We start from the raw sequence: 72,089 nt of genomic DNA on the forward strand, positions 1-72,089 counted from the left end.
TGTATCACCAAAGTATTGCACTGGGTCACTTCCCATAGCCACCAAACCCAACACCTGTCCACACCCTTTGCGATTCGTAAGTGATTTCCACTTACTGGTTCCTCTCTGCTCGTCTCCTCAAGCAGTACCAGGGGGTCCCTCTGCAGTCATTCTGCTATCATCAGGGTGTCAGGGTCCCACATAATTTTGCCACTTAGCAGTGTGTCACCACTGCTCCTTTGTGCCAAGTTGACTGGGCCAGAAGTAACATACATGTTTTCCCACTGGTGTTGCACTTCCTGACAATGCTGCTGTTCTTAGATGGAACCCTATCTATGCAGTTAATTGATAGAGGACCTGCGTGTACCCATTAACACACTCCAGCAAGTTAGACATAGGCTGCTAGTATTACTAAGCAAATGGCTTTGAATCTCCTTGTATGAAAGGTCATTTTAAACCTATTTTCCTTGCTCATCACCTACTCCTCCTCCAGCCGTCCACTGCCATCAGCACACCGTTCCTGTGGGGCTCTCTTGTTGCTAATGCAGCTTCCGATTGCCTGGATTTATCCCCAGCTTCCCTCCGACAATGATCAAGAAATAGCTAACAGTTCCTGAAGACGTTTCCTCGCTCTACTCTCCCGCGGGGACGCAACATGAATAAATTATTCCAAGCCGAAGGGTAGAGGCTCCGATTCATTGGTTTCGAAAGGCCAATCATGTATGCAGCCCCATCTTCGCACTCCAGTGTCCAAAGGAGCGCAAAGGATCCAGATCTCCATGCCAGACTCTCAGGGGTGGCGCATGCCTCTGCACCCTCTCGCCTGTACTCTGCTGCACAGCTCCGCATCGAAGGGGCACATCTGCCCTGCCGCCCAGATCAAGAAAAGTGAGGCCTCGGCAACAGCGCCTCGCCTGATCGCTCAAGGCCTGATACATGTGCAGTATGCCATTGTCTTGCGGCATCACGGACATCCCGACCCTTGGACTCAGTTGCGTCATCTATGAGGATGTCACACAATCATCCGCTGTACCAGGTTTGAGCAGTGCAGGATAATTAAAGTGAATTAAGGGGAGGGGTTTCTAAAATGAATCCACCAAGCCGTCCCTGCTGGCCACGCCCTTGGTTCTTTCTGCACTTATCTTGCCTCTTTCTGCGCCCCTTTGCCTCTTTCTCTATCTACGTTGCCTCTTTCTGCACCTCTCTTGTTTCTTTCAATACCCCTCTTGAATCTTTCTGCACCTCTCTTGCCTACTTCTGTGCCACTTTTGCTTCTTTCTGTACTTCGTTTGCCTCTTTCTGCACTCCTCTTGCTTCTTTCTGCAACTCTGTTAGTTATTTCTGCTTTCCTCTTGCTTCCTTTGGCATCTCTCTTGCAGATTTATGCACCCCATGTCCGCAAATATCTTGCCTCTGCACCCCAGTTCTATCTTTCGGCACCATGTTTGCCTGTTTGTGCAACTTTCTTGCCTCTTTCTGCAGTTCTCTTTTCTCTTTCTGCACATCTATTGCTTCTTTCTTTACTTCTCTTGCTTCTCTCAGCACCCCTCTTTCCTCTTTCTGCACTAATGCCAGCATTTGTAAAGCCAGCATTTGTAAAGCGCACAGCTACCTCCAACGTTGTGGAGATTAAGCAAGCTATTGCCCAGAGTTGCAGAGTGGGACCCATGATTAGAATAGGCATTGAGGTGAGAATTATCAGGTCCGAGGAAATTGAGCCCAAGACTCGGCGAGGAGGGTATTGAACCCTGGTCCCGGACCAGACCTCTGCATCAGGGTCTGCCGCTCTAACCATTAGAGCCACACTTCTCCACACTTCTAATGTTGGTTCCATCTACAGTTCGCTTGCCTCTTTCTGTACCTCGATTGGTTTTTGCTGAGCATCTCTTGCCTCTTGCCTCTTGCCTCTTTCTGTATCTCCCTGTCTTCTTTCTTCAATTCTCTTGCTTCTTTCTGTGCCTCTCTTGCTTCTTTCTACAGTTCTCCTGCCTCTTTATGCACTTCTATTGCCTCTCTATGCACCTCTGTTTGTTCTTGCTGCACTTTTCCTGCCTTTCTCTACACCCTTCCTGCCTCTTTTGCACTGATGTTGCTTCTTTCTGTACTTCTCTTGCTTCTCTTGCTTCTTTCTGCACCTCTCATTCTTCTTTCTGTACCCCTCTTGCATCTTTCTGCACCTCTATTCCCTCTTTCTGTGCCTATGTTGCCTGTTTCTGTACCTCTTTTGCCTCTTTCTGCATTTCGCTTGCCTCTTTCTGCAACTCTGTTGCTTCTTTCTGCACTTCTCTTTCAGCACCCCTCTTGCACCTCTGTTGGTTCTTTCTGCAGATCTCTTGCCTATTGTTGCACCTCTCTTGACTTTTTAAGCACTTCTCTTGCTTCTTTCAGCACCTCACTGCACCTTTCTTCTTCTTTCTGCACCTCTCTTCCCTCTTTCTGCAGTTCTCTTTCTTCTTTCTGCGCCTTTCTTCCTCTTTCTGTACATGTTCTACCTATGTAGGCATAGTTATAAATGAGCATTTAAAAACCTTAGAAATTCGCTAAAAAACAAAGATTTCAGATACATTATAGTTAGGGATTAGCATTGAAAAATACTTTGAAATTCACTGAAAAAAACAAATGTTTCAAGGATGCTATAGTTAGGGTCTAATGGTTTGAATGACTAGATCTACTCCCACTCAAAAGCTATCAGCAGTATGCAAAGTACTGTTATTTGAATGAGTCAGATGTACGTTCCCTCTACTTCACAAGTGTTGGACATGGGAGGGGTCTGGTTTATTATTCACACTTAATAGAAATCAAAAGTAGGGAAAGTTTGGACTTTGGAAAGTCAGATTTATTGGTCCTACTTAAATGTATGCAACTGTAGGGAAATTACAACTACCTCCTTGACTATAAATTATTCCACCTGGGGCCCTACAATTTTGTCTAAAGATTCCTCTCAGTCATATTTGAGATGATAGTCTGTACCCACCGCCTCATGATTTCAAAGAACGGTCACTCACCTGGGACTGCATTTATTTTGACCGATGAGACCATAACATATTCTATACTGCTTCCCTAAAATCAATTTTCTTGTGAACAGCCCACTGAATGCACTCCATCAATGTGTGTTTAATTTTTTTCACAAGGCCATTGGCCTGGGGGTAGAACAATCTTACATATTTGTGTTTAATAATTTTTTGTTGTTGCAAAAACCTCATTTCTTTCACTACAATTTGCGTCCCATTATCAGTTGTGCAACCTTTCCTCAAAAACAGTTTCTTTAAAGGTTTTACAACTGCAACAGTGTTGGGCTCTTCCATGAACTCTACCACCCACCACTTACAATAGTAGTCTACTATTACTATTGCAAACCCAATTTTCTGTTAAAAAAGTGCTGAGTGAGCCTATGACGTCTATCACAAGTTTGACCCATGGCCCTTCAAGTAATGCATACGACTGAAGAGGCATTACCTTTGTTTTCATTCCTTTATCACTGTTGTTCCAAATAACCCACACCTCAACCTTGGTGCATACCTGGGCAACAATAACTTTCCCTGAGATTCTTTTTGATGATTGCTTTCCTAGGTGTCCTTTATGCTCAGTTACACTTATCTTTTCCCATTCCTTTCAACTGACAACACCTGTGCCACCTTGACATAAGCCTGCATCCTTATAAACAATACTCTCCTTCTCGGCCCTTCCTCTATCACATCTTTCTTCAAGCTCACCATAAATCTTCATCTCCCAACATGTTACCATTCCACTTGTCCTACAAGACTGGATTGCCGTGGCAAACATCATCTACTGAGCTTACCTCTTGTTACTGTATAAAATGTGTAATTTCCTGTGCCACTTTTTGTTTTGCATATAGCTCCTTCATTACCTATTTATCATTGCAACCTGTATTATTCAATGTGTACTCTTTAATTTACCCTGTGTGAATGTTGCATTTGGACCAATTGTTTTTATTCTTGTATTATTTTCTTACTTCTGTAAAGCGCTCTGATGCCCCTAGATGAAGCCAGCGCTATATACAACATTTTAAATAAATACATTAATTAATTAAATAAACATTCCTCATCACCCTCCTCACAAAACATTGTACTTTCTTCCAATCTGACCGGGGAGCATGAATAGGTAATCTGCTCAATTATTTTTAGCCAGCAGGATCTATTCTATTTCAAAATCATATTGCAAAAGTATCGATCTCAATCTAGCCAATATATGAGTGTCGTCCCTAATGAGACTGAATCCTAGAGTATTTACCAAAGGCTTGTGATCTGTTTTAAGAGAAAACCTTCTTCCCCAGGTGAAACATTTCAAATGATCCCCAGCCCAACAAAAGGCTGGCAATCCTTTCTCTAATACTGAGAATACCTTCCTATTTTCTTTCAATGACCTGGAAGCAATCCCACAGCATTGCACTTTTGTGTCAGTGTAGCACCCAGTCCATCATTATCTACATCTACTATTATGACACATTCCCTTGTGAGATTGAAATGTGTCAACACTCCTGCAGATACAACTCACTTCCTGTTAGCATCACATTCATCTTGACAGGCATCACTTCCATCAACATTCTTTCTTTGTGTAGGTAGTTCTCTCAGATTTACAGTTTCTACAGAGAATTGCCTTATAAACTTAGCATAGAACTTGCAAACTCTGAGAAATGATGCTACGTGTTCTTTGCTTTTGGGATTGCTTCCACCAACCCAGGCATGGGTTCTACCCAATCAGAAATGACACGGCCTTAATACTCTATGCTACTTGTGGCAAACTCAAATGTTTTCTCATTGGTTACTATTCCAAATATCTGCAATCTTTTTAACACTTCCTGCATGAGCCTATAATAACTGACCATATCTCCACCTGTAATCATAATGTCATCCTGGAATGCACCAGTCAGTGTGAATGCTATCCCCCATGCGGCTCCACCAGTATGTGCTGCCCTCTGAGCTCCTGAGTTGTCCTTCTTGTTGAGTCTTCAAGGCCCTCCTTCACCCAAAGGATCCTTCCTGCGCCTAATGGGAGTACTCTGCTGTTCTGCTGTTCCAAAGAGAACAAGAGAAAAGAGGGCATAGAAAAATACAAGAGAGGTGCCATTGGTCAGAGATTGGTTGGCAATATCGGTGTGAGATGTGAATTCAGAGTTAATGTTATTTACTTTTCCATAGAAAGAGTCTGCTAGAGAGTTACACAGTGACTGTGAATGAGTTGTGACTGCAGCGGGGTTATGACCTGATAATGTAGTGAGTACTTGATAGAGCCGTTTGTTGGAGTTTTGTGCCGATTCAATCTGAGCTACATAATATTGGCGCAATCATACGTTTGGATTTGGCATGTTCGTCTTTGTAAAGGAGTTTCTCTTCACTGGTATAGGATTTACGCCATTGTCTTTCCCGGTTTCTACAGACTTTCTTTTGCTCCCTGAGTGATTCAGTGAACCACGGAGCTGACGTAGAGCTCTGATTCTTAGAGAGTGTTTTGTGAGGTACCAACAGGTTGAATGCATTATGTAACAAAATTGTGTAGCTAGCTGAGGCAATATTTGGATCTGAAGAGAAATTAGGATGGGTGGAGGATAGATGTGTCTTGAGAAGATGATTATCTATGTTTTTCCAAGCTTTAATTACAACTGGACTATTTAAGGTGGTACTGAGAGGAGACTTATTGTCAGTAAGAATATTGAAATTGATTGCATGATGGTCGGTCCAGCCTAAAGGGAGGATTTCTTTTAAAGAGATATTTTGAGAATTAGAGAAGAGGCCATCCTAGGTGTGACCTGCTGGGTGTGCCGCCTTAAGTACTCACTGTGATAGACCCACCGCTTCTAAGTCAGCATGTAGTGTGTTGGTGTTCTTGTCTTGATGGTTTTCTAGGTAAAAATTAAAATCACCTAGAATGGAGAAGATGTCTTTGGCTGCTATAGATTCCACCAGGTTACTTAAAGAGGAGAGAAAGTCTGTCCTAGATCCTGGAGGGCAATATTGTAAGATTCCTTTAAAGGTTTGAGAGGTAGTGATCAGAATAAAGAAGTACATTGCTTCACAGGTTGGAGATGGGATAAGGTCTATTTTGGTTGTTAAGGTACAGGGGAAGATTATCGCCAGCCCACCCCCTTTTTCATTTGGTCTATCTTGTCTTAAGGCCGTGTAGCCCTCGGGCGTAGCCGCTGCGAGATCAGGTCCAGATGCAGGGTCTGTCCATGCCTCCGTTATATAAAGGATATCAAGATTATGGTCAGATGACAAAACCGTACTTAGCATGTATGCCTATCGCCCCATATTTCAAGATATATTGTAGTGCAAAGTTGCAAATACACGCATATTACTGGCTGAAAAGCTTTCATGTGATCTCACACTTGTACATAGAGACAGACAAAGTGAGCCCTTTCCTTCTACTGCAATACCTGCTGGGCAAGCCACAATGACCATAGCACGTCATAGACTCTGTAGAGAATACAAGCTACCCATTACAAAAAGCGACAGACATGCAAAAGATCACACTTCTTTACTCCCCAAAACTACCCGTCGAGTGGTGCAGCTGGTTCCCACTGCAAAAGGAGAATGCATCCACTAAATACAAGGAATATGGGAGACTATTTCATAGAATATGGAGTAGTCAAAACCTGGGACCAGTTGTAAACACAAATACCAGAGTCATCATTTTTCATCACTGTGAAAGACAAGCACTGTGTGTGCTGCTGAGGGATGAAATTATAGGACCGGAAACATTCACCTCACTCACATATTTATTGCAGGCCCACAACCCGCAGCACGTGATCTCAATAGTATACACACTCACAAGTACAGGAAACAACTCTACATTGATGAAGTCATATCAGGAGTGATGTGATGAATTACATATAGACATAACCGATCGTCAATGGACATATTGCTGCTTGGGTATGACATCTATCTCACAGAATGGAAAGGATCAGCTAACACACTTCATATACCTACACAGAGTGTATTATACTCTGGCCAGACTAAATAATTACACCCTGCGTGAAGATGACAAATGCACAAGATGCGGGGCTGTAGGGTTGTCCTGGGCTCCACAGGTAATGGGCTGCGGTGTTCACTACAGTACAGGACATGGCTGAGACACCTGTGCCCAAAACACCATTAGTAGCCCGACTGGGATACATTAAAGATTTACCCAAAGAAACCCATAAATTGATTGTGCTTGGAATATTATTGGAAAAAAGGAGAATTGCCATGTGCTGGTTGAAAGGCCCTTTACCCACTTTGTCAGAATGGTGCGCTGACTTGTCCAAGTGCAATAAACAATCGGATAATTACCATCAAATTATGTCGACACGCTGCAAACCTAGGAATATTTGTGGACCATTACAGGCATATCTTACCCATAAAGCTGCGGAGAAAGAAAGAACGGAAAAGCACAATGAAATGGGGGCCAGGACGGAACACATAGACTCTACATGTTAAATGACAGCGCAAGCGGAATAGGAGCACCCCAAAGAACAGAGCCTAATGGTGCCACATTGTTGATATTAACTCATTGGCCATCAAATTGCCTTACCCTGCATAGCACATTGTAAGATTGAATGTACATTACCGTGCCTTACCAATCTGTTTAATAGAATATGTCTCTTTACAACGTGTGGTGTTACCACGCGGTAGGTAACAACGCGGTTGTTACAATGACCGCGTTGTCACCAAGCATTGGCTTTACATCGCAAGTCGTTTCTACAACTTGCAATAGATGGCGTGCCAGATTTAGGAATAGTATAAGTTACTATTCCTACTCGAGTTAGCGCAACAGCAGGGAATGTGTTGGATTTAAAATCCAACACATTCCCTGGTGTTGCACGCCACCTAGGGCATGTCGTAGAAATGACTTGCGATGTAAAGCCACGCGTGGTAACAACGTGGTCATTGCTATGATCGTGTTGTTACCTACCTGCGTGGTAACATCCGCGTTGAAACCACTGTTTCTCGTTCAATGTATTTGGAAATGCATTTTTTCATTCTACGATGCTCACTCCTTCTAAAGAATGTCATACTCTTGTAAAAATGGCTATTGTAATGTTTATATGCATATTAAAGGAATAATAAAGTTTAATCCTGTTACAAATGAAGTTTGTCATTTTGACTTCTACCGAAAAAACTTCAAACATGTTGAGGAGCACAAGTAAGGTTTTACTCCCCACAAGAGAGGCCAAGAATAGATTCCATATACCTAGAGGTTGGCAGTGTTGCTTTCCTATGCTTCCCATTACTAGCTTGTGCACAGGAGCTAGTAAGTCTCTATAGCATGCACTTGTCCTGCAATTTCTCCCGGATTTGCCCCCTAAGCTCACTATGGCCTCAATATTAGTTCATGCTTTACATGGTACAATCTCAGATTTTTGGATTTGTTTTAGAATATGTAAGGATTATTAGCCAAAGAGTCAACACACTGAAAGAACATCACATAAAATCCAGCACAGAGACAGAACAGCACCCAGAGATCTGACTCAACAAATAGATTTATTTTATTTTTATTTTTATTATACATGTAGATATTTTTCTTTGTAGGCAAGATGAAGGGAGATATGTGTACACCCAGGGTAGCGTGAGAGCTTGCAATTCTATTGAAGGGCTGAATTTCAATGATGCCTTGTAGGCAGATTCTGCTAAACAAAATCAACATTGTGTGTTCCATATTTTTATTATTGCAGTACACACATATGCCTCAGGTTGTGCGCAGAAGTGCCTTTTTTCTTCATCCAGTCCTCAAACAATGGTAGACAATGCTTTCAAAGTTTTACATGAAAATAGGTCAGAAATGGGCAGTTGTTCTTCTGGCCTGAAGTCTTATAGCCCAAGGAAAGCACAGCAAAGTCTCCATTGAACATAGGGATACAAATATAGCGTACACAGTGATAGGATTGAGGCTTGCAGGCAAACTATACAGCTAGCTTCCAAGATTGTCTGGATTTCTGCTCAAAACATAAAGTTACAAGTAACCCACTGCATCATCAGTAAGAAGGACATCAGGAAGCACGGAGACAAAAGCAACACACATATAATACTGGCAAATCACAGAAACAGTGAGGAGTACGGGCTTGAGAGCCCAAGCAGAGGAACAGATTTGTATGATTCCTTGAAGTGGTGGCCCTTAACATGAGTTTCTGTATGTTTCATTGGCCTGCTCGGCATCTTTAACAAGTGTGCAGTCTTCATTCTCTTTTATGGTGGCCTGAGAGTACCGCCCACAAATGGCCACTCTCCCTCTTTGGTTTGGGCTGGGAGGGATGCTTTGTATGGAAAGCAGGAACCAACTGAGTAGCAAGAACAAATGACTGTTTCCTATGAGTCATCTGTCTTGCTATAACACTGTCCATGCAATCAAACATTACAACTGGTTCTTTCTTCACCAGGGGTCTGGGGAAGCCACTGTTTCATATTCCAATGTTTATTATTCTAATGTAGTTGTGGATGCATTGGCTTCTTAGGACTGGAAATGTGGAATACACATTTTATTTTGAAATGGTCATGGTGAGGTACTGACCTCACCAGCTTTGCTATTGGAAAGCGACCCACATATTTAAAGGTGAACTTTGGATGTATTTCAGGATTTGTGAGGTAGTCAGAGGAAATTAAGGTATTTTCTCCTATATTGTCAAGTGGGCTAAGAGATATGTCTGTCTGGAAATGTTTAGTATCTGGCATTGGCAAGTCTTAAGATAAATGTAGATTCCTCAATGGCTGTCATCCCGTGAAGGACACTGTGGACAGAAGGAATGGTAGAAAGTGAAGGTGCTGGTTAATGTCATTCTGCAACCCTGAGGTATAATGTAAAGGTGAATGTCCCAAAGAAGAGTGTGAGATGTAATTGTAGGAGAACTCTGTTAGGGTGATCTCCTGTGCCCTATTTTTAAAATGATTCATGGGAAACTACCAAAAATATTGTTCAAGGTTCTGCTGTGTCTCACAGTTTATCCTTTTATCAGTGTGTGACAGAAGGCAGTGCTTGTCTCCTAGCTATTGCAACACAGCCCTCCTAATGTTTGCAAAAAAACAATAACATCTGTACATTATAATTATGTATGGTAGCCCCTGGCAACGAACTACTGTATTCAATTTTTCAAGAGGAAAGTGGTGTGTACTTTTTGTCCTGATTTACAAAGGGCGTGTGCCAGGGCAAAGTCCTACAAAGTCATGCAAAGTGACACCACTCTTAGGCAAAAGGTATTTCACACTGGAATGCTGGCCTTTTCTCAGAGCCAAACACTGGTGGCTCAGCAAAAGCCCCCATACTTTGTGATGCAACACCTGATATATAAACTGAACCACCAGACAGATCATGACATAAAATACAATGCTTCATAAGGTGGGAGCTAATCCGGAAACATGCTTTCATCTCTCCAAACATTCTGCATACTTCATGTGTGCTGCACAGAACAACACATTTACAATGTATAGTGGAAAAGAAATTATTTGCATTTGCTTGCAGTCTGTATTATCCACCCCAGCATACCTTCATGTACCAATCCATTCTATTTATAACATCAAAGTAAAAACATCTTTGATTTGAATATAATATGAAAATTAAATACTAAGAAAACACCAACTCATAATACGCCTCACGTAAACGTCTATCAAGTAATGACAGCATTGCCAATGTCTCCCACCCAGCATAATACATCACTTCACTTTTCTGCTAATGATAGTGAATACAAGGAATTTCAACTTGGATTGGAAATGAAAAGGCACTCTTTTGTGTTGGAAATTATGTGTTCACTTTCTGTCCCTTGTGGGTTTTCACTGAGCAACATGATGTTCTTTTTCATACATTACATATAGTTAGGCGTTTGTGACAAGAAGCTTTTGCACTTTACCTCTTGAATTACATATATTAGTGTAATGTATCATGCTGGGAGTGAGACATGGATCAGGCAGGCTTTAATAAATAGATGTTCAGATGAGGTGCATTATGAAAAGTACAGATGTAGGTGCAAAGGACAAGCACAGAAATTCAAAGGAAAAAGAAGCACATTGCTGCAGGTGTCTGTTTACACAGGAGAAGACATCTATTGCAACCAGCCTACATTATGTATGTTCTCTTTCTCTCAGGTGTTGGTGTCAGTCACTCTCTGTCCACTCCTGCAATCATCCTAACAGAACCATGACCTTATCTAATCACTGCGCTGAAACACAAGCAGTTATAAACTCGCCCTGCAATGAACTACCAGCACTATAACTATCCAGTCAACAATGAACAAGCAATTCAAAACTCATCTTTAATATACAATCAGGAATCTCATCTGAGCCCCAAGACAGATTCAGCTTCAAAAAAATAGAAACTTTATTTTGTGAGGTACAGAGTAAAATGGTCTGAGATGTTGTTCCTAATACAGGTACTTTTTTCATGCTCACTTTTGCACGTTGCGCTGAATGCAGTTTTTCTGTCCGTCTTTACAATAGTTTTTTTTGTATCACAGGTGACATGTGGTAAATGGACAAAAAAAGTTTTTTTTTTCCTTCCTTCTTTTTTTTATTGATTTCAGAATAATTGAATACAGATAGAGAGTAGGTAGTATTCATTGAGCGCTAACAGTGGTTACTGAACTAAATGTATCAATATGAGTAGTCTTAAAATGAATACATTGTTTGGTGTACTAGAGAGAAAGAATTAAAGAAATTCTATGGGACCAAAAAATGTGTCTATGCAGATCCCCAGGGCCATATTTATCAAAGGATTGATCCACAAGGTGCACAAGTGACGCAGCCCTGAAGATGCAAATGTATCAAGCTCCAAGACAACAGACATACTTTCAGCTCTTGTGCCCCGGACATCACACCATACTGGCTGCCTTTAAAGATATCCCATAAGGCTTAAGTATGTTGTTCTTTTGCACCCCCTCCATAAAATATATACATAATGTTTGCTTATTAGTTCTGCTATTTAAGGGTCCTTTGATACAGAAATTTAGCATGACTAACTTTTTTATCCAGAAGTTGGATTGATAACCAGGAAATGTATATATTTACAATTGACCGCAGGGGGCATATTTGTCATTATATCACTCAGTGCAACGAGGGATGGGAACTTCTGTGGTGAGGAAGACTACAATCGGAGTAATGCTTGACTTCCACCCAAGTGACTAAAGTAGTGGGCATATACCAAAGGCAACATGGCTTCATGATCACCAAACAACTACGGAAACCAACAGAGATGTGGTGGTAATGTCACTGATAATGTCATCAGTGACGTAATATGTGAGGTCAAGAGCAGTGCATTGCGGGAGCTCAGCTACTAATCTCTCTGGTTTTGTTTGAGTGAAATATCACCCAAAACTATAACATCCCTGAAACCCTTGTATTTTTCAGTAAATTTCGAAGTGTTTTTTAAAATGCTAATTCTTAATTATAACGGTCCTGTAAGCTTTTGTTGTGTTTAGTTTCTAATGTTTTTCTAAATTCTATTTCTTAATTTTAACGGCCTTTTATTTCTAAGTGGATATCTAAGGTTTTAGTACTTTCTTTCTATAATTGGATGTTGTGTATTATATTATACAGCTCACAACTTTAGATTTCATATGTGTTTATCAGAAAATACATTAATAATTGGTTTAATTTGTAACAATTTTGTAAGTAGGCACAACATTGCTGAACTTACTGTGGAGAATCTGTCATCATTAAATACATTTCAAATACTGAAAAAGACACCAAAAGAAATTTTTTAAATAAATGATGTCTATATATTTAGTAAAATATTGTTTTAACTTTTCTATTTGTGATAAGTTTGAAAGAAAGCAATCTTTACAAAACAAAATTATATTTTCAACTACCATCATCATCATGGTACCCCTTAAGATGCAAATTTATCAAGCCTCTAGACTACAGACATACCTTCAGCTCTTGTGCCCAGGCCATCACGGTGTACAGTCATAATATCGAGTCAATTATTTCGACTGGACAGAATATCGAGTAAAAAATATAGAATGGACATAATATCGACTAGACATAATATAGACAACAAAAATATCGACTAGAGAAAATTAATATCGAATAGAATGGACATAATATCGAATCAAAAATATAGAATGGACATAATATCGACTAGACATAATATAGACAACAAAAATATCGAATTTAAGGTAAGTTAATAATAATTTTTATTTTTTGTGTAATATAAGTCTGTAGCGGGTTGTGGGTTTATAGGGGAATAGGGTGGGAAGTAATTTAATTCTAATTAATTAAATATGTTAATTTATTTATTGATATATATTTAGAATTAATTGTTAATTAATTATTAATTGGTAATTAATTAAAATATAATTGGTAATTAATTATAATTGATTAATTGATAAATATTTTAATTTTAGTAATTTATTTTCTGTAGCGGGTTGTGGGTTTATAGGGGAATAGGGTGGGAAGTAATTTAATTATAATTAATTAAATATGTTAATTTATTTATTGATAATAATTTAGAATTAATTGTTAATTAATTATTAATTGGTAATTAATTAAAATATAATTGGTAATTAATTATAATTGATTAATTGATAAATATTTTAATTTTAGTAATTTATTTTCTGTAGCGGGTTGTGGGTTTATAGGGGAATAGGGTGGGAAGTAATTTAATTATAATTAATTAAATATGTTAATTTATTTATTGATATTTTTAAAAAATTAATTGTTAATTAATTATTAATTGGTAATTAATTAAAATATTATTGGTAATTAATTATAATTGATTAATTGATAAATATTTTAATTTTAGGGTTCAGGGTCAGTTGTCAGTTTTTGGGTAAAGGGGTATTTTTAGGGTTCAGGGTCAGTTTTCAGTTTTTGGGGTAAAGGGGTATTTTTAGGGTTCAGGGTCAGTTTTCAGTTTGTAGGTAAAGGGGTATTTTTAGGGTTCAGGGTCAGTTTTCAGTTTTTGGGTAAAGGGGTATTTTTAGGGTTCAGGGTCAGTTTTCAGTTTTTGGGTAAAGGGGTATTTTTAGGGTTCAGGGTCAGTTTTCAGTTTTTGGGGTAAAGGGGTATTTTTAGGGTTCAGGGTCAGTTTTCAGTTTGTAGGTAAAGGGGTATTTTTAGGGTTCAGGGTCAGTTTTCAGTTTTTGGGTAAAGGGGTATTTTTAGGGTTCAGGGTCAGTTTTCAGTTTTTGGGGTAAAGGGGTATTTTTAGGGTTCAGGGTCAGTTTTCAGTTTGTAGGTAAAGGGGTATTTTTAGGGTTCAGGGTCAGTTTTCAGTTTTTGGGTAAAGGGGTATTTTTAGGGTTCAGGGTCAGTTTTCAGTTTTTGGGGTAAAGGGGTATTTTTAGGGTTCAGGGTCAGTTTTCAGTTTGTAGGTAAAGGGGTATTTTTAGGGTTCAGGGTCAGTTTTCAGTTTTTGGGTAAAGGGGTATTTTTAGGGTTCAGGGTCAGTTTTCAGTTTTCGGGTAAAGGGGTATTTTTAGGGTTCAGGGTCAGTTTTCAGTTTATGGGTAAAGGGGTATTTTTAGGGTTCAGGGTCAGTTTTGGGTTTTTGGGGTACAGGGGTACTTTGTAAAAATAAGGTAAAATTACATTTAAATTACATTTATTTAATAAAATTAAATTATATTAAATTATATTATAATATTTTTTATTAATTTATATTCAAAAAATTATTATATACTTACCAATACTTATGTTGTAATGGTATGCGTTGTAAAGGTATATGCGTTGTAAAATCTTGCGTTGTAAATGTATGCGTTGTAAAAGTTTTTGCGTTGTAAAAGTTTTGTTGTAATGGTAGGCGTTGTAAAAGTATGCGTTGTAACGTCATACATCCCTGGAGTGGGAATAGTAATTTTAACCTCTACGCTATCCAGCGCTTTCCCTACTGTTGCACCCACTGGAGTGGGAGTAGTAAATTTTACCTCTACGCTATCCAACACTTTTGCTAATGTTGAACTCACTATAGTTGTAACAATAAATTTTAAACATTTTCTAAAATGTTATATATGTTTATTTAATAATATGTTTAAATATATATATATATATATATATATATATATATATATATGTGTGTGTGTGTAATTTTTGGTGATATAATTTTTTTAATTATATAAATTATTTATTAAAATTATATTTTTTTAATAATTATTTCTAAGTTTATATTAAATATATTTATTACTATATTAGTTTTAACTTACTTTTAAGACATTTTAAAAAATCGATATTTTGACAGTCTATATTTTTGTAAGTCGATATTTTGGAGTCGATATTTTGGTACTTACCTGTTTGAAGATAGGGAGTCGATATTTTGTCAATCGATATTTTTGACTCGATATTTGTGTATCTCGATATTTGTGTCGTCGATATTATGTCAGTGATCCGGCCATCACACCATACTGGCTGCCTTGAAGGATATCACATAAGGCTTAAGTATGTTGTTATTTTGCACCCCTCTTTAAAATATATACATAATGTTTGCTTATTAGTTCAGCTACCTAAGGGTCCTCTGATGCAGACATTTAGCATGACTAATTTTTAATCCAGAAGTAGGATTGATGACCAGGAAATGTATACATTTACAATTGACACCAGGGGGCATAGTTATCATTATATCACGCAGTGCAACGAGGGATGGGAACATCTGTGGTGAAGAAGACTACAGTCGGAGTAATGCATGACTTCCACCCTGGTGACTAAAGTAGTGGGCATAAACCAAAGGCAACATGGCTTCATGATCACCAAACAACTACAGAAACCAACAGAGATGTTGTTGGTAATGTCACTGATAATGTCATCAGTGACGTAATATGAGAGGTCAAGAGCAGTGCATTGCGGGAGCTCAGCTACTAATCTCTCTGGTTTTGTTATGTTATGTTATAGATATTTGTTGTGCGCACAGCTGCTCCAGCGAAGGGGCGTCCTGGCGCAGTGACAAGGTAGGACACAACATAACAGGAACTAGAAGGGAAACCACTAGGAAGAACAGGCTAAAACAAGAAAGTTTTTATGGCTTTCCGAAAAAGCATAAGGTCCTCCAGCAGGCGGATTTCAACCGGAAGGGAATTCCAGATGGTCGTGTAGAATCTAGGTCGGGGGACAATCGATATTTGCCCGGCGGTATCGCCTCTTAAACCCATGAAACATTAATCAATGAAGAGGCAGGCGCTGGAGACGGGAAGGCAGGAAACAAGGTTTATTCTCTCCGGAGGAGAACACATCAGTTAGACAGCAGGTATCGTTCTGAGGTGCTCTAACTGCATCTCTGAGGCCTGGCCTCTTATATACAGGTTTTATTGCTTTATTACAGATTACATGTTCATGGCAATGCTTTGATGTACGGAAAGACATTCCCGGAATCTCCCCTTCGGGCCCGTTCCCACACACATTTACAGTAGAAGTCCCCACCCCGGTCACAACAGGTGATGATTATCGCGCAGCTGGATATTCCGCTGATTCATGGAATGTGGGGGGTTCGATCGGATCTCCTGGGGTGGGGGCTTTGATCAACTCGGGGGTCCTTTGATGAGGGAAGCTTTCTACTGTACGGGGAGGGGCAAGGAATAGTATCGGCAGAGCTGGGTGTCGGCCTGGGAACGAGGAAGACAAACGGGCACACGGGGAAAAAGGGGTTTGCATCAAAGGGCCTGGGACCATGAAAAGGAATGAAGGGAGGTGTCGCGCTGGGAACAGGATGGGGTTCTGAGGCAGAGCTGCGCTGAAGAGGGGTTTATGACTCAAGGCAGGTGCGAGCAGGGGGGGTTGGTCAGCGTGCAGGCTTGGTGAGGGCGAAGGGCTATGTCGGGGGCCAGTGGCATGCAAAAAGGGCTGTTCTGATCGAGGCACCTAAAATGGCGGGCGCGCACGTCAAAAAGTGTGGCATCAGGGGGAAAGGCAAGATGGCGCAGATAATGTTTACCAAAATCGTACTAATTTTCCACAGTCCTCCCTTTAACATATTCAAGACATCTTGCTGGTCTATTTCCTATTCATGTCTATTGTGGTGGTCATAGGTAAAAAGTAGAAACCCAGGTGAAGGAGCTATAAACATTACATTTCAAAATCGCCCATCTTAGGAGGCGGGTCCATCGATAAAACTCGTTTGCAGGAAAGTTATAGTAATGCAGACAAAAATGATTCTGTAGTGAGAGCATTGCATACATTTCATAGCTACTTATAGTCGGTTGGAATGTAAACTGATAGGTTATTACATATCCGAGTTCTGTTCATTGTTGGTTGCTGCATAATCAATACATTGGTGCTGGGAGAGAAATGAGACATAGTAGAAACGATAATTAAGGAATGTTCGAAGTTAGCGAGTTCTCAGCATTTTGGTTTCCGTCTTCCGTTGGCACTGTGGAGCACCGGCGGTGGAGCTTATGGGTCCAGCTCTATTCTAGATTCCGCGTTGCAGGGCATGACCTTTTTCTTGCTTTCCCGGTCAAAAAGGTCCTTTTCGCCCCGTGTCCTTTGGAGTCGATAGTCAAAGAGTTCAGGTGGAAGAAGAGTGTGTAAGTAGTCCATAGGGTAGGTCGGAGAAAAAGGGGGATGGAGCAGGGCCAGATCGGGAACAGACCAGGGGGCGGAGAATTCCAGGTAGGCGGGCTCATGACTGAGTTCAGAGAGCGGGGACTTTTCGGCACACATTTGAACATTGAGCAGGGGCATCAGGTCAGCCCTTTCCTCTCATTTTGTCGGAAATAGTGCCTCGTCCTGCAGCTCTTTTCTGTCGCGGTCTCGCCTTGGCCAATGTCGCAGATGTTCCATAGTCTGTAGTCAGGCCACGTGCTCCCACATCCGGTCCTTCTTTCCTCCGACAGTCGTACCCTTAAAATGAGTTTGAAAAGACAGTCTTTAGAGAATTGGTAGAGGAAGGTAATCACATAAGTCTATTTCTCTCCCAGCTCCAGGCACAAAATGAAAACGTCCGTTATATTAGGGTTCACAACTAACATATAAATGACCGATGATGGGCCTGTTGGATTTATTATGACTTTCCTTCACAACTATTTATTACAGTTACGACAGTTCATCTGATGGAGACCCACCTTCGTAATACGAGCCTGACAAAGCTATACCGTTCTCTAGGGCTTTATATTTATAAAGGGTGCTGTGAGCTATCAACATGGTACTAATAGGCATCTTGCTGAGGGACGAACATAGGCTAAACATTTTTCATTCTATCAATGCATCTTGCCTTTCAACTAAACATTTTCGCTTTCATCAGTGTTCATTGCAATGATTTTCTTCGCTTCGGTCTAATCCTGTAACTTTGTAAAACATCATTCTGGTTCCTGTGTAGCCTCTTATGGTCTGATTACTAAATTAGAAAAGACAGGGGTCTTATGGGAAACAACTAGGGACATAGAAAACTGTGGTAAGGGCGTAAGTAGACCCATCTCTTATGACCGGGGGTGAGGGACAGTTTTATAACTCTCGTCTGGGGCAGCTGATACGGAACAGGGGGCGTTCCTGGAATATGAGGATGTTCCGATCATTTTTACTGTTTGGGTATTGCGACAATTCGGGACGGGGAAGGTCGCGTATGCTGAGGCATTTTATTTCATCATAGGAGCCGCTGACATGTAGTTCCCTTATTACGGGTCAGATTAGGGAACCTCAGTCGTCTTACCTGTCCTTTCCCTCATCGCCAACTCTCGGTTTCGTTAATTTAGCAGAAAGGAGAGGCAATGACACGGTCTCAGGGTGATTGTATTAAAGACAAGTTTTGTGCAAATACTGGCGGTATTTGAAGCCAATTGGGTGGTGTGCTAGGGGTGGCGGTTTGCCAATTTAGGTGCTAGTCATTCGGAAGAGTGAGAGTGTGAAGGAGGGAGAGAGAGAGAGAGAGAGAGAGAGAGAGAGAGAGAGAGAGAGAGAGAGAGAGAGAGAGAGATGTGCAACAATAGGCTAGATAGTACACGTGCAACATAGGGAGCGGCCGTGCATTTAAGATAGATTATTCAGCGCATTACTCGATACAAGACATCGCAGGTCTGTGTTAGTATTTTGAAAGCATGCGGTTCAGGACGGACGAGCATTAGGTCGGGTACGGGGGACATGCATTGAGAAAAGGGAAAAGGGCACTATTGTGTCGTACTCCTTGCATTCTTGGTCCTTTGACCAGTTGAGTCGACGCTTCAGTCACGCACAAACATTCTTTCATAGTTTCAGACATACGTGGCATGTGTCCACTCGCGCAACCTGGATTAAGGGTGATCATTTCTCATCAAGTCATACTATTTATTGGCTCGTTTGTTACATGAGCAGTTGGTGGGTGTGCTTAGGTGCCACCTTGCGGCGCTAGTCTGCTTCGCGTATCAGACATGGCAAGGCTTCAGATCTTCGCCACACCTCGGTTGTGATCTCTGATGTAACCTGCAGAGGGAGGGAAAAGAGGGGAAGGGAGGGGGACAACATTTGCGCATATCAAATACATGGATTCAAGAGTCCTTTACTTACCTCATACCCGTCTTATCTCCTCGGGATAGAATCCCTGAGGTTGTGGTTTCTGGAGCCAGGGGGGGGGGCAGTGTGTCCTTATAGGCTGAGAGTAGGAAAACGTTAGAGAATCAGAAGTACTTAGCGCAAAGTTTCTAGTTGGTAGGTGTATTTAACTATCGGGGTCCTTAAATCTCTTTCAACGCTGTGATGTTTTAAGGTTTTTCAGCTCTTCGGTCAACTCTGTTCCCTAGTACCTTTGAGTGTCGTATCTTTATAATATTCTATCATTTACATCGTTTCACTTTACCCATCCTTTATATTCCATTTTTCACACCATTTCGCTTTTACCCATCCCCGGAAATCGAGGTCTTCCTCCATGTGCGAGTCCCCGAGTCAGTCGCATATTTGACGGTAGGGTGTCGTGTCTCAGATTCGATCCTCCATCCGGGGCTGGGCAACCATCTTCTATTAACCTTAAAGAGAGAGCAGAGTAGGGTGCACAGAAAAGAATTCTCCCGCCGATCCCACATTTTTAAATAAAGCATGCAATACCCGTTCATAGTTTCGAAAACCTTTATTTTACAAAATCATTTCAGCACGTGGATTATGAGGGTGCAGTCGTATTTTGGCCGGACACGGCAATGGCTAAAGTGCGTACAGTGGGGGGTTGTTTTGCAACAAAAAAACATTAGAAAGGTTTATCCATTCATTCGTAGGAAACTAAAACATCTATCAATTGGTTGGGGGATCGGGGGCATTTATTTCATAATTTAGAAGCATAGTCAGACTAGTTGCAATCAGATTTCCTATATGCATACCGTGTGCGTGCGTCATAAGCGAGGTTATACATCAGCTATATAAAAAAATATAATACATCGTACATTTGTAATCAACATTTTTAACGGGATCCTTTTACATGTTCGTCGAGTGAGCTCTCCTTCTTTCTTGTCAAGTGTACAAAGGATCATATATGTCTCAGAACATCAAGTTTTGTCTTAGTAAAAAGGAACACCACGAGGTGTTCGTAAGTTCCTATTGATACCGGCGCCATTTTGGGCGGGGCCGGGTTAGTCCGGAAGTAGCATCAGGGAAATTTTTTTTTCCTACAACCGGCAGTTGGACCAGAGTCCTTTTCGGCAGTTCTAGAATTCCTGCTAACAGAAAGAGTGGCAATGTCATGCTTGTTTCGTTAGTGATCAAGGCAGTCGTCCCTTACCGGAAGCCTGCAGGGGCCGAGGGCTCCGCTGGGGACCTTTGTAGAATCTTCAAGGCTGTGGAGATGCTGTCGGAGGTGGAGGCTCGTGCTCCGGTGGGCGAGCGACCGAGTTACATTGCTGTTCAAAGTTACTCTAGCGGCCGAGACCCGCCTTCCAGCGGGCCCAGACGCCATTTTGAGGCCCTGCAGCAGTCCCCTCTCGTCGAGTCTGCAAGAGTGGAAGAGACCTTTCTGAGGACAAATAGGGAATGGAACTCTGTGTTGTGGAAGCGGGACGTTCGGCTGGGGTGCAGCTGTGATGCCCCCACCTGGGGGGCGAGGGAGACTCGTTCGCGCCGTCTCCTTCTCCCGGTGCACTCCAGGCCGCTCTCTTTCATGGGCATGCACGATGGTCTCTCCACACCCTGTGCTCCACAAGGCCCATGCCCAGTGCTGTGGAAGTATGGCCACCTACGGCGCACATTCGGTGCTGCACAAGTATCGGTGCAGCCATTGCATATTCGGTGCTCCGAAAATATGGGCTTCGTTGCATGTTCGGTGCTGCGCAAGTACTGGGGCGCCACCATGGTATGTTCGGTGCTACGCAGGTATTGGCACCACCGCCTGGCTGGGGGAGTTCGGCGCTGGGCCGGGGGCTGGGAGACCTCCTATCCATGGAGGTGGGAGAGGCTCGTCCGCGTCGCCTCTCCCTCCCAGCCCAACTTGGACTAAGTTTCGTGGAGGTATGAACAGGACATCCCGCCGTCCAGAGTTGTCACGGCCATTGTTCATGACAGAAGTGGCACCTGGCGTGTTGCTGCGGCTGTCACGGAGGGGAAAAGGAAAGAGGTGTCTCGTCCTTCTCTGGGCCGGGCTTCCTTAGGTTATCGGCTGCAGCCGGATCCAGTTGGCCCCGGTCCCTGGCCATTGGTGGCCGGACCGGGAGGACATGTGGCGGGACTATCTGAAACTCCCATGCGCCACCGTGGCCGGGCCGGGAAGGCATGTGGCGGGACTGCCTGTAGCTATCCAGGGCCGCTGTGGCCGGACTCCGCTGGCCCCTGCCTCTCCTCCGGCTCCCCCCTATGTTATGATTTCCTGACCGATTGTTGGCAGCAGGGCCCGCCTTATATGGGTTGCTGCTGGTTGGGCGTAGCCGTAACCCTGCCCTACTTTGGAAGGTTCCAGAGCGTGGGGGGGGGGCGAATGTTCTGTTGACTTTCATTTTCTAGGTTTTACCGTTCTTGTTTCAAACGTTTTCTGTTGTTAGGGTATTAATAGGTGTTTATTATTACGTATTGTTATTTATTTCTTGTTCGTTATGTTAAATAAAAGTTCAAGTTCATCAGTGGCCTACGGATTTCGTTTTCCCATTTCTTTCTTTCCAGGTTGTTTCATGCTAAAGTTTCTGTTAACAGAGTTTAAGTAACACGGAAGCACATGCAGAGGGATGACGTAGATTCATGCCTCACATACACATAAACTCAGACGGGAGACAGTACAAGTATGACATACAAAGACCCAAGACAAATATAAAACAATTATTGGCCATAATTATCCTTCTCCGTCTGTTAATTTAGAGCTAGACTGGGTTCCCGTCTTAACATTGTCCGATCTATGAAAACTCGAACATGTCGCTGAAATCGGTCTGGCGAAATCTGTGCCATCGGGCATAATCAAACGTGGTGGTTCTATCTGGTCTGACCATGTCAGTCTGATTCTTCTTTGTCTGGCGCTTTTTCCCTTTCTTCCGGGCTGCTATTCCTGTCGGTCCTCTGTTCCTACTCTCGCTCAGTAAAGTCGGGCATTGGGCTTTCCAGTGTCCGATACATTTACAAAAAGCACATTGGTCTTGCCCTAAGTCTGGCCGTCCTGTGCGTAGTGTCGGGGGGTAACTTTCAGGTCGTGGTGTCCAGGGGTTGTCCTGTTGATATATTCCTCTACCTGCTCTGTCCTCGTCTCTTCTCTTTCGTTGCATTGCCTCTTTTCGCCACATACCGAGACTGTCGAGCATAATAGGCGTTGTCTTATTATTACGAAGGGCTATTTCTAACGTTTCTATTTTATCAAGATCGAAGGATCCTACCAGTGGCCACTGTTTGTCTTGACTTTCTTTGGTATACCTGTGCCACAATTTATTATAGGCTATGGTAACTAATCCATAGTTTATGAACATGTCCTTATTAGGGGTGCCTTCCAGCGGAGCTAGATGATCCACCTCTAATAAACGGTCCGGGCTGAACCAGCTATCAATCAGTGGGGAGAAGACAGACATGATGGCTCGCAACGAGGGACAAAAGTCAGCACTGCCTATCTTATCACTGTGTGCAAAGACTAGACAGAATATTTCTATTCTACGTTGTTTGCAGGCAGTGAATACCTCATGAACCAATAACAAAAAAACAACCAATAAAAATAAAATAAAATCAGTGGGGAGAATAAGTAGGGGCGCAAAAGTCTGCGTCCTCTACCCTTTCACTATCCGTAAAGAGGAATCTGTTATTTCCTGTTTGCAGACAGAGAATCTCCAGAAAACAATCCGTGAACAGTAGTTCGGGGTCAAAGAACCCAGTTAATCAGTGTGGGAGAGGGAATCTCCCGAAAACCGTTAATAAATAATAGGATTCAGTGGGGGAGAAAAATAGGCACGGCGGCTGCGTAACCTATCCTTCACTGTTTGCAAAAGGGAAAGAGCCTACTGTTTCTCCGCGTGCAGACAGTGAATCTCCAAATAAGTTAACAAAGAGTAATACTAGTATTTTCTGAACAATCGATCAATTATTTTACAGTTTGTCGTGTTTACACGACCTTACCCGGACCGTATGGACAGTTTCTTGTCTTCCGAATCCAGCGCCCGATCGTCCTCTTTTTCTCGTATTCCTCGCAGCACTCCTAATGGTTCTCAGTCAGGACCGTAGATCACTCAAGAGAGGTCTGTTCGGAACTAGTGAAGTTCGGATGATCGGCTGCCAGACGAGGGTCTATTGGGCAAGAGCTCTCCCGATCGTTGCAGTCGTTCACTCTGTCGTCAGGACCTCTCCCACTGGATCCACGAGTCGCTGATGGGCCCCACGCTTGGGACGCCAATTGTAGAATCTAGGTCGGGGGACAATCGATATTTGCCCGGCGGTATCGCCTCTTAAACCCATGAAACATTAATCAATGAAGAGGCAGGCGCTGGAGACGGGAAGGCAGGAAACAAGGTTTATTCTCTCCGGAGGAGAACACATCAGTTAGACAGCAGGTATCGTTCTGAGGTGCTCTAACTGCATCTCTGAGGCCTGGCCTCTTATATACAGGTTTTATTGCTTTATTACAGATTACATGTTCATGGCAATGCTTTGATGTACGGAAAGACATTCCCGGAATCTCCCCTTCGGGCCCGTTCCCACACACATTTACAGTAGAAGTCCCCACCCCGGTCACAACAGGTGATGATTATCGCGCAGCTGGATATTCCGCCGATTCATGGAATGTGGGGGGTTCGATCGGATCTCATGGGGTGGGGGCTTTGATCAACTCGGGGGTCCTTTGATGAGGGAAGCTTTCTACTGTACGGGGAGGGGCAAGGAATAGTATCGGCAGAGCTGGGTGTCGGCCTGGGAACGAGGAAGACAAACGGGCACACGGGGAAAAAGGGGTTTGCATCAAAGGGCCTGGGACCATGAAAAGGAATGAAGGGAGGTGTCGCGCTGGGAACAGGATGGGGTTCTGAGGCAGAGCTGCGCTGAAGAGGCTTGGTGAGAGCGAAGGGCTATGTCGGGGGCCAGTGGCATGCAAAAAGGGCTGTTCTGATCGAGGCACCTAAAATGGCGGGCGCGCACGACAAAAAGTGTGGCATCAGGGGGAAAGGCAAGATGGCGCAGATAATGTTTACCAAAATCGTACTAATTTTCCACAGTCGCAGCTTTAGCACTGAAAGAGCGTCCACCCGCCCGGCAGAGCCTGAATCTAGGGACCACAGCAAGAGCCTGGCCTTGAGAACGGAGGGTACGTGTAGGTACGTAGAAAGACAAGAAGCTGGACATAATTTGGGGGCCTATACCTTTCAAATTTTTAAAAGTCAAGCAGAGGACCTTAAAATGAATTTGCTTCCTTACTGGGAGCCAATGCAAGGAACGGAGGACATTTGACACCGGACAGAATCTGGGCAGGCCCACAATCGCTCTAGCTGCAGCATTTTGTTTGAGTGAAATATCACCCAAAACTATAACATCCCTGAAACCCTTGTATTTTTCAGTCAATTTCTAAGGGTTTTTTAAAATGCTAATTCTTAATTATAACGTTCCTGTAACCTTTGGTTGTGTTTAGTTTCTAATGTTTTTCTAAATTCTATTTCTTAATTTTAACGGCCATTTATTTCTAAGTGGATCTCTAAGGTTTTAGTACTTTCTTTCTATAATTGCATGTTGTGTATTATATTATACAGCTCACAATTTTAGATTTCATAAGTGTTTATCAGAAAATACATTAATAATTGGTTTAATTTGTAACAATTTTGTAAGTAGGCACAACATTGCTGAATTTACTGTGGTGAATCTGTCATCATTAAATACATTTCACATACTGAAAAAGACACCAAAGACATTTTTTAAATGAATGTTGTCTAAATATTTAGTAAAATATTGTTTTAACTTTTCTATCTGTGATAAGTGTGAAAGAAAGGCATCTTTACAAAACAAAATTATATTTTCAACTACCATCATCATCATGGTACCCCTTAAGATGCAAATTTATCAAGCCTCTAGACTACAGACATACCTTCAGCTCTTGTGCCCAGGCCATCACACCATACTGGCTGCCTTGAAGGATATCACATAAGGCTTAAGTATGTTGTTATTTTGCACCCCTCTATAAAATATATACATACTGTTTGCTTATTAGTTCAGCGATCTAAGGGTCCTGTGATACAGAAATTTAGCATGACTAACTTTTTATCCAGAAGTTGGATTGATAACCAGGAAATGTATCCATTTACAATTGACACCAGGGGGCATATTTGTCATTATATCATGCAGCACAACGCAGCACAATGTGTTGCCTAGTGCCAAAGCAGGCACTCTAGTGCTATTGTAAATTTACCAAGCCACAAAAATCCACCTTGAATGATCTGAAGGGTTTGATAAATTCATACTAACACAAAGCAGTACAAATCACTGAGTTGCATTACATCCCCGCAGGGAGTTGTTCCATGGCGTGGTAGTGGTGTTTTGATGCAATACCAGATTTATCATAAGTGGTATTTCTTTTAATGCACCAAAACTGCTATGCCACCCCGGATGAGGGGTAACCAGGAGACATTGTTTTTTTCTCCTTGTTTTTTCCTCTTTTAGTGTGTGCTGCATTATGCAGCACACATACCAAGAGGAAAATGCCTGGGTGGTTGTTTTTCTCATGAAGGCACCCATTCCACCTCAATACCAATGCTGATAACAACGCAAGCACCCTTGTACCATGGAATAGGACCGCCTGCTTTGGCACAATGCTACACATTATGCTGTGCTGTGCTGCATGATACAGTGCTAAATGACCTCCCTGTGGTCACTTGTAGATATATACAGATCCTGGTCATCAACCCTACATCTGGAGTAAAAATGGGTCATGCTTACTTTCTGTATCAAAGGCCCCTTAGACTAGGAAGCAAAGTGCATAGCTAAATGGACCTATAGCTGACCTATTAAGCAAACTATGCAGATAATTGAAAGAGGGGGGTTGCAAAATAACAACACACGTAAGCCTTTTGTGAGGTAGCCTGTATGCTGTGATGGCCTGTCTGAGGCATTTTGGACAGTCTGTTTGGTGTTTGAGTTTTTCCTTTTGGGGTATCTTGGTGGGTTGTCTCCATTGTAATGGGGGTTGCAGTGTTCAGTCCTTGTGGCTCCTTAATCAGGGGTTTCCAACCTGAGTGGTGTGTATTGTTTTCTCTCTAAGGGTGGTGTATCTCCCACGTAGGGAGGATTGTACAGCAGCCCACCCGAGTTGGGTTTTTTCCACATGCATTCAATGTCTTTGTCAACAGGGATGTTCCTGGTGTTGCAGACGAGGTTTGGGTGTCCATCGGGGACCGTCTTTGCGGCCATGGTCTCTGCTCTCCTGCCCTCTTCGGCTTTGTATGCCCTGTTGGGTGGCATGGTGAGTAGATTCAATGTTGTTCCTGTGGCCGGACAGCCTGCTTTATGCTTTTTCTCTGATACCCTTGTTTTCCAGGGTGCTCTGCAAATCCCCCCTGGTAGGGGCTTTTGTTATGCTGATTGTGCTGCCTCTGGTATCCTCTTCCCAGGAGCTTACGTTTCAGGTGGTTTGAGCTATTCCCACTCATCTGTCTCCCAAGCGGGGTTGGCTTCTCTCGGCCTGGGTTCTGCAGTGGCTATCTTTCGGGCCTGGCTATTGGACGGGTGTATCTGTTGTCCCATGGCAGTTCAGCAGAAGTTGTAGTCCTGCTTCCCGGTACCTAGCATCAGGCATCTTTTTAGTCTTTTTTCCTGGCATTCGGGGTACTTTTTCTTGACAGAATTTCAGTTAGGGGCTGGACTCTGGTTCGGTTGATCCTGACTGGTTCCTGGAGTTTCTGTCAGATGGTATTTCATTGGTCATGGCTCCTTCTGCTCTTCAGGTGCTGCGGGCTGCTTTGCAGGCTTTCTGCTGTCCTCTGTTGAATGCTCTTTTGGTGGCCAGGTTAATGCTGATGCGTGTTTTTTTGCTCTTCGCATGTACAGGTTATATGTCCTGCTGGTGGTGTTGCAGGAGCTGCATGCTGCACCTTTTTCAGACCCTTGTGGTCAGTGGCCGGGTTGTTCTTGGCCATGCTGATTGTTCTTTTTTTGGTGGGCTTGTGTCTGCTGGTCGCATTGGGGTGTTTGGGTCCGTTTTGAGGTTGCCTCCCTTCTAGCGCCCTGATCCTATGTCCTTGACCAAGTTCCCTCTGTTACCTGTCATTCCTGGGAGGTTGTTCTGCCCACGTTCTCTCCTGTGATTGGGTCTAGATTGGTTTTTGGTCTCCTACTGTTGAATGTCTGCAGGGCGGTGTTGGTAATCTTGAGTGGACCTTGGCGTGTTGACTTTTTGGTAGTTTGTTTTTCACTTTTGGCACAGTGAAGTTTTGTCATGTATCTTCTCTTTCAAACATGGGGTGGTGGTTTTGGAAGGTGTTCCTTCTGGCTTGTGGGTCACAGGGATCAGGTGTACCAGCCATGATGCAGGGGAGGTCTACAAGGGGGTTTGTCACCTGGGTTTCTTTCGAGGGTGTCTCATTTGGGGTAATAGCGTGGGTGTCGACAGGCATGTTCTTGGACCACTTATAGGATGTGCTGGGTGGTTTAGCTGCTGGGGGTTTTTGCTGAGGCTGCTCTGCTTGCGTCTGTCTGCCAACCCCCTGTTAGGCATCTGTTTGTTTTTCCTCTATTTCAGGTTTGGATTACGACTTTGTTTCTGCCTCGCTTGTTTGTTTCTATTGTTTTTTTGCTGACCATGAAGCTGCATTGGCTTTGGTATATACTCAGTACATTATTCATGTGTCAAGGAAGACTTGCAGTTACTTACTGGCAATCTTCATTACTCTGAGTGAAGTCTTCCTCACCACATGAATTCCCATCCCGTACTTCCCAGTTTGGCTATAGACTTCATGTTGTTTGGGTGCTAAAGCTTGGTACTTGAACAGGAAGTGGGTTGGGTCATGTCTCCTCTTGGACTAGGCCAGGGATAAAGAAGGACAGCCATGTTAGGATGGAATGGGAGTACTAGAGTGCTAATTTACTTTGAGGGTTCTGTTGGAAAGCTGAAGCTCAGTCATGTGGTGAGGAAGACTACACTCTGAGTAATGAAGATTACCAATAAGCAACTGGAGCATTTCTATACACAGGTTATCTGCTGTATAGTTTTGCTGTTATGGTTTCTTTTTCAACACAGAAAGTTTGAAAGGTGTTTGGAGTGCAGTTGCTATACTATTGTAGAAAACTAGCATATTCTGACACCTGGGTATTTCAAATTGTAATGAATAAGAGAAATCGAGGGCCATATTTATCATGGGATTGTGTTGCCCTTGCATCACACATGGTGTTGTGTAGGCAGCACAATCCTTAAGTCCGATATCCGAGCACAACGAGGCCACCTTGCATGGCCCTGAATTCCTTTGGAGGTTCCTTGGCAGGTTGCTCACTTGTGTTACTGTGCCCTGAGCAGGCATTCAATGGGTGGAGTTATAAGCATGAGTTGGGCCATGTAGCAAAGCTGCACATTTTCTTACATTGACCTCTTTCTGCACAATAACATGTTTATGATAACCTTTTGCACATATTAGCATGCATGGCAATGTTGGGTCAGTTTGTCTGAAACTACTTTGCTTACCTATTTCTTTTTCCACAACATTATCATGATGCCTTGAATACTGAGTATTCTGCATACTGAACACTGTACAATGTCATTCTCTCTTCATCCGTGGTGCTACAGGGCTATATACAACCCCGTAACAGTGCCAATCTGTATATGAATCACAACAATTCTTTTATTATAAATACATAAGAATTACCAGGGGTTAGATAGAGGAGACACTTCTGTGGAAGTCCATGAAGTTGAACAAAAACTCAGTGAATTCCGCAACTTCACTCCGTCTGACTCCCAATTAATAAAACAGAGACCTAATATACTTTTGGTAAAATAACAAGTATCTCTGTCTTTACAAGCTAAAATGCATATAGTCATTTCACAAAAGTGAAAATGAAAAGTAAGCAAGTGGTGAGAGAGGGGATGTTTCAGGTGGGAAGATCTTAGATTACGAGTGGGGACATAGCGTAGAATCTTGCACGAGATTAAAGCTGAGCTGTTGCTATGAAGAGCCTTGAAAATCGTGCAACCCATCTTAAACATGCCACGCTTAGCCACAGGGAGCCAATGGAGGCTTTTCATCAATGGTCTAACCCGGTGCCATTTAGGTTCGTGAAACATCAATATAGCGGCCAGATTCTAGACTAGCTGGAGGCGTCTCAGTTGATAACCTGGGATGCCTACATAGAGTGAATTGGCATAGTCCAGTCGGGAGATAACCAAGGCCAACATAACCAAGATCAGAGCATCCTGGGACAGGAATCTACTGATCTTCATGATTCTACGCAATTGGAAAAACCCAGCAGAAATCAGCGAGCTGATCTGAGCCTTCATCAATAGGTCATTGCTAACCATCATACCCAAACTTTTGGCTGAGCTAACAGGAACAGGAAGAGGAGGGTTGCCCAGGGTAGGACAAAAGTTGGAGTTCCAAGGATTAGCGAGTCCTACAGTGAGGATACGCTTGGATTTATCAGGGATGAACTTCAATTGATTTTTGTTCATCCACTCACTAATAAAGGTCATAGTGTCTTGAAAATGAGACACAGAAGATGGAAGGAGATCAATGTCAAAGACCAGTTGAAGGTCATCAGCATAATCATAGGTCCCAACTTTCATTTCCTGCAAAGAAGAAATTAGAGGGAGGAGGTACAGGTTAAAAAGAAGCGGGAGAGGGAGGAGCCCTGGGGAACCCCACAGGTCAGTTCCATTTTCTTAGAGGACGTACCGATTGAGACTGGTTACTAAGATAGGAGGAGAGACATTTTGAAGCCAGGCCCTGGATCCCGACATTGCAGACATGGTCAATCAAGGTGTTGTGATCGACCGTGTCAAAAGCTGCTGACAAATCCAGGAGAACAAGGGCATGGGTGAGGCCTCTATCCACTCCCCCTATGAGATCATCCATAACTGTCAGGATGACTGACTCTGTAGAATGGGATGGTTGAAACCCTGCCTGGTGCGAGTCCAAGATATGGGACTGTTCAACAAAGGTGCTAAGTTGAGTTGAGACATAGGCCTCTAGAATCTTAGCCAGGTAAGGCAATAATAAGATTGGACAGTAGTTACCAAGAGTAGATGGGTCAGCACCTGGCTTTTTTAGGATGGGAATAATTTCCGCACTTTTAAAAATGTCAGGAACTATGCCTTACTTGATTGATGTGTTAAGAAGAGAGAGTGGGGGATCTGGGCATTTAGAGAGAACTTCCTGAAAGATGTGAGGAGGACAACAGTTAGTTGGAGAGCCAGAGGCAACCTTTTTAAGTAGACCTAGAAAGGTGGGAATCGTAGTCAGCTGAGACGACGATCCACAAATATTAGAAGCATCTGCCTTCGTAGCAGAGGTCGGGATGCTAGCCTTAATGGCAGTGAATTTCTCCATAAAGTAGGAATGAAGAGAATCACAAAGGAGCTGCGAGGGAATCAGTTTTGATTCTATCAGGTTTAGAGAGCTCATTTACTATTGTGAAGATATCTTTAGACTTGTTAGCTGAGTTTAGAACCTTATTGGAGAAATAATCAATTTCCGTTTGAAGAATAGCATTTTTATATTCTTTCATCAAGTTGGTATAAGCAATCTTATCTTCTACATGATAGTGAAGTCTCCATCTAAGTGACTTGTTGCCACTAGTGCTTTTTCACATTGAGTGTAAAGTTCAACTTTTGCTATAATAAATTGTACTAGTTTTTTCCGTAACTCCAGTTATCCTCATCTGATTGTGTTCATTTTGGTGTATAAATTTATAAAAAAAATTGGCTTCAGTTGTGTATATTGTTTTGGATTTCTTTTGAGTCGTGTCAATTGCTTATTGTCTATGTTGGTATTCAGAAATGCTTTTAACACATATTCCTCAAAGCCTGACTGCGCTGTGTCACAAATCCAGGACTGAGCTAGAGATTTTTTATTGTGAATCTTGACCCTAACTTACCAACCATACGGTCCATCACACCCTACCTTTCAGTCTCAGAAGCATAGATCACTTAGCTAGGGAAGCCTCATTGAAGCACTTCAACACACGACTTCATACCTGGCTGTCCTGTGAATAAAACAGAAAGTGATGCATGCAGCTACTTCTACATACATTTACACAGCATGTGGTATGAAAGAGAGGCATGCTAGTACCAATAGGCTACTTTACTTGTGTCATCCTCCCACTAAAACCCACAGACACACACATTGATGTCTCTAGAAAGACGCTGACACTTATAAGAGTGATCAAGCCTGACACTGTGAGCTCTGTCTCTCTTATCAATCTGGTAGAGAACTCTAAGGTTGAAAACATGATCTCAACTGTATTAACTACTATCCTACCATTTATAAATCTCTGCAAAGACAGAATGCAAGTAGGCCATAGATAGCAATGTCTATGGTTGGAACTGGAAACATATTCTGTCAAGTTTGAATGTCTGGCTGCTACAATGAGTCAGGTATGGCTGAACTTCTACATGTATTGTTAGGCAGGTGGTGCCGCTACTACCTATCCATTCATCCAATAACCCAGGCACAAGTCATTCAGTTGTAGAATTAGCTACGCACTACTGAAATATTTTTGGAATCACACTGCCACTACTTGTCTAGTCAAGCAATGACCCATACACTACTCATGCACTCATCCAATTACCAATGCAGAGCTAATGCACTATTACACTACATGTCCACTAATTCAATTACACAGACTTCACCCATGCACTCATACAAGAAACCAAGCACTACCCAAACCCTCTCACAATCACTCAGACACTATCTATACAGTCATAAAAACAACCAGGCACTATCTATGTACTCTTGCAATCATCCACACACAACTCCTACAGTTATTCCATCACATACTACTACACATTCACTCATCCCAAAAAACAGATACTACCCAAGAAGCCATGCAATCACTCAGGCACTACCCATACATTTGTTGAATCACCCAAAAATAACCTATACATTCATCTAACCACCTAGCCTCTACTCATGCACACACCAAGGCACTACTCTTCCATTCATCCAATTATCCAACAAGTACCCTTGCACTTATTCACTCACCCAGGCACTACCCATGAAGTCATCAATCAACCAGACAGTACACAGACACTCATCAAATTACCCAGACACTAATCATGTATTCTAACAATCTCTTAGATGCTGATCATGCACTCTTACCATCACCCACATACCATCCATGCACTCTTCCAATCACCCAAGTAGTACTCGTGCATTCACCCAAGCAACCAGGCACTACTCGTGCACTCATTCAATCACTGAAGCACTACAGTTATAAATCAGCCAAGCATTGCTCGTGCATTCACCCAATCACCCAGACACTGCTCATGCACTCTTTCAATCACTCACACACTACGTATATGTTCATTCAATTGCACAGACAGAACTGATGTACTCATACAATCAGTACGGTACTACTCATCCACTCAAGTAATCTCTCAAACAGTAATCATGTACTATTCCCATATAGATACACTATTACACAAATCACTCTCCCATTCACACATTTATCCATCCAATCAGTTTCACAACATATAATTTGTCCATTTTTATCCAAAATAGGTGGTTCCGTAATAACAACTATTTTGAGCTTTTAAAATATTTCCTAGGGATTAATTTTGACTTTTTTTCCCGAAATGTTTAGAAAAAAACATTTTAATCTATGAAACATAGTGCTTTCTAAAATCTGTGAACACAAGGCTGGAAATCGATCAACAAAAAATAATGTTGGTGTCCTTTTAGAACAGTAATAATAGTGAAAATTAACTATTCACCAATACATAAAATAGTTTGGCACTTTTGACAGTTCACTCCAGTATCTTCCTATTCAGGGAAGATCTGCAGCTGTGGTGCTGTGAGTACAGATGCTCCAGATGTTGAAGGCTGATCTAATTTTCCTCCTGAAGCTTAGTCCCTCTTCTCTCTAGTCATAACTTCCCTTGCAAGACAACATGGTTGCATCGGGAAACAACCTTTACAACGCAACTTTTACAACGCACTACCATTACAACGAAACTTTTACAACGCAAACACTTTTACAACGCATACCAATACAACGCATGTTTTTACAACGCAAGTACTTTTACAACGCATGCCATTACAACGTAAGTATTGGTAAGTATATAATTATATTTAATATTTTATATGTATTTTTTTTTAAGTTTTCAGTTTTTGGGTAAAGGGGTATTTTTAGGGTTCAGGGTCAGTTTTCAGTTTTTGGGTAAAGGGGTATTTTTAGGGTTCAGGGTCAGTTTTCAGTTTTTGGGTAAAGGGGTATTTTTAATGTTCAGGGTCAGTTTTCAGTTTTTGGGTAAAGGGGTATTTTTAGGGTTCAGGGTCAGTTTTCAGTTTTTGGGTAAAGGGGTATTTTTAGGGTTCAGGGTCAGTTTTCAGTTTTTGGGTAAAGGGGTATTTTTAGGGTTCAGGGTCAGTTTTCAGTTTTTGGGTAAAGGGGTATTTTTAGGGTTCAGGGTCAGTTTTCGGTTTTTGTGGTACAGGGGTATTTTTAGGGTTCAGGGACAGTTTTGGGTTTTTGGGGTACAGGGGTATTTTTAGGGTTCAGGGACAGTTTTGGGTTTTTGGGGTCCAGGGGTATTTTTAGGGTTCTGGGTTAATTTGGTTTTTTTTGGGGTACAGGGGTACAGGTTAAAAAAAAAATTAAATTAAATTAAATTAAATTATATTAATTACAATTAATTTAAAATAAAAAAAATATTATATACTTACTAATACTTACGTTGTAATGGTATGCGTTGTAAAGGTATTTGCGTTGTAAAAACATGCGTTGTAATGGTATGCGTTGTAAAAGTTTTTGCGTTGTAAAAAAATCGTTGTAACGGTATGCGTTGTAAAAGTATGCGTTGTAACGTCATACATCCTGTTGCATCATCTCCAGGTGTTTCTTTACGGAAAATGTCCCATAGGAATATTTCTTAGCAGCATCTGAAGAATGAATTTTTCCCAGCATCAACCTCTGGCTTCTATTTGTTAAAAACGTCTGTAATCTATCCAAGATTCTGCATAGAATGACCTGCAGTGAGAGCAACTCATCAAGAATAAAATGGGGCACTTTCATTACAGATTCATATTTGCAATTATGAGTCAGTTCAGAGTATCTGAAAGTCTGAGAGGAACCAGGGCACATGATATACTTAACAACCAGGATGCCTCCTGTAAGAAATGGTGGTCTCTATTTGGCAAGGGTTGCACCTTTGTCCAAGTAGGGACCCTTCCTTCTAGTCAGAATAAGGGAGTTACACTCCTGCTCAGCCCCTTGGTAGCTTGCCACGAGCAGTCAGGCTTATGTTAGAGGTAGTGTGTATGCATTTGCACATAACCAACAGTAATGCAGTGAATACACTACAAAAGGACACCACAAAACATTTTATATATCCAAAACAAGACCAAAAACAATATAAATCCACTATACAGTTCTCAGAAATCTTCAGTGATCAAAATGGACTTGAAATACAGTTCCTTGAAGGCGATAGCGCCATCTTGGGCTATTGTGGTGTTATGAACAACAAATCCAAGCAGTTCTGGCTTACCACAGTGTGGTGGGCCAGCTACAGGGTTGTGAAGACCTGCCATACAGTACCTTTGTAAATGTAGGGCATTGGTGACCTCTCATGAGCCCGAAGGGCCGGCTTCCACAGGCATTGATTCTGGAGGTCAGTGGAGGAGTCTTTGGGCCCTTGAAGTCAGAAGCTTTGCAGATCAAACTCCTCGCAGTTGGGAATGCCGTCAGGTGTCGGGCTGCATCGCGAAGCAGGCTGCTTCTCAGTGACAGTCATCCAGTGTTATCAGTGAAACTAGGGCAGCAGTGTGAAGTTATGTAGTGCTCGTTGGAGTGCGGGCAGGTCACGTACAAGCAGTAGCATTGTTATGCTGAAGCGCTGTCATTGGTTAACGAACTGATGCCGATAGCGCCGGCATTGGTGGGCAATGGCTGCGGTGCGGGGTGGGATGAGGATGGTGCATTGTCTTACTTATGAGCTGTGCCCTCGAACCATTGTGCCAACAGTGGAGTCGATGTTGGCATGGAGCAGCATCATCGGGGATACCAGGGTGACGTTGTGAAGAGAGACTGTACAAAATGCAGTGCCAACAGGTTGACGTGCAAGCAGCAGCTCGGTGGTGGAGGTGGGTGGCGTCATTGGTGAGATCAAGGTTGCGGTGCAACATTGACAGCTGGGGTGCCTTCAAGACACGGAGTTAACAGCGGCATCTTCGATGGCGTTGGGTTGCTTTTTCTTCTATTGCAGCAAAAAATACACAGTCCCCTTGAAAACTTGAAGTCTTTGATGTTCCATAGACTTCTTGAACAGATGGCAAGCTCTTCTTCAAACCCTTGGAGAAACTCCCCAAAAAGAAGTTGTAGAAAGTTCAGTCCAGTCTCTTCACTGCCCAAGACAGAAGCACCCACTGCAAGCCAACATAGCAACGCACACAGCAAAGTGGTATTCCTTCCTCTAAGCTTCTCCAGCTCTTCTTCTTGGAGGTCTACTTGGTTCCAAAAGAGTTCTATAAGTCTGAGGTCTGGGCCCTAATATTTATACTTCAAATTCCTTTTTCCTCTCGGTTAGAGAGTTTCTGTGCTTAGTCCAAACCAGTTTGGTTCTCCCTGGCCCAGCTTGCCAGCAGGAGGAAGAGACAGCATTGTCTATTGCAGATCAGGCCCATTCAGGGGCATGGAAATCTCCTCCTACTATTCTAAATGCAGCCCAGGTCTATTCAGCCCAGCCCTGACTCATCCAGACACTCTGGAGCCACTGCATATCCCCTGCCCCTAACACTCCAAAGCCAGACAGTCAATACATATCCTAGCAGATGCACACTGGATAGCTAAGGAAGAAAATACCTACTTTCTAAAAGTAAAACATTTACACAGAATGTAAAAAACAATTTCACTAAAAGATGCATCTTTAGATTCTGAGTTCAGTTATACTAAACTTTATTTTCCTATCTTTTTCCAATGAGAAATTATATTTATAATATGATATAAATAAACTCCCATTCTATTATATGGGACAGATAGCCTTTCCTAAGTGGAAAAAGAAATGTACTGTAATTCACTTCAAAGACATGTCACACACACACCCGTACAAGTCCTACCTTTAACATACACAGCACCCTGCCCACATGGGTACCTTGGGCCTACCTTAGGGGTGAATCACAGGTAAGAAAAGGTAAGGTTAGGGCCTGGCAAGTGGGTGCACGTGCCAGGTCGACATGGCAGTTGCAACCTACGTACAGACTATTATGTTGGCAGGTCGGAGTTACCTTATCAGGGCTACTCATGTGGGTGGCACAATCAGTGCTGCATGCCCACTAGTAGCATTTTATTTACAGACCCTGACACACTCACTGCTCTTTACTAGGGGCAAACCAGTAAATTAAATATGCCATTCATGGAAACACCAATCCATTATACAAATTTAAACAGAGAGCATGTGCACTTTAGCACTGATCAGCAGTAGTAAAGTGCCCAGAGTCCGAAAACCCAACAAAGGCAGGTCAGGAAAAAATAGGAGGAAGAATCAAAAGGTTTGGGGATAACCCTGTTAAAAGGACCATTTCTAACACAACACGCTTCCAGTCTAAGGTCAGTGTAGCCAATCCATACCTTGATGGGCTTCCTTGCTTTGGGCGACAGAACATGGGACCCTGCCTGCAATAGTAGGGGTCTATTCCTGTTCTAGGGTATGCCCTGTGCTCACTAAGCCCCTGGAATCAAGCTATCCTGGCTGAGAGACTCTGGAGAGCAAGCTATGGTCTGGAAGAAAAAGCTAGGTATAAAGAAGCTTCCAAAAAATTCCGGAAAGCTATCAGAAAAAGTAAAAAGTGTTTCTATGCGGACTCGATTCTTCAGGCAGAACAGTCTAGCAAACAGGTCTTCAAAGTGGTACAATCTTTCTTCAAACCAAGATGCATTGAAAGAGAGGTTGTACCCACAGCTACTCTATGTGAGCAAATTTCAGAGTTTTTTGACCAAAAAATTAAGAAAGTATATGACTCCTTTGGTCCAATAATAAAAACTGTGAAGCAGGACCGAGCGAATAATGGTGGGCCAGACGAGACCCTCACCCAGTTTATGCACATCCCCCTGATTGAGGTAAGGCAGGAACTCATCCGCTGCAAATCCGGCTCCCCTGACGACCCCTGTCCAGCTAAACTATGGAGTGCCATAGCGGACTTGGTCGCCCCCACACTTCTAGGTATCTGGAACTCCTCCATCATGTCGGGCATATTCCCGGACACCTGGAAGCACGCTACTCTCCTACCCCTAAAGAAAAAACCTAATGGAGACCCAGATGACCTTACGAATCTCCGCCCTATATCCCTACTAGCTGCCCCGGGAAAAATGCTGGAAAAAGTTATACAGCGCCAACTGAGCAAATTTGTAGAAACCAACAACATTTTACATGAAACTCAATCTGGCTTCCGCCCCGGCTTTAGCACAGAGACAGCGCTCATTGAAGTCGCCGAGTCTGTGAGGTGGTCGATGGATGCAGGAAACTCAGCAATGCTGGTACTCCTGGATCTGTCGGCCGCCTTCGATACGGTGGCCCGGCTGGCTGAGATAGGTATTCAGGACAGAGCGCTGGGGTGGATAAACTCCTACCTATCTCAGAGAACGCAGAAGGTGGCACTTGGAACGATTTCTTCTACACCTAAAACCCTCAGCTGTGGAGTCCCGCAGGGGTCGGCCCTCAGCCCCCTTTTGTTTAACATCTACCTGGCTCCTCTCTTTACGCTAATTGCCAACTGGGGCGTCAAGGCAATCTCATATGCCGATGACACCCAGTTGGTATTTCCTTACTCTGAGATGACGCAGGAGTCGTTCTCCAATTTCAAAGGGTGTCTCCAGGATATAGCACACTGGATGAACACTAATAAATTAAAACTTAATGCCAATAAAACCGAAGTCATCTTCTTCGGCAAGGGTCCCTCCCCCCCCCCAGATTTCTGGTGGCCAACGGAGATGGGCCCGCCCCCTCCACCCAGTCACTCGGCAAAAAATCTTGGTGTGAGATGGGATGATAACATGTCCTTCTCATCCCATGTCCAACAAGTCGCCGGATGCTGCCTGAGCAAGCTGAGAAACCTCCGAAAAATCCTAAGACTCCTACCAGTGAGCTGCAGAAAAACGGTGGTCCGCGCGACTGTCACCTCCCGACTGGATTATGCCAATGGTTTATACCTTGGCCTTCCAAAATACCTGACTCACAAGCTTCAGGTAGTTCAAAATGCGGCTGCGAGACTACTACTGCGAATCCCGTTCAAGCAGTCAGTCTCTCCGCATCTCCGAACCCTGCACTGGCTGCCAGTAGCCAACAGAATAAAATTCAAAGCTCTGACGCTAGCGTTCAGATCTCTGCATGGCTCCTGCCCACAATACCTGAAAAATCGCCTCCCACAATATCTTCAAAGTCGCGCACTACGGTCCAACGACCGTGTCCAGCTGGCCGTCCCGCGCGTAAAAAAGGTCCGACTAGGCGGTCGGACCTTTTCAGCAAACGTCCCCGCTCTGTGGAACTCACTGCCTCAAGCAATCCAACAGGCCTCGTCTGAACCCTGTTTTAAGAAATTACTTAAGACCTGGCTATTCACCCAGCCACGCTAGCTTCCCTATTCTTTAGTCCAGGTCATTTGTGTTCCACTAGCGCCGGGACACCTCCTTGTGAGGTAGCTGTTCGCGCTGTATAAAATCCAGTATTATTATTAGTCCCTCCTCACAGCTTCTCCAGCTCTTCTTCTTGGCAGTCTTCTTGGTTCCAAAAGAGTTCTAAAGTAATGAGATCTGTGCCCCAATATGTATACTCCAAATTCCGTTGTCCTCTCAGGCAGAGTGTGTCTGTGCTCAGTCCAAGCCAGTTTGGTCCTCTCTAGATCAGCTTCCCAGCAGGAGGCAGAAACAGCATTGTCTACAGTAGATCAGGCCCATTCAGGTGCAAGGAAATATCCTTCCACTACTCTAAATGCAGCCAAGCTCTATTCAGACCAGCCCTGACTCATCCTGACTCTCTGGAGCCACTGCACATACCCAGCCCCTGTCACTCCAAAGCCAGACAGTCAAAACCTATCCTAGCTGAGGCACACAGGATGGCTAAGCAAGAAAATGCTTAGTTTCTAAAAGTGGTATTTTCAAACACAGAATGTAAAAATCACCTTTAGAAAAAGACGTATTTTTAGATTCTGAGTTCAGGCATACTAAAGTTTCATATTCATATCTAGCCCAAATGGGAAGTTATGTTCATAAGATTGTATACATAAACTCCCATTCTATTATATGGGACAGATAGCCTTTCCATAGTGAAAAACAAAATGCTCTGTAATTCACTACAAGGACATGTCACACACCAGTAAGTGTGCTACCTTTACATACACAGCACCCTGCCCGCATGAGTGCCGTGGGCCTACCTTAAGGATGACTCACATGTAAGAAAAGGGAAGGTTATGGCCTAGCAAGTGGGTGCACTTGCCAGGTCCACATGGCAGTTATAACTGCGTGCAGACTCTGCAGTGGCAGGTTTGAGTTACCTTTTCAGGGCTACTCATGTGGGTATCACAATCAGTGCTGTAGGCCCAATAGTAACCTTTGACTTACACGCCCTGGCACACTCAGTGCACTTTAGTAGTGCTTACCAGTAAACAAGCATGCCACTCATGGAAACACCAATCCATAATACAAATGTACACAGAGAGCATATGCATTTTAGTACTGATCAGTAGTGCTAATGTGCCCAGAGTCATAAAACCACCAAAGACAAGTGAGGAAAAAAGGAGGAAAAAGGAAAAAGTTTGGGGATAATCCTACAAAAAGGGCCATTTCCCACATCCATGCTGTACTGTGAAATAAAATAAATAAATGAAATGTGTCATATATCAAAAGACAAAAACAAGAGATACATAATTCAAATGTAAATAATATAAACAAAAATATATTGTACATTTGGGAAGATCATTTCAAGTTGTGAGTAAGGTGCAGGTGACCAGCACTCCGTACAATGACAATCCCACATAACAACGTAATGTTGAGAAGAATTCTAACATGAACTTTTTTTTGTCCCAAAAGAAAGAATATATCTACGCAGTCTACATCTACTCAGGCCTAGTACTTTGCAAGGCAATAGAAATAAGGCAACAAGGGGGATGGAGCTCAGACACAATGAAGGTGGCTGGCTTCTGAAGGGCTCTGTCGACAACTGCTCCATTACTGAGAAAATTATTACTTCACTGGTCTCTTTGTTACTTTAAAACTGTGGGAAACTCTCATTTGTGTGCTTTGGACAAGCTTCATGTCAATGGGCACCACATAGGAGAGCAGGCCGGTGAGACGAGCAGCCTAAGGCAACGATACAATCTACTGCGGCTCCTCACATCACTGTGTATATTGTACCACAGTTATGAACATATTCTATCTCACAAGAGTGAGTTAGTTTTACAGCAGCTTCTTCTTCATACATCCTTGAAATGCAGCAAGTCTAGACACTCACAAGTATAAATTGGACCCTGGGCAATGTACAAACAGATCTCTTCATCTTTAGCTTTAAAGGTGAAGCCCTGTGTTCATTGAACAACAAATATGTAATTACAGTGTTTGATTCTTTGATGTATGACTAAACCTTTTTCACCCTGTTAGTTCCTGCTTGGTGTACTCAAAATGTTGTATACCTTGAGTTTTATGTGATGGTCTTTAGGATGAGCTCAGTGTGCAGATCTGAAGACATGTTAATGCCTAAGAGGTCATGAAATTGTCTGGAAGTGAATCAAATGTTCAGCCATCCTGGCCAATCCCTCCAAGTCGCACTGAAGATTTGTATTTTTAAATGAAAGAATTACAAAACCTAAAAATGGGAGCACTTTATGTTAGGTTTCAAATCCAAGCTACATATTCTGAGGAATCTAATTGTTCACGATCTTCTCACAACTGTTTCTGTCTTAAAGATTATGTTTTAGCACATCTTGTGGTTTTAACTTACGGGTTATGAGCATGCAGTTCTGGAATACATTTTGGCACACATCATGTTTTGAGTTTTTAGCACATCTAGTGTTCTTTTTATGACCCGAATTGTTTTGTCATGCTTGTATCATGATACTTAGTAAATGTGCAACAAAACTGAAAAATTAGATTCATCCAGTTATGCAAAGACACTTTGGATGCAGTCTTTCTTAGGAGAACATTCCTTCAGGTCTTTGAAGGAGACGTTTTATCCAAACGTATGTCCCTCAGTTGTGGTGTGCCTCAGGGATCTTCCACACTGTTTACTGTCTATATAAGTCCATTTGCAGAGATTGCCTATCCATTTGGCATAAAAAATTGTACCTACGCTGATGACACACTGCTCGTGGTGGTATTAAAAAATACAGAGAAGTCATCCAGCAACTTAGAAGCTGCCTAGATGAGATAGCCAAATGGATGGACTCTCTTGCCTAATACTCAATGGGGACAAGACGGAGCTTATGCTCCTCGGTAACTCACCATCTTTCAATTCAGAGCTGCTTTGGCCCATCTGTTTTGGCCCTGTCCTAGAACCAAAAAACAAGATCAAAAGCCTAGGCATTTAGCTGGACCGCTGTCAAAAGGATACACTGGTTCGGCCCCCTCAGGAACAGATGCTCTTACCCCAGACCCCCTCAAGCCAAGCCAGGAACTACCCTTTAGTAATGCAGTCCATTGTCTTAACCTGGGGGGGAAGGGGAAGTGGACAGACAAAACAAGAGAGACTTCTTCCTCACGGTATCTGCCTCGGGAGTCTTTCTGGTAACTCTCTGAAAAGGAAAGGACAGGTTAAATCTCTCTACTTAACTTTCACTTAACCAATCTTATTTTTCTAGTCCCCTTTGCTCTGAGTCTTACCGATACAGACTGGGAAGCTAGCCGCTCTCCTAACTGTTTTGTCTGGAATGTGTTGTATCTGATTAACCGGAAGAACCTCTAGTGTTCCTTGGAAAATTAATTACTGAAGAAATTGCTCATAACACCTCGAACTGTGAATCTCCAAAAGTCTTGAATTCGGAACTGTGAACTCTCTCTATGAAATTTTCTGGAATTCTTCAAAGTTAATACTCAGATGCTAAAGTCTTTGAATGTCTTTGAAAACTTTGAGGCACCAAAAGTCTTTACAACACTTCACTTTAGTAAGAGTCTCTGCCAGGCTCGGGGCGCAATATGCTCTCCTGCATACTAGCAAAGGAGCGTCCTTAGCACCCCTGGTTCATCGCCTGAGACTCATCATTTTACTCAACAAATACTCTTACTTGAAAGTCTTTGAGGGAACTTCTCTTGACTGAAGTTTTTCCCAACTCTGACTCCTCTTCACCTCAACTTTTCCAGTGCTCCGGTGTCGAATAACTTCAGGTCACTGATATGCTGAGGGAAAAAACATTTGTTAGGACATGCTATCTGAGTTCTAATATAGCGCTATTACTGTTACTTTCCTTTTAGTGTCAGTTCGGAAGCCTTGTACTGGGAAACTAGTCGAAACACGAATTTTCTGTGGAAGAGAGTTTAGTTGCTCTCTCCTCAGGTGAAATGCCGGTTGAAGTGCGCAGCACGTATTGCGCGCATGCGTGAAATACCAAAGCTATTAGAACAACTACAATGCTGACTAACCCGTCGGAAAACGGAATTACTTCCGCATTCCCAAAATGGCGGATCGCCGCAAAGCTGCCACTAGAACTCGCAATGAAGTCCTCCAGCAAGGGTGTCTCAACTTGCCAACTCCTTTCAAACACCCCATGTGGAGAGATGATGGGCGCATCCTGACAACCGCTCCTGAGCTTTACTACCAGGCAACAAAACTATTGGCCACTTGTTATGGCCAGTTGAGGAAGTTATGTAGAATAACCCCTCTCCTCCCATTTCAGGAAAGAAGATTTATGGTCCATGCTTTCATTCTATCTCGCCTGGACTAGGGGAACGCCCTTTATTTAGGAGCCCCCAATCAACTACCTACATCCTCCAGCTCGCCTGCTCCTCCAGATCCGCAAAACATGCCCAGAGGAGCCTTCACTGGCTGCCTGTTAGGGAGAGAGTTACATGTAAAGCTATGTGTATCACACATAAGTCCTTTTGGAGGAATGGACAAGCAATCAGCCGATCTATGATCATTTCATACCAACCAAGGAGAAACCTCCGCTCAGCATCCATCTCTCTTGCCATGCTCCCGAAAATGAAAATAAAGAGAGCTAGATGTTGCGGGGGCTCTTGTTTTTATAACTCTGCCAGACTATGGAATGCACCCCCCCATATACCATATAGGGTGGAGCTTAACCTGCTGCCCTTCCGTAAACTCCTAGAAAGCTGGCTCTTTGACAACTGCACTTAATTATGGGCCTTCACACTCTGTCCGCGTCTGATTTTAACGCTGTGATGCCTCAGTGTAGCTCTAGCACTTTATAAATGTTTGTTTCATTTTATTTCATAAGTGGCTTCGTAGATCTTGAGTACGGCAATGCAGCGAAAATTGCTTTGTTGCCTCACCCTGCCGTACAGAGGCGTTCCATGTGTGTTATGTGGATGTTCCCACGCAACTCCCATGGCTTTTGACGGGCATTCCCAGATTTATCTGAACTGGTTCACCTGGTGATGTGCCAAAAATATATGCCTTCCCAGGAGAAGCATAACAAGAAGAAAAATCTGTATTTCTTCTTGTTACTCACTGTTTCTATGTGTGTTTACACTGCCTTTTTATGTGCATCCAGGTGTCTCCCAAAGGAAGAAACAGTCATCCCCCGGGACCCAGGCACATTTGCAACAGGGCAGGTGGAAACATTAGGAAGGCAGAAGGTGTACACCATCAGAAGGTTAGCCAAATCCCTAGGGTGTGATACCTAGTCTGTAAAGCCAAGAAAGTTTCTGTCATTTTCAAACTTTGCAAAATAGAGGGTTCTAGGAAGCAAAGGTGGCACACTAAGCCACTCTGGTTAGCAGCCTTTAGGATGCTTGAATCCACACCCCTAGTGCCCTTTAATGTGAGATTTAAGGGGGACCCTTGACAACAGAACCTCAGATCTGATCCAATTGCAGCCAAGGACAAAGAAGAGACCCATGTCTGTGACTTCAGGACCTGCATAAAGAAAAGGCACAATAACCGGCACCTTAGGCAACCCTGAAACTGCACAACTGCAACTTGTTCTGTACTAAAGATTCAGTGCCCAAACAGGGGGATAACTTTGAGAGCCAAAGGCAAATCCAGATCTTCCTTGAGTTAGTGGCACTAGTCCCCTGACGTCCCCAAGTAAAGCACGCTCCCGGAACCAAATAATCATTGCCATCAGGCCCACCAAGGGATTGCCCAACATTAATTGATCCAGTGTATTGCGGGAAATTAGTTCTGACCTCCAGAAAGTTTCGGATGGCTACCATTTTTCCCTGGACTCCAGGACATCAAAGTAACTCAAATCAAAGATTGCTGCTGCCAAGGCTTGTTGGTGGTCAGTCCAGCTACCACTACCTTTGTATGAGGTTTTGCCTCAAGGGAATGCCACAGCATCTTCAACTCACCATCTCCATGGCCCATTGTTTACTTTTTCCATCTGTTTCCTCAATAGCATCATCTGAGTTGTAAGATCAGGTCACCCTCAGGTTACGCTACAGCACCATAGACAACCGGGACAACTTGAAACCACCCATGAGAGCCAGGTAAAAATCAACTAACTGCTGTGGACTGATCCTTGGACTTGAATCATTTTACACTCAGTGGGTTTCACGTGACTTTACATACATGTGACCTATTGCAACTAGTGCTTTTTCCCATTGGCTGCAAAGTTCAAATTTTGCTATAGCAAATTGTACTAGTTTATTTTTCCTTTAAACATCCATAACTCCAGTTATCCTCATCTGATTGTATTCATATTGGTGTCTAAATTTATATAAATGTGGCTTTATTTGTATGTGTTGGTACTATGAAATGCTTTTAACACATATGCCTCAAAGCCTGACTGCGCTGAGCCACTCTACCAGGACTGAGCTAGAGATTTATTAGTGTGAATCTTTGCCCTAACTTAAAAACCATCCAGTCTATCATACCCCTAGACAAATATTGTCGGAGCTACTTGACCTTTCAGAGCCAGATGTAAGATAATAGCATGTTGCTACTCACAAATTGTGACAAACTGTGACTCACAATTTGCAAGTAGCAAAATGCTATGTAGAACATTGTCGGAGACACTGTTTGCAATGCCCAATATGGTCGCACATTGCATGCCTCTAGAATATTAAGGAAGCCATCGCAATTTGCTACCCCTTTGGGATTGGTGAGAGCCCCTGGGATGGTGGCCTGCTGGGGTCAGCAGACCACCATGTCTGGGACTGCTCTGTCAATAAAGCAGTTTTTTTTACATGCAGCCCGTTTTCCTTAAAGTAAAATGGAATGCATATAAAAAAAAGGAAAATGAAACTCTTCAGTTTAATTTTTTAAGGACAGGCAGTGGTCCCTTACTGTTTGTGATTGCCTTACCACCCTTCTGAGAAGGGTTCTAAACTGTGATGTTTTGCAACCGCAATTGCGGTCACAATATATTTATACATGGTTCTGGACACGCTATTAGGATTGGCCGCCCTTTGCATTTGATTAGCGACACGCAAAATAGAGTTGGTACATTGGCTACAAGTTGTTGTCGGTTGCAAACAGGCCTAAAACCCTTATGCGACCGCAAAACATGTACGCACATCTGGCACTCAGTCCCAGAAGCATAGATCACTTGTCTAGGCAGGCCTTATGGGAGCTCTCCAACACACAACTTCATACCTGGCTGGCCTGTATAATAAAGATAATGTACAGATGTTTCTACATACATTTACACAGCAAGTAGTATGAAAGAGAGGCATGCTAGTACCTAAAGGCTACTTTACTTGTGTCATCTTACCAATAAAACACACAGACTCACTCATTGCGAAATCTTGAAAGATGCTGACACTCATAAGAGTGATCAGGCCTGGCACTGTGAGGTCGGTCTGTCTAATCAAACTGGTAGAGAACTATAAGGTTGAAAATATGTTCCCGACTGTATTAACCACTATCCTACTGTACATAAATCTATGCAAATTTAGAATGCAAGTAGTCCATGTATAGCAATGGCTATGCTTGTGACTGGAAAGGTAATCTGCCAAGTTTGTAAGTCTGACTGCTACAATGAGTCAGGTATGGCTGAACTTCTACATGTATTATGAAACATTTGGTTCTGCTACTATCTATCCATTCATACAATTACCTGGGCACTAGTCATTCAGTTATAGAATAAGCTAAGCACTACTCAAATACTCACCCCGTCAAAAGATCTGGGTTAAATCCATCATTCTTTTTCTCACCATGCCACCACAGTTTAGACTTGGTCATTTGCAAATCAGTCTTCACCGTGTGCCTCTGCGGACAGTCCAGCCCGAACTGCTAAGCCAGGTTCTCCCTGGACCGAAAACAAGCATTCTAGGACCGGTGTTGTGGTTTTACCCCTCATCCGCCAGGATAGCTTGCTTCCAATGTCACAGTGAGCCCGGGACCCACGTCGGGTCATACCCGGCATAATTAGTGCTAGAAATCAAAAGACACACAATTGATGAATGGAATGTAGAACAAATCAAAACATTCACTTCTAGTAAAAATATCTAGGTTAAATCCATCATTCTTTGGCTCACCGTGCCACCCCATTTTAGTCCTGGCCATATGCAAATCAGTCTTGACCCTGTGCCTCATGGGAACAGTCCAGCCCAAACTGCCAAGCCAGGTCCTCCCTAGTCCGGCACAAGCAGCCTAGGACTGAATTACCTAAGCACTACTCAAATATTCTTGGATTCACACTGCCACTACTTGTGCAGTCACTTAATGATTCATATACTACTTATGCACTCATCCAATCATACATTCTCTCATTCAACCAAAGTGGCACTACCCAAACTCTCTCACAATCACTCAGACGCTATCTCTACAGTCATCCAATCAACCAGGCACTATCTACACTCTCTTGCTATAATCCAAACACTACTCCTACACTTATTCAATCACATAGTTACTACACATTGACTGATACTATCACCCAAACACTCCCTTTGCAGTCAAACAATCAACAAGGTACTACACATTCACTAATCCATAAGACAGATGCTACCCAAGCATCATTACTATTACTCAGACAGTACCCATGCATTTATCCAATCACTCAGCCACTACCCATACACCTGTCCAATCATCCAAACACAACCTATACATTCATCTGATCACCTAAACACTCCTCATGCACCCATGCAAATACCCAGACACTACTAATCCAGCCATCCAACTATCCAGCCAGTATCCTTGCACTTATCCACTCATCCAGGCACTGCCCATAAAGTCTTTCAATCACCCAGACAGTACTCACATACTCATGAAACTACGCAGGCAATACTCATACATACAACCAATCTCTCAGGTACTGATCATGCATTCTTACAGTCACCCACATACTATCCATGCACTCATCCAATCACCCAAGCACTACTTGTGCATTCACCCAATCACCCAGGCACTACTCATACACTCTTATAATCATTCACACACTACTTATACGCTCATTCAATTACACAGACAGTACTTATGTACTCACACAATCAGTAAGGCACTATTCATCCACTCGACTAATCTCTCTAACAGTAATTAAGCACACATTACATATAGATGCGATATTACACAAATCAATCTCCCATTCACACATTTATATATCCAATCAGTTTCACAACATATAATTGTTGTATTTTTAACCAGAATAGGTGGTTCCATAAGAATTTTTTTAAATTTTTTGGGAGCTATTTAAATATTTTCTAGGTTTCTTTTGTGGGTGTTTTTATCATTTTATGAAAAAAAACCATACATTTCAATCTGTGAAGCATAGTGCTTCCAAAAAACTGTGAACACGAGGCTGGAAATTTAACAAACAACGTAATATTTGTTTCCTATAGGAAGAGTAATAATAGTAGAGATTAACTGCTCCCCAACATGTAAAATGGTTTAACACTTGTAGTACACTCCAGTAAGCATGGGCGTAAAATCCGCTCCGCTCGCGGATTTTTCGGATTTTCGGCAAATCCGCAATCCGCGAACGCTCGCGAATTTGTCGAAAATCCGTGAATCCGCTCGCGGCGGATTTTTTGCTTGGTTGCGGCGCGCGGCGTGGTGCACGGCGTTCACTTTCCGTCATTTTAGCGTTTGCCGAGTTGTTTTTCTTTGCGAGTGACGCGCCATTTTAGATCTTGCTGCGTGTTCCCGCGGGAGTTTGTCGCCCGCGAATACGTACTCGCGGCTTGCCACCTTGCACAGCACACCTCGCGAGAGTTCGCAATTGCGAACATGTAGTTGCGGCGGAAAGGAACAATCTCGCACTTGCGAAATAGAGATTTTGCAATTTCGCACAAGAAAATCACCAGCAAACAGGATAAACCTTCAGAAAATTATGATTTTTATCAGAATCACTCCTCAGGTTGACATTTGCATGGCCTTTTTTTTTGCAAGGAGTCCATTTTGGGGGGGGGGGAGGAAGGAAGTGCCCCACAGTCTCCAACTTCCTGTTCCTGTCCAGCAGGCTCCTCCCAGTGCTTTGTCCATCTCCTGGTCACTTTCATTTGGATCTGGAGCTGGAAGGATTACTTTTTGTGGGTGCTGCTGGATATTTGGATTTGAGGCCTTTTTGACTGTCTTTGGATCACTTTTGGATTAGAAATCAACTTTCACAAGTAAGTTTGTTTGGGGCATTACAGTTGCTGCAAGTACAATTTTGGAACTTTTTCAGAAAATTAAATAAATTATATTGTGGGTAGCCACAGTATCCAGTAGGACCAGGGTTGGTTATGGGTGCATGATACAACTGTTTTGTTGAATTTAAACACCATTGAGGCCATGGATGGGCTGGGATTGTGCAGATTTTATTGTTTTTTGTCGTTTTTTTGGGCCTGCTGGTGTGGCCCTTTGCCCAGGGGTGGTGAGTGTTGCATGGGCCTAGTCTTTCTGTGGGGTGTCTTCTTGAATTTAAACATAATTGAGGCCATGGATGGGCTGGGATTGTGCTTATTTTATTGTTTTTTGTCGTTTTTGGGGGGCTGCTGGTGTGGCCTTTTGCTTGCCCAGGGGTGGTGGTGGTGCATGGACTGAGTGTGCCTGTGGTGTTGTCTCACTCTCTTTGATGTAAACATCATGGATGGCATTGGATTGTGGTGATTTCTGGCTGTTTTTCTGTTTTTTGGGGGTGTACTGTTGATGTGGTCTGGCCATGTGGGTGGTGGTGGTGGCCATCTTGAGTGCTGGCTGGTACAGGCAACATGTGCTTGGGGTGTAAGGGGGCCATTTTGAGGAGAGGCAGTGTCTGAGGCCTGCACTTATTTTGCCTACTTTTCATCCCTTATGCCCAGGGGTAGTGAGTGTTGCATGGGCCTAGTGTTTCTGAGGGGTGTCTTCTTGAATTTAAACACCATTGAGGCCATGGATGGGCTGGGATTGTGCAGATTTTATTGTTTTTTGTCGTTTTTTTGGGCCTGCTGGTGTGGCCCTTTGCCCAGGGGTGGTGAGTGTTGCATGGGCCTAGTCTTTCTGTGGGGTGTCTTCTTGAATTTAAACACCATTGAGGCCATGGATGGGCTGGGATTGTGCAGATTTTATTGTTTTTTGTCGTTTTTTTGGGCCTGCTGGTGTGGCCCTTTGCCCAGGGGTGGTGAGTGTTGCATGGGCCTAGTCTTTCTGTGGGGTGTCTTCTTGAATTTAAACATAATTGAGGCCATGGATGGGCTGGGATTGTGCTTATTTTATTGTTTTTTGTCGTTTTTGGGGGGCTGCTGGTGTGGCCTTTTGCTTGCCCAGGGGTGGTGGTGGTGCATGGACTGAGTGTGCCTGTGGTGTTGTCTCACTCTCTTTGATGTAAACATCATGGATGGCATTGGATTGTGGTGATTTCTGGCTGTTTTTCTGTTTTTTGGGGGTGTACTGTTGATGTGGTCTGGCCATGTGGGTGGTGGTGGTGGCCATCTTGAGTGCTGGCTGGTACAGGCAACATGTGCTTGGGGTGTAAGGGGGCCATTTTGAGGAGAGGCAGTGTCTGAGGCCTGCACTTATTTTGCCTACTTTTCATCCCTTATGCCCAGGGGTAGTGAGTGTTGCATGGGCCTAGTGTTTCTGAGGGGTGTCTTCTTGAATTTAAACACCATTGAGGCCATGGATGGGCTGGGATTGTGCAGATTTTATTGTTTTTTGTCGTTTTTTTGGGCCTGCTGGTGTGGCCCTTTGCCCAGGGGTGGTGAGTGTTGCATGGGCCTAGTCTTTCTGTGGGGTGTCTTCTTGAATTTAAACATAATTGAGGCCATGGATGGGCTGGGATTGTGCTTATTTTATTGTTTTTTGTCGTTTTTGGGGGGCTGCTGGTGTGGCCTTTTGCTTGCCCAGGGGTGGTGGTGGTGCATGGACTGAGTGTGCCTGTGGTGTTGTCTCACTCTCTTTGATGTAAACATCATGGATGGCATTGGATTGTGGTGATTTCTGGCTGTTTTTCTGTTTTTTGGGGGTGTACTGTTGATGTGGTCTGGCCATGTGGGTGGTGGTGGTGGCCATCTTGAGTGCTGGCTGGTACAGGCAACATGTGCTTGGGGTGTAAGGGGGCCATTTTGAGGAGAGGCAGTGTCTGAGGCCTGCACTTATTTTGCCTACTTTTCATCCCTTATGCCCAGGGGTAGTGAGTGTTGCATGGGCCTAGTGTTTCTGAGGGGTGTCTTCTTGAATTTAAACACCATTGAGGCCATGGATGGGCTGGGATTGTGCAGATTTTATTGTTTTTTGTCGTTTTTTTGGGCCTGCTGGTGTGGCCCTTTGCCCAGGGGTGGTGAGTGTTGCATGGGCCTAGTCTTTCTGTGGGGTGTCTTCTTGAATTTAAACACCATTGAGGCCATGGATGGGCTGGGATTGTGCAGATTTTATTGGTTTTTGTCGTTTTTTTGGGCCTGCTGGTGTGGCCCTTTGCCCAGGGGTGGTGAGTGTTGCATGGGCCTAGTCTTTCTGTGGGGTGTCTTCTTGAATTTAAACACCATTGAGGCCATGGATGGGCTGGGATTGTGCAGATTTTATTGTTTTTTGTCGTTTTTTTGGGCCTGCTGGTGTGGCCCTTTGCCCAGGGGTGGTGAGTGTTGCATGGGCCTAGTCTTTCTGTGGGGTGTCTTCTTGAATTTAAACATAATTGAGGCCATGGATGGGCTGGGATTGTGCTTATTTTATTGTTTTTTGTCGTTTTTGGGGGGCTGCTGGTGTGGCCTTTTGCTTGCCCAGGGGTGGTGGTGGTGCATGGACTGAGTGTGCCTGTGGTGTTGTCTCACTCTCTTTGATGTAAACATCATGGATGGCATTGGATTGTGGTGATTTCTGGCTGTTTTTCTGTTTTTTGGGGGTGTACTGTTGATGTGGACTGGCCATGTGGGTGGTGGTGGTGGCCATCTTGAGTGCTGGCTGGTACAGGCAACATGTGCTTGGGGTGTAAGGGGGCCATTTTGAGGAGAGGCAGTGTCTGAGGCCTGCACTTATTTTGCCTACTTTTCATCCCTTATGCCCAGGGGTAGTGAGTGTTGCATACTTGCATGTCCCTAGTCTTTCTGTGGGGTGTCTTCAATGTAAACATCATGGATGGCATGGGATTGTGCTCATTTTTCTGTGTTTTGTCGATTTTTTGGGGTGTATAACTGAACTGATGTTCCTCTGTCTTCCATTGCTTTTAGGTGCACAAGAAGACTCAATAGAACCACCAGTGCCAGGAAGAAGTCCTGCAGCGGTGTGTGCAGCATAACGTCACGCGACGTCACGTCTGGACACAGAACCCTCTGCAACTCGTGCAACTGCTGCCTGCTGACCTGCTCTGAAGAAGATGGCCCCAAAAAAAGTAACCCGTAGCTCCTCTAGCAAGAAAGGTGCCAGTAAGGAGCAGAAGAAGCAAGTTACCAAGGACACTGGTGTGCCGCCCGCCCCTTTTTTTGTGAGTAAAAAAAAAGTATGCCTGCAGCAGCTGCAGCGGGATCTGCTGGGGACCAAGCTGGCAGCAGCACCCCCGCTCCATTGGGCTCAGTGCCACCACCACCACCACGCCAACTTAAGTCCAAGCCCTTGAGTGCTGCAGAGGCAGCCAGTATACTTCTTCAATCACCATCGACCAGTGATGTTGGCTCATCGCAAGAAAGCAGCAGCAATGTCCCTCAATCAACACAGGTTGTTGTAGCTCATCTGACGAGTGTTGAACAACCACAGCGGCAACAACAATCACATGTGCAAGTACAAGCCCAAGTACATGTGGAAGGAGAGGCAGCGCAAGGAGATGCGCATGCAGAGGTGCATGGAGGGTCACAACAAGTGCCCACAATAGTTGTTCCTCCCGAAGTAGGGGCACATCAGGAAATCGACAATCAAGGCGAGGTATCATTTGAGGAAGCCACTCCTCCTGATGATCCTTCATTGTCTTCCACAACCCTAGCAAGGAAGAGATCAAGGGTGGTGTCTACATCCTCTTCAAGCACACCTCCTTCTGATGATACGGATCAAACTTGGGAACCAGCACCACAGCCGTCTGAGAGTGAGGCACACCATGATCCAACAAAGGTACTTAAGCGTAAAAGGAAGCTCGTCCAAAGTCTCAGACTTATGGAGTGTGATGAGGCTCAACAAGAAGTGGCGGATACTGCTGCTGATGAAGACTCTGCCAACGACGACCCAGTCATCATAAAGGTCACTGCAGCCCCAGCGGGCATGCAGCAAACAGACATTTTGACCCTAGCCCGAAGAGCTGCTGCGCGTGATGATGATGATGATGATGTTGTCGATGAGGAGGCAGTGGAAACACCACAATCATTGGAGTTAAGTAGTACACCAACTCGTCCCGCTTCCATATTTCTTTCTGGCAAGAAGAGACCTGCGTCAACCTCGACCTTAATTAGTGGCGGTGAAAGTGGAAAACGTACAAAAGTTGGCCAATCCAGATCCTCCACTTCATCTGGCATTAGCTTCATGACCACCACCACCACCAGTATCGCCGCCTCCTCCAGGTCCCACAGACACTTCAAGTCCCCAGTTTGGGACTTCTTTACTGTTTGTCCCAAAAATCCAAGGTTTGCCATTTGTACCCTTTGTAAGCTTGCAGTTAGTCGTGGTAAGCCAGGTAGCAACTATGGTACCGGCGGCCAGAGTGGTCATCTTGACAGAAAGCACGTTGTCCAATGGTTTGCGCACCTAGCTGCGATCAAGAAAGGCCAAAATCAAGGAAACGTTGATGTTTCATCTGATGTTGACGAGCAGGAAGAAGACGTGTCAAACACTTCCCTTACACCCAGTACCCCTCTCAGCAGCACACCCAATGTGAGGCACACTAAGAGTGTTGGAGCGAGTGAGACACCAACGCACAAAAGTTCACCAGCGAGCAAAATTGGGTCAACGAAGTCATTATCAGCCCGTAAATGCTTGGTCCAGGCCAACATTAGAACAATGCTTACTTCAGACGTGCCATATGAACGCAACCACCCACTGACGCGTCTGTATAACACTAAGCTGGCTAAAATGCTAGCTGTGGACCTTCTACCTTTTTCTTTTGTAGAAGCGGTAGGTTTTCTTGAATTAGTTGCAACGCTCTGCCCTAAATGGAAGGTTCCGAGCCGGTTCTATTTTGCCAGAGTTGCGGTTCCAGCACTACATGAAGATGTGCTGCAGGCGATTGGGGCAGCTTTGCAGAAGAGTGCTGTTCACACAATACATCTGACAACAGACATGTGGACCAGTGGCCCAGGCGATGATTACATGTGCATCACTGCACACTGGGTCTCTTTTTCAGGTGTTATAGCAAAGCTAAACGCAGGTGTTGACCCGGACCAAGTTTTCAAAGCTGCTCGGAAACATGCAACACTAGCCATGTTTGGCTTGGAGAAAAGTCACACAGCAGAAAACCTTTTGGAAGAGTTTGACAAAAAGGTGTTGTCAATGCTATCCCCCCTAAAACGCAAGATTGGTTATGTTTCCACGGATAATGGCGCCAATGTAGTTAAGGCCATGTCACAGGGTCACCATGTTAGAGTGCCGTGTTTGGCGCACTGTATCAACCTGGTAGTTCAAAAATTCTTGAGTGATAAAGAGAGTCCAGCGTTCGAGGTAATGGCCACCTGCCGCAAAATGTGCAACCATTTCAGCCATTCTTTTAAGGCCCGGAAGCATCTGCGGAGACTGCTACTTCAACGTGGAATGCCAGTGAAAGCACTCATCCAGGAGGTGGCAACACGTTGGAACTCAACCTTCTACATGCTTGAGCGTCTGCATGAGCAGTATACGGTACTCGATCACTATTTCTTGACAGAGGCTACATCTCAGAAGGAGGACCTGCGGATGAGTAAGGCGCAATGGGCCATAGTTAAAAGCCTGACAGACATGCTTCGTCCTTTTGAGTTCTTCACGCGTGCAGTCAGCCAGGAGGACTGTAATTTGGGAAAAGCTATCCCATTGTTGTGCATACTGGAGCACCAACTGATGGCGGTTTCTTCTGAGTTTGAAAAAGATGAAAAAAAAAAAACATTTCATTTTGTCTGAGAAATTATTACATCGCCTACGTGGTGATGAACGTCTTAAAAACATCAACTCAGATCAGCATTACATTTGTGCTACTATTCTGGATCCACGCTACAAAAAGGCGCTGGCAGACAACGCATTCTTTCCTTTCGCTGATGCAGATGTTCAAAAGTACAAACATTGGTTAGCCTGGTCAGCCAAGAGGTTTGAAAAAGAACGGCAGGTTATTGAAGGAGAAGCCAGTACATCAGCATCAGCATCAGCAGGCCATCCGCAGTCACAAGAATCCACTTCTGCACCTGTGGCTGGGGCACAAGTGACCTCTCAGCCGTTAAAGACACCGGCAACTGGATCATCTGCACCACACACAATGACAACACTAACAGTGGCTGGGGAGGAGGATTGGCTAAGTTTGATGGGGTATGGTTCTCTAAAAAATGTCACAGGCACAGCAAAAAGTAAGCAAAGTGGAGGAACAGTTGATGACCTTGAGTCGATGGTGCAGGACTATCTGAATGACTCAACAGTGGTCTTTCTTAATGAGGAGCCATTGCAGTATTGGCATGGCAAAAAACAATTGTGGCCACAGCTCTACAACCTGGCTATAAACTATTTGTCTTGCCCACTCGCAAGTGTGTCTTCTGAACGTGTTTTCAGTGCTGCTGGTGGCATTGTAACTGCCAAACGGAGCCGCCTATCGCCCAAAAATGTGGAGCGGCTGACAATGATCAAGATGAATCAGCACCTCATACCACCAGATTACAAAGTGCGAGAAAGCACGCCACATGAAGACGATGAGGACAGCAACGTAGATGAGGGGATTTTTTCTCTGTTCGGTGCCACTGACCTCATCCAGCCTGAATTCGCAGAGTATGATGACGAAATCTTGTTCTTATTCCCTGACACCGAGCCCTGAAAATGAGACAATCAATCAAGAACTTTCTTTTTCGTCCTTATTCACTTTTATTCCTGTGTGCTTTGTGTCTCTCTTTCTTTGTTTTGCACAGTTAATTTAATTCAAACTTTAATCACCTAATACCAAAAACAAGACCATCATCAGAACTGTCTTCACTTGTTTGCTTATTGATTTGAAGGTGCCGCAGTCTACATTCCTCAGGTTCACAAGTTCTGAAGAACATGCTCCTCTATCCTCCTCCTCCAGACTGCGATTTCCCTCCAAGCAGAGTGCTGGATTACGCACAATGAAGAAAGACTCAGCACTTGTGGGGGTGTTGTACTTCTTTGCGGGTGAGTTGACGGTTTTGGGCCCATTGCTGTGAAGCTCTAATAATGGACAAAAGTGTTTTGGACCAAATATGAGGTGGAAATTTCTTGCCGTTTTTGCTGACTTGCTTGCCTTTGAGGTGCTCTTTGGCGGGGTTCCGGGGGTTTGTGTGTAATTTTTGGTGTCTGTCGAAGCACTGCTGCGACAGTCTAATCTTGATTGCATTTGCTTTTCAGGAAATCCGTGGTGGAAAACAGGAGTTATGATGATTGATGATGACCTAGCTGCACAGCGCGTTACTTTGGACCGAAGGCCGAGAGATATTGTAAGTATGAGATTTAGCTTTTTCGCTGTTTGGGGGTGTTGTCGGGTGTTTTTTTGCGGGTGGGTTGGCGCCGGCGGGTCTTGCCTGGGGCATTCCTGGGAAGGTCTAATACCGGATACAAGTGTTTTGGACAAAATCCATAAGGAACAGCCTTTTTTTTGCCATTTCTTCAGACATCTTGCTCAATGTAGCGTTTTGGGGGGCTTCCTGCTGTTCGTGGGTGGGTTGCGGCCGGGGTCTCTGTCGAAGCACTGCTGCGACAGTCTAATCTTGATTGCATTTGCTTTTCAGGAAATCCGTGGTGGAAAACAGGAGTTATGATGATTGATGATGACCTAGCTGCACAGCGCGTTACTTTGGACCGAAGGCCGAGAGATATTGTAAGTATGAGATTTAGCTTTTTCGCTGTTTGGGGGTGTTGTCGGGTGTTTTTTTGCGGGTGGGTTGGCGCCGGCGGGTCTTGCCTGGGGCATTCCTGGGAAGGTCTAATACCGGATACAAGTGTTTTGGACAAAATCCATAAGGAACAGCCTTTTTTTTGCCATTTCTTCAGACATCTTGCTCAATGTAGCGTTTTGGGGGGCTTCCTGCTGTTCGTGGGTGGGTTGCGGCCGGGGTCTCTGTCGAAGCACTGCTGCGACAGTCTAATCTTGATTGCATTTGCTTTTCAGGAAATCCGTGGTGGAAAACAGGAGTTATGATGATTGATGATGACCTAGCTGCACAGCGCGTTACTTTGGACCGAAGGCCGAGAGATATTGTAAGTATGAGATTTAGCTTTTTCGCTGTTTGGGGGTGTTGTCGGGTGTTTTTTTGCGGGTGGGTTGGCGCCGGCGGGTCTTGCCTGGGGCATTCCTGGGAAGGTCTAATACCGGATACAAGTGTTTTGGACAAAATCCATAAGGAACAGCCTTTTTTTGCCATTTCTTCAGACATCTTGCTCAATGTAGCGTTTTGGGGGGCTTCCTGCTGTTCGTGGGTGGGTTGCGGCCGGGGTCTCTGTCGAAGCACTGCTGCGACAGTCTAATCTTGATTGCATTTGCTTTTCAGGAAATCCGTGGTGGAAAACAGGAGTTATGATGATTGATGATGATGACGACCTAGCTGCACAGCGCCGCGTTTGGACCGAAGGCCGAGAGACATTGTAAGTATGAGATTTAGCTTTTTCGCTGTTTGGTGGTGTTGTGTCGCGTGTTTTTTTGCGGGTGGGTTGGCGGGTCTTGCCTGGGGCATTCCTGGGAAGGTCTAATACCGGCTAGAAGTTTGTTGGACAAAATCGATAAGGAAACACCAGTTTTTGCACTTTTTGTAAGTTAGGGTTCGTTAGGGTTAGCCCTAGCAGCAGGATTGCATGTGTTTAGGGGGGTTCTATTGCAACGCGGTTCTGTTGTTGTAGAGCACTGTTGGAGCGATGCTGGCTATGGATACTTTTGCTTGCAGGCAAGTGGTTTGAATACAATCCACGGTCTGTATTTGGGTCTACTGTTACTTTCAAAGTACGTTTTGTAACCATTTTTCTGCTAGGCATCGTTTTTGGAGATATGATTGGGTTCTTCTACATTTTTGCGACTGGCTTTAGTAAGGGTCTTGGTGGGAGCATTGCTGGGAAGGTCAAATTTTGTTCTAAAACACAGTAGTACACCCACCTTGAGGGGAAAGATCCGCTATAATATTTTGGCCATACTTATTGATCCTTAAAAAGGTGACTCAGACAGAGCACGCAATTTCAAAAATATTGTACTGTCTATTAGGGAAATCAAAGTGTGACTTTTTGAACCACACAGCGTACATACCTTTTATTTATTTATCAGTGGTATTGTAATAGCACTTCCTGTTTTCCGTTCAATAATTACAGGCCGGGTTTCAGTCAACATCCGCCAGGCAGGCAGTGGACAGGGTGTCTCTTCTGTCAGTGGTCACCACCACATTGATGGACGAAGCGTCAGCTGGAATGGAGGAGTGCTGCCAATAAGAGGAATTGTTTGCTGCATGCAACTTACTTACCAATTTCAACAGGACAACTCCAACAACATACGCAATACAGATACAGTATCCATTGTTGTCTTTTATTCTATGAGTGTGACTGCATGTGCTTACCTTTACTTTGTAACCAAAGATTGTCTGTAAACTCTGTATCTTCAATTATTGTTTGTCCATGCTCTGCTTTTTTTTTCTTCTCTCAACAAAACCTACCCAAAAAGAAACCCCCATTCCCATCCATTTTACAAACCCTAACCCTCTTCCCCCGGGCTGTGTTGTTTTGCTTGATGTCTGACTAAAATGACATCAATAATTCCACACACTTGCTGGGGAGGATAAGGTGATAGCAGCAACAGGCTGGTGAAGGAATACGAGGATATCTTCTAGACTTACTCAGCTTCAGTACTATATCTTCTAGTAGTAGTAGCCAATGTCAAATAAATTCAACGCAAGTACTAGTTATACTTGCAATACTTTACCATTTGTTAGGCTACATTATGGCACTGTTCTAGTGTACTGTCACCTGCTATTTTCTCGATCGTACCGTAACCGTTGTAATGCTACAGTAAGGAGTACAAACAAGGTTTCGTTTTCTTTTTTTCCATAGGCATGCAACTGCCACTGTGTCACACCACTAGTAACACCGCAATGAGGAAATGTCACCCGCCCAGGAATGACAACGTTAATCCCCATTTCACCTGGAGCCAGCCCTGGGCCTAGCCCTAATTTCTAACACAAATTACAGGTAAGATAAGCGTTTGGTGGGAGGTAGTATAATGGAGTATTATTTCGGAGTAGACAAGAGATTGACGGTTGTACTACTAAAGTCCTACGACTGTTCAGGAAAACAAAGTTACTGTTACACCCCCGCCCCCCACCCACCAGACTGAAAAGCAGTAAAAAACAGGTATGGTCAGATAAAGTAGTTGAAAAATATATTTATTTATCCCTAACAAAATAATCTCCCTCACCCACCCTAACCCCAACGATTGTCTCTGAAACGTCCCAAAACGATCCCAACTCCCAAATCCCACCCCCCAAAAGTCTATAAAAAAAGGGCAAGGGACACTCCACTACTGGAGGGTGCTGGTGCTGGTGCATGATGCGGCATGGGCATCATACTCCTTGCGGAGGGTGGCAAGCTCGGAGCGGAGGCCCTTAACCAAGGTCTTATACCTCAGGACCTCCTGCTCCAGGTTGGACATGCGGACTCGTAGGTGGTGTTGGCGTTCCTTGCAGCTCCTGTGGGGGGCAGCTGGTATTTCGGGTGCTTGGCGGTGGCGGTCGGCTTTCTTAGCCCGGCTCGGTCCCGCTGGTTTAGTCACGGAGGAGGATGCAGTGGTCACAGTCGAAGATGTTGCCCCGCTCGACTGCGTGTCCTCCTCCTCCTCCAGGGCCACCAGCCGCCGATACTCGGCGACTGTGGCCTCCAGCCTCCGTTGCCGGGCCAATCTAGCCTGCTCCCTCCTTGTTGTTGATTTGGAAGGAGCAACTATATGAAGAAAGAAAGACATAGTCTGTAACCAATGCTCCTTATTAATAACACAAAGTGATTGAGCCGAAAGTTGGGTCACAGAGTACAAGTAGCAAATTGAAAGCACAGTACATAACTATTGAGGACAGTATCTATGTAACCTCCCACTTCTGCATCCTTGCTCTAACAGTAGTGGTAGTTTAATGAACTAATTCTACGACCACTATGGACTTCCATTACAGTCGACTATGACAGTACACCAGTCTTATTCTTCTTCTTCTCTCTTGTTTAGGGAAATGGGTACGTTATCTTATGCAAGCCGGCAGAATGACATGGACACAGCACAGTGAAGTTGCACCCGAGAAAAAAAGTTGCACACCATGATGATGGAGACAGACTTGCGTTACTGTACCGGTCCAGTACATGCAGGTGGTGAAGCTATTACTTTTCTATTACGGGTGGCACTGAGAATACTCTGTTACAAGGGCTACTGCTTAATTAATTTATGTTGGACTTTGGCCCTTAGGGCAGGTTCACCCCTAGACTTTTTGCTTGAAATGGTGACCTGGAGATGGTGATTTTGGGATTCTGCGCACTTTCACTGTGTCCCAGTGGAAAGTGCGTGCGCACTCTGAGTGCATGTGCTGAGCTAGGCCTGCCCGCCCATAGGAATGCATGGGGAATGTATGTGTCCCTGGTAGTTCCTGATGCGTGGGGTGTACAGGCTTGAGTCTGGTATGTGTGAACTCGTGAGAGTGAATGCTGCGCAACGGTGTATGCAGCATGTATGTGTCTAGTAGCGAAGCGCCATTTCTAGACATGGCTGTACGTGTGCTGTGAGGGTGCTGGCGTGTGATTGGCTGGAGCTGGCTGGCATGCCAGGCTCCAGGAAGTCTGGATGGGTCTGCCCGGTGGTGAGTGGGAGATTAGCATGAGTGATGTGTGGGAGGAGTGTACCTGTGTCCTGGATGGGCTGGGTTTTCCCCACACAATGCTGGCTCCGCCCCCCTGTGGTGTGTCTAACGACCCTAGCCTCCCCAGTGAAAGAAATGGGTGGTTGGGCCATCAAGAGTGCTCCAAAGCCAGCTGAAACTGGTTTCCCCCCCACCCTGCACCTTAGACAAAGGGATTTTACAGTATAAAGAAGGGGCTGTGTCCCCATGAAAATGTTCTCTTCCAGGATCCTGAGGGGGCTGTTGCTGCTGCTGGGCCAGAGGACCGCCACTTGGGGTGTCTCCCTGCCTGGAGACCCAGTGTGCTGGCTCTGGGCCCAGCCTTGCCCCCCCTGCCTTGCTGAAGGACCTTTGCTGGACTTTGTTGTCCTATAGCGCCTGGGGGCGCTGAATTGGATCGATAGCGCTGAGGAGCGCTTTTCTTTTCCCTCCTAGCGCTAAGAGCGCTTTATTTTGCAGTTAGCGCAGGAAGCGCTGCTTTATTGTCCCTAAAGCGCCTGGAAGCGCTGTGCCCGTATTTGGCGCTTGGAAGCGCTCTGTGTGCTTCAGCCGGTGCCCACCCGGCATTGCCCCGCACCTTGCCGTATTTTTTTTCTTTGCCAAAATCGCCGCCGCCGCCCGGCCAGAAGTCAGGCAGGCCGGGGGCGGGACGAGCGGGACACCAGGAAGCGGACGTAGTTCCCCGGGCCGCGCTCGGATTGGCTGCCGGCCCGGGACTTGCCTGGAAAGAGAAGGAGAGCCCCGCGCTGCCCACAGAGGAAGGAGGAAGCCGGTCCCCAACTGAGGAGAGCCCCGAGGTGCGGGAGCTCTCCGGGAGCAGGGAAGCAGCCGCCCGCCGCAGGAGACCCGGTGAGTGTGGGAGTCTTGACTCCGGGGGCATTCTCCTTTGCAGAGTCCAGGAGGGACTCCAACTCCGGGGGCAGTTTCTCCTTGTTCTCAGAGCGGCCCCAGTTGGCAGAGGGCCGCTCCAACGCTTCGGGGCATTTCCTTCGAGCCCACAAGGGGCCCCGGGGGCCGGATAATTACAAGCCTGCGAGGCTCGAGGCACCAGTGGTTAGAAGAGCCCCGAGGGTCTGAGGGGCCATTCCGTTCGTGAGCCTGCGAGGCTCCCAGCCCCCCCTTGGTTGCAGAGTCCCCCGAGGAGGGACTCCAACGTGCCCACATGTGTCTGTGAGCCCAGCGAGGCTCTGAGAGTGCCATTTGTTTTGCCAGCCCTGAGAGGCTCGAGCCCAGTCTCTTGTTCTCGAGCCCAGAGAGGCCCTTGCGCCCACAGTTGCTTTGCGAGCCCCGAGAGGCTCAGGGTGCGAGTTCGTTGTTTTAAAGCCCAGAGAGGCTCATCAGTGCCACAGTGGTGGTTCTTGAGCCAGAGAGGCTCCAACGTTGCCCTAACTTTCCTGCACCAGTTGCCCAGCACTTTGTGGGCAACTGCCACGTTTAGGACCCTGACACTTGGGACACAGGGCGTCCTAGCCCCAACAAGGCCAGAGGGCCTAGGGACAGTCACAGGTGGTGACTTACGTGAGTTTGGCGCAATTGTACTTTCTATACACCTCTGAATGGGTAGTTTATTCATCATGTGTTCTCTTGTGCTGCACCTCTGAATGTGTTTTTATGCGTCATGTGCTTTGCTTTTACACCGCTGAATGTAGGTTCTGCATCATGTGTTTCCTTCCCCTGCACCTCTGAATGTGTTTTTATGCGTCATGTGCATTTACACCTCTGAATGAATGTTATGCATTGCATCATGTGTTTTCCTCTTACACCCCTACAGGTATTGTAATACATAGGTGGTTGTTGTCTCCCTAGTACAGGTGGTGCTAGTGAGGTCCTGTTACCAGTGATTACTGGTTATGTGCTCTATTTTTATATTGTGTGCTACACTGATTTTTCTTTCTACAAGTGCTAAGTTCTAAAAGTGCTGATACCCCTGACAGTGGTCCAAGTGGCCCTGTCCTGTGCAATATCCCTTGTAAATTCCGCCCGTGCCTGTTGGCACAGTGTAACAAGATGTGTGTTTTATCTGATGTATATTTATTATAAATAATACAAAGGCTATTTTTATATAACCTTGTGTGGAGTTTCCTTTGTGGTGGGCCTTTGGTTGTTGTTGCTGGGGTGCGTGCGCAAATACTTAACCTACATCGCCTCCAAGTTTAGCCTTGCTGCTCGCGCCACGTTACCTAGAGGGTGAGTAGGGGTTATCTTGGCGTGTAACTCCCTTGCCCTGACTTGGGTGTGGTGGTCTCTGACTGACTTTGGCGAAAGCCCTGGCCAGCCGGGGATCCCACTTCCAACATTGGCGGCAAGCGGTGGGATAAGGATTTGTGTTTGCCTTGTACCTTGGTAGCGGCTGGCTGCACCGCAAAGCTCTGCATTTTAGATAACCACATTTTGGGGATTATTGTTGTTGGTAAAATTCCATTGTTTCTTCTCCTGAAGAGTGTCATTTGATAATTGTGTCCTGTACATTTGTCCCCCGCCCTGCTTCCAGAGTTTGGTACCTGTGTCGCTTTTGGTCAGGTTGAGAAGTCAGGGGTGGTAGAAACTGCCTTACCGATCCGAGGGGAGGGTGTGTGTGGATGAATGGTGTGTTTTCCTGGACGCATGAGTGAGTTCTTTTTTAAGGAGAGTGTGGAAGTTTTGGAATTGTGTACTCCTACTTCAGATTGCAAGGTCCCTTGTGTTGCACGTGTCTGTGAGCATCCTGTCAAGATGGAATCGCCTTTTAACCTTTGTGGCCTGTTTAAGTACAGTGTGCATGAGTTGGTACGGTTATGTAAGGAGAGAGACATCCCAGTGAGTGAGTCAGACACCCAGTCCAAGCTTAGGGATAACATGATCCTGTGGCAGAAGAGTGACTGGGAGCGTGAGCACAGAGAGAGAGAGAGGGCCCGGGCCGCACACCAGGAGGGTGGTGGGCCTGAGGGGAGCCCTGAAGAGTCTGATGTGGAGAGTGAGTTTGACAGTGGGTGGGCGCCAGCAGAGAGCGAGTATCCCCTAGATAGGGAGTCCCTTGCTGGGTCCAGTGTCAGATGTAGCACCCCATCCCTTTCCCTGTCCCCAGAGGTGTGGTTGGATAGGAGAGAAGAGAGGGAGCACCAGCTGGCCATGGAAAAGCTCAGGTTAGAGCATGCCAGAGAGATGGCGCAGTTGGGTGTGAATGAGCGGATTGCAGAGGCTGAGAGGGCCTTTGCCAGAGAGAGAGTAGCTCGGGAGGGTAGATTATCCCCTGACCGCAGTCATAATGTTCTGGATCCCCCAGGGAGGGTTGAGTCCAGTGGTGGCAGCTATTTAGATTCCAGTATAGGAAATCCCAGTCCCAGTTCCCCCAGTCTGGTACCTGTTTCCCCAGAGGAGGAGTATAGGCTGAGATTCAGGGGCAGTATGAAACTGTCTCACCAGTCTTGGGGAGAGTTTGTGGATGAATGTCAAGATGCACTGTCTGATTGGTCATCGGTTCACACAGAAGGTGATTTTGTAAAACTGTTTGATCTGGTTCTCAGAGAGCAGGTGCTCAGTAGTTGTTTGCCAGGGTTGCGACAACACCTGTTGGACTATGGGTTGACTGATCCAGACACGCTTGCTGAGGAAGCAGAGCGCTGGGAAAGGGCCAGAGGTTCTGTCGAGTCATTGGTGAGTGACTCCGAAAGTAGTGGGTCAGGGATCTTCCAGCCCAGCGTGGTGGAAGAGGCTCAGTGTAGCCCAGCTAGGTCCCAGTATAGTGAGAAGGGTGTAGGGGCTGACTGCCTGGCTCAGTGGAGCAGGAGTCAGTGGGTGGCTGAGAGCCCCCAGAGGCCCGAAGCCCTGTCTCAGAGCCTGGGTGGTTTCTTGAGGGAACACCAGGTTGGGGACCTAGGCTGTCCTGTTAGCCCATTTGAGGAGGATCTCCTAGTGAGTAGAGGACCTGGAGCGTCTGTACCCAGCGCTCCTGTGGTTCTAGAGGCTGGCAGTACCGCTCCGGTAGGGAGGGTACAGGAGTCCAGCGTGAGGAGTGATTGGGGGATGAGTTTCCCAGTGGATGCACCAGTGGACCAGAGACTAGCCAGTTGGGCTAGATCTTCTTGGAGGGACCCGGGTGGCACCACTTCTGGTCTGGGGGATCGTCCCGCACTGTCAGGTGGACAGAGGGCGGGAGATCTGCGCCAGACAGACAGTCACACAACAGATGTGTCAGTTGTTAACCTCAGGGGGATTGTGTGTGAGTCCCCAGAAGTCCTGGAGTGCCAGGCAGTTGTTCCACCAAAGGTTTTAGACCGGAGGTTGGATGTCCAGGTTCAGGATCAGCCTGACCTGAAGGGTAGGACGACTGTAACCAGTGTCCTGACCGGTTCTTCTTCCAGAGGAACTTCTCCAGGTGGGAGAGGGCAGACCTCTGGAAGGGGGTGCAGAGGGTGGGAGAGCCCACCTCTGACCCCGGTGCAACCTGAGGGGTTAAACCCTAGGTTGGCATGGCGTTCTAGGTGTCCCCCTCGCACGGGGAGGAGGAACCCTAAAAGAAGAGGTAAGGGGAGGAGAGCCTTCCCTGAGACTCCTGGTCCACCTGAGGTTGTAGACCCTAGGCTGGAGAACCAGTGGCAGTCTAGCCCTGTCTTGCAGACAGGAGGAGTGGAGAGTGGCTACTATGTGCCAGGGGTTACTACCCCCCGCTCTGCGTATTGGCATGGACCAGTGGCACCTGGGTGGCCCAGGGCCTGGTCCTGGCCGCGGACAACTTGGGAGTACCAGTGGGGTAGCCCAGTTGGTCCAGACAGTGTGTTTAGAGGGAATCCCATGGGTTCACCGTGGCGTGGAACAGGAGGGTGTCCCTGCAGTTGTGGGCCCGCGTCCGTGTTCTATCGCCCCAAGCAGGGAAGTCCATCACGGTGGTGATTGTTCTACCCTGCGTTTTGGCTGGAAGGGGGTTATGTTGGACTTTGGCCCTTAGGGCAGGTTCACCCCTAGACTTTTTGCTTGAAATGGTGACCTGGAGATGGTGATTTTGGGATTCTGCGCACTTTCACTGTGTCCCAGTGGAAAGTGCGTGCGCACTCTGAGTGCATGTGCTGAGCTAGGCCTGCCCGCCCATAGGAATGCATGGGGAATGTATGTGTCCCTGGTAGTTCCTGATGCGTGGGGTGTACAGGCTTGAGTCTGGTATGTGTGAACTCGTGAGAGTGAATGCTGCGCAACGGTGTATGCAGCATGTATGTGTCTAGTAGCGAAGCGCCATTTCTAGACATGGCTGTACGTGTGCTGTGAGGGTGCTGGCGTGTGATTGGCTGGAGCTGGCTGGCATGCCAGGCTCCAGGAAGTCTGGATGGGTCTGCCCGGTGGTGAGTGGGAGATTAGCATGAGTGATGTGTGGGAGGAGTGTACCTGTGTCCTGGATGGGCTGGGTTTTCCCCACACAATGCTGGCTCCGCCCCCCTGTGGTGTGTCTAACGACCCTAGCCTCCCCAGTGAAAGAAATGGGTGGTTGGGCCATCAAGAGTGCTCCAAAGCCAGCTGAAACTGGTTTCCCCCCCACCCTGCACCTTAGACAAAGGGATTTTACAGTATAAAGAAGGGGCTGTGTCCCCATGAAAATGTTCTCTTCCAGGATCCTGAGGGGGCTGTTGCTGCTGCTGGGCCAGAGGACCGCCACTTGGGGTGTCTCCCTGCCTGGAGACCCAGTGTGCTGGCTCTGGGCCCAGCCTTGCCCCCCCTGCCTTGCTGAAGGACCTTTGCTGGACTTTGTTGTCCTATAGCGCCTGGGGGCGCTGAATTGGATCGATAGCGCTGAGGAGCGCTTTTCTTTTCCCTCCTAGCGCTAAGAGCGCTTTATTTTGCAGTTAGCGCAGGAAGCGCTGCTTTATTGTCCCTAAAGCGCCTGGAAGCGCTGTGCCCGTATTTGGCGCTTGGAAGCGCTCTGTGTGCTTCAGCCGGTGCCCACCCGGCATTGCCCCGCACCTTGCCGTATTTTTTTTCTTTGCCAAAATCGCCGCCGCCGCCCGGCCGGAAGTCAGGCAGGCCGGGGGCGGGACGAGCGGGACACCAGGAAGCGGACGTAGTTCCCCGGGCCGCGCTCGGATTGGCTGCCGGCCCGGGACTTGCCTGGAAAGAGAAGGAGAGCCCCGCGCTGCCCACAGAGGAAGGAGGAAGCCGGTCCCCAACTGAGGAGAGCCCCGAGGTGCGGGAGCTCTCCGGGAGCAGGGAAGCAGCCGCCCGCCGCAGGAGACCCGGTGAGTGTGGGAGTCTTGACTCCGGGGGCATTCTCCTTTGCAGAGTCCAGGAGGGACTCCAACTCCGGGGGCAGTTTCTCCTTGTTCTCAGAGCGGCCCCAGTTGGCAGAGGGCCGCTCCAACGCTTCGGGGCATTTCCTTCGAGCCCACAAGGGGCCCCGGGGGCCGGATAATTACAAGCCTGCGAGGCTCGAGGCACCAGTGGTTAGAAGAGCCCCGAGGGTCTGAGGGGCCATTCCGTTCGTGAGCCTGCGAGGCTCCCAGCCCCCCTTTGGTTGCAGAGTCCCCCGAGGAGGGACTCCAACGTGCCCACATGTGTCTGTGAGCCCAGCGAGGCTCTGAGAGTGCCATTTGTTTTGCCAGCCCTGAGAGGCTCGAGCCCAGTCTCTTGTTCTCGAGCCCAGAGAGGCCCTTGCGCCCACAGTTGCTTTGCGAGCCCCGAGAGGCTCAGGGTGCGAGTTCGTTGTTTTAAAGCCCAGAGAGGCTCATCAGTGCCACAGTGGTGGTTCTTGAGCCAGAGAGGCTCCAACGTTGCCCTAACTTTCCTGCACCAGTTGCCCAGCACTTTGTGGGCAACTGCCACGTTTAGGACCCTGACACTTGGGACACAGGGCGTCCTAGCCCCAACAAGGCCAGAGGGCCTAGGGACAGTCACAGGTGGTGACTTACGTGAGTTTGGCGCAATTGTACTTTCTATACACCTCTGAATGGGTAGTTTATTCATCATGTGTTCTCTTGTGCTGCACCTCTGAATGTGTTTTTATGCGTCATGTGCTTTGCTTTTACACCGCTGAATGTAGGTTCTGCATCATGTGTTTCCTTCCCCTGCACCTCTGAATGTGTTTTTATGCGTCATGTGCATTTACACCTCTGAATGAATGTTATGCATTGCATCATGTGTTTTCCTCTTACACCCCTACAGGTATTGTAATACATAGGTGGTTGTTGTCTCCCTAGTACAGGTGGTGCTAGTGAGGTCCTGTTACCAGTGATTACTGGTTATGTGCTCTATTTTTATATTGTGTGCTACACTGATTTTTCTTTCTACAAGTGCTAAGTTCTAAAAGTGCTGATACCCCTGACAGTGGTCCAAGTGGCCCTGTCCTGTGCAATATCCCTTGTAAATTCCGCCCGTGCCTGTTGGCACAGTGTAACAAGATGTGTGTTTTATCTGATGTATATTTATTATAAATAATACAAAGGCTATTTTTATATAACCTTGTGTGGAGTTTCCTTTGTGGTGGGCCTTTGGTTGTTGTTGCTGGGGTGCGTGCGCAAATACTTAACCTACATCGCCTCCAAGTTTAGCCTTGCTGCTCGCGCCACGTTACCTAGAGGGTGAGTAGGGGTTATCTTGGCGTGTAACTCCCTTGCCCTGACTTGGGTGTGGTGGTCTCTGACTGACTTTGGCGAAAGCCCTGGCCAGCCGGGGATCCCACTTCCAACAATTTACCTTTCACCCTACAGTGCAAATGAGTACTAGAAAAGGAAACTGAAGAAGCTAACTAATTTGATTATCTATCACTTCACATGGGACGTATTTAATGACAGATGAGATGACTTTAGGTGCTTTGCTTAATATTGAGTGAACACAGTGATACACCCACACATGAATGACGTACTACAAGTAAACTAAAGTTATTAAGAGAGGTACGGAGTGTCCACCGTAATAACCAGATATATGCTGTGAATGCAAACGCAATACAAAGTACTGCTACTATTCATGGTAGTATTGGACACATTTACAATTTCTTTTCCTTGCCTTCCCTGCACTGGGACGGACGTGCGGGTGCGGTGGTACATGCTCTTCAAGGTAACACTTACTTCACCTGGCGACCATCTACTCTCTCTAGATACACATTTGCTATGTAAGAGTCAGAGAATACCATGCTCCAGGCATCCATTCATTCAAAGTATACGCACACATACAGTTTCTGTTTCACCCACCCAGGCTGCTGTCCTTCCACCCATCCTTGCTTCATCATTGACCCAGCCATGCACCATACCATATTCTTTCCTTCCCAGCCACCTCTGGGTCCAAGCAAACACATATCGTTCTTCTTTGCCAGCCATCATACAAGTTCGCGTCCCACTTACTTACACCCTTCTTTCGCTTTTCGTTCATCCCATCCATCACGTTCGTCTAAGAACTTATTGGGATTCTTCTCACCAAAAACTTCACAGCTAAGTCGAAGTACATTTCGAGGAGGCTACTACCTGGTTGATTTGTAATTGTAATACACCCGTGCAGAAAGCACACTATGCAGTCTTCAATCTCAATAAGTAAGGAATATATAGCTTACCTGTTTCCGCCACCACCGTTTGATCCCCCACAGGAACGGCCACCAGCTCTTCTACCGCCGCATCCTCCCCAGAGGCCTCCGAGTCCAAGTCCAACACATCAGCCACCTCCGCGCTGGCCCCGTCACCAGATGTTACACCTACAAAGTACATTTAAGAAAGTTAGAATACACCACTCACTACTATATAATATTTGGTCTAGGAGAAATGTTAAAAAAACAGAATACAATGTAATAATTTGTGACTGTCTACTCCATAGTAAAAATGTCCCATTTTCCAGGGAAGGCTGTTGTCTTGCTGCACTTTTATGCACAACTGATGAATGCTTGCTTTTGATTTTTAACACGCACCACTTTTTCTCCTAACAGACAGAAGCTTGACTCCTGAGTCCTAAGAACACGACCAGGATCAAGTTCAAAGTAGGTGAGAGTTCGGCTCGACCACAAGAAATGTGTCCAATTAATCGTCAGCACTAACCACTTTTCCGTTTACAGTTAAATAGTTTTATGACAAAGTAGATTTCAATAAATGTGTTTACTTTTAATAAAGCTTTTACACTTAAATAGACTCTGTGGTTTTTGTTCCTCTAGACTAGAGTGGATGAGCTAAAGGTTTTGGAATTTTTGCAAGCATGAGTGCCTCTGACACTTCTTGACTGTGCTGTGACTCCGTACTACTCTCTTGTCCTGCGTACGATAATCTAGAGATCATTGGGGATCTATAATCGGTGACTTCGGGAGCTGAATGACTCTGCCACACTATCTAGTCAGTAAGGAGACAGTGCATAGAGGTATTGCTGAATATAATGGGAGTCCAATGGAATTGCCAAATGTCCAATCTTAGTTAGCTACACAGACAGACTAATAAGAATAGTCTAGTAATACCACAGGGAGTCATATTCGAGGCAGGATAAGAATTTATATCCAGTCTACAAGAAGATCAAAGACGATTTAGAAAAAATCGAATGAGGAACGCTAGGAAAAAATAGGTACTGTTTAGTAAAATGTAAACTTACTGGGGCCAGCAAAGGAGCCCTCGCCTGCCCGATCCTGGCCTGCATCCTCAGCACCCTCCTCCTGTGTCCTCTTGCCCTTGGGGGGAGCTGATGTACAACATGAAAGAAAGAAAAACCATAAAACATGGATGAGATTTTTCAACCAAATCAAACATTTCAAAAGAACAATAACAACATATTTTGGAAAAATAGCAAATAGATAGACAACTATTCCACGGGATCTATCTCATGTGGTATACTACGTTATTCGTATTGCCTGATTTGCGGAACGTTGACTTAGAAAGTTCCTATGTAACTCAATAAACAGACTACTAAAGAGGTTTGCCTAGGCCTGGCACTGCAGGCAGTAGTGCGCAACACGTGACAGACAAAGTCCATCCTGCTTGCAGATCAGTGAATACTCAAACTATCAATCCACCCGCCACCACCGCCACTATTTCTTCTGATAGCCATGTGACTGTCTAAAGGAAGGACACTGGACTTCAGTCTGTTGGGGCTGATTTATAAGTCCCTTGCGGAAGTTGCGGCTGATTTTCCTCCATTGTTGCGTGCCTTTTCTGACGCAGCGGCAGAACAAAAGACTCGCCATGGTGTTGGTGCGGCGTATATATTAAAAAAAAAAACACATATGGGCATATGGGCGATGCATCACGTTGTAAAGCCCTGCGCCATCAGGGGGCGTTCCGGCGCAAGGGAGGGCGTACCTGCGCAGGAACGAATCCTAAAAGTGGCTGAGGGAAATCTACAAGATGTCAATCAGTCATTTTTATGACAATGATGCATGACTCAAACCCTGCGCGCTTGAAGCCGACGTACGGCTTGATGCAGCATTGGGGAGATAGGGTACCCCAGAGCATTGCTGGAGCTGCGCCATCGTTGGCACGCAACTCCAGCAATGCGCTGCCTTTACGGCACAGATGCGTAAGGCTTCTGTGACGTTTTGGGCCAATGGGTGGTGGTGGCATGGCACACAATTACTGCCGCATCCCTGCTACTTTGCAGGGATGCGCCGGTAATTGAAAATATGACCCTTACTGTCTAGCATTACGCAGTTCTTTTCTTTACAGTACACTGATACATAATTTCTCAGGCCAATGAAATGCTTCTGAACACAACATACAAAACAAAGAAGCATAGTAGCAAGCAAGGCTACTGAGAAGGAGAGCAGTGCACCTGAAAATGAAATGCATAGAAGATTTTGAAATATAATTTACCTCAATGTAATCGGCAGCATTATTGCTCTTGGTAAAGAACAAAGATTTGCAAATAACAGAGCAGGATAAAACAGAGTAGTAAATGGACTACTACTACTACTCACCAAGCCCGGGGACCTCTACGCCGAGCGCGTCCAGCAAGTCCCGCTCCCGGTCCATGACATCGGTCCAGCGGTGGGTGGCCTGGTTATATGTGCGCCGGACCCCAGAGATCTTGTACATGGCCCGGCACACCTTCTCCCACCGCTGGCGGCGCTCCCGGATGCCATAGCCGGTCGCGATCTTGCCGCCTCCCAGGATCGTCTTGGGGAGGCGGCGCTGGACATGGAAGATCAGTGCCGCCACTTCCTCCGCGCTGAAGATCTCCCTCGGGACCACTTGCTCCCCCCTTAAACGCCCGCACGGGAGCCGGGCACGGGGTGCGGGACCCTTCCCCTTCTCAGGGTGCTTCCCGGCTCCCTTTACCATGGTCTGGGCAGAAATAAACTTAAATGATAAAGAAGAAATAGAA

This window comes from Lissotriton helveticus, chromosome 4_2 (assembly GCF_964261635.1).
Source record: "Lissotriton helveticus chromosome 4_2, aLisHel1.1, whole genome shotgun sequence".
Lineage (NCBI taxonomy): Eukaryota > Metazoa > Chordata > Amphibia > Caudata > Salamandridae > Lissotriton > Lissotriton helveticus.